Source organism: Protopterus annectens, chromosome 17.part0 (genome assembly GCF_019279795.1).
Source record: "Protopterus annectens isolate FY-2018-M chromosome 17.part0, PAN1.0, whole genome shotgun sequence".
NCBI classification, from domain to species: Eukaryota; Metazoa; Chordata; order Ceratodontiformes; family Protopteridae; genus Protopterus; species Protopterus annectens.
The window spans coordinates 257,525,212-257,597,300 of record NC_056751.1 but is presented as its reverse complement, the minus strand read 5'-3'; positions in this window follow the sequence as shown (position 1 = coordinate 257,597,300).

The following is a 72,089-nucleotide window of genomic DNA, read 5'->3' as shown; positions in this document are numbered from 1 at the left end:
TTTGAATTGTCCGTGAAAATAAGACAATAGCATTGATCTTGATACACCCAGTGATTATAGTGTCTTGCTTACAGAGAGAAAGTCATAAAATACCAGCATTTGCAGTCAGAAATGAGGGCAGTGTGGAAGAAGGATACCCAGACAGTTCCAACAGTAGTAGGAGCCAATGGGTCTGGTAAAAAAAAGAATTTTCAGTCTGTTTTAGATATGCTACAGATATGTAACGCCGTATAAATTGCAGGAGTCAGTTCTGGGCACATTGCGGGTGCTGCAAAGAACATTTTAGGCTAACATCAGAGGTTGAAACGGTACTAATTTCATGAATTTTAATCATGCTTTGACTTAGGAATGGGATCCATTCCTGTCATGGTATTAGAAACCCAAAAGACTTTGAGAAAATAAAAATGTCCTGAAAATCACTGCAACACCTTGGAACAGGCAAATTGGCTACCCCTTCAAAGCAGAGCCAATCTCCTCTTCAGCTCCATTCTCTTCAAACTCCTACTCCAAGAAAAGCTACATCCACTCACACTACAACCGACGAAGCCTATCCACTAATGGACCTCATCAGCTAAACTTCATTTCACATACCACAGCTTCTCTGTTCTTGCTCAGCTATGGCAATCTTAGCCACTGGAGCTTAGTGAAATAAGAGACTACAGACAGTTCAGGCCTCGGTTCAAACAATACCTAACTGAACAATATAAGTACACATGTCATGTAACTCTTATAGTTGCACTTTTATGTTAATTTCAGGAAACCTTGGCTGCTTAGTCTCCTAACCTCTCCAACATATAAACTGCTTCTGCACCATTCCCTGTGTGTTCTCTAATTACCACTTCTGTTATTAGCTCTTCTATTGCAGCTCTTATTTTACTACAATTTCTACTCTCTTCAATGCAAAAACTTCCATCCATTCTTTTGGCTGGACCACATCTACTCCACCTATAACACATGTGTAATGTATTGTATACTCCTGATTCTAATTTTTAAATATTTTTGTATGTGTATTTTTTTTAATTTATATTCTTGTATGTGTATTTTTTTAAATTTATGTTATGTCATGTCACTATACCGTATTGTTATACCCTTAATTTACTTTTCTCTTACTATGTATGTATGTATGTATGTAACCTATTCTGAGACTGCAAATTGACAAACTTTATCAGTGCTATAACGGAGTAAACAAACCAAAAAAAAATAAAATAGAAATAGCCAGGGAATTGTAATGGCTAGGCTTGTATAGGCCCTAGGGCCGATAGCCTAGTACCAACCTATGAATAAAGATGGTTTCACCAAATCATTACAGATTATTGTCAAATGGAGCATATTGGAAAGATATCTACAGGCCTGAAGATAGAAAGATACCGAATACTGGAAGCTGGGACAGATCTTGGGCCTTTTTCATGTGACGTCCCAGTATTTAGCACTAATGTAAAAGTGATCTACTCAACACTTACTATTATAGTAATTTGTTATACGTTTGTACTTTATATTATTACTGCTGCAACAGTGGTCAGTGTGATGAACATAGCATATCTGTGTTAGGAATGTATCTTTCTGAAATCAGAGGCTACAAACAGTTCAGATCAATTCAAACAATACCTGGGTGGGACAGGCTGTTGGAGACACCACTCAGTGTGTCTAGTCTTTACTATTGTGACATCAAGTTAGATTGCAACTATTTTTTTATATTTTTATATTTGTTTTGCTCCACTGCCACTCAAGCCACTCTATTCAAACACAATTACTTTTGTACTTAGTACTTCATGCTTTACACTACTGCGGTGGTGGTGCTGTCGCCTCACAGTAAGACGTTGTCTTGCTCGATTCTCAGCTAGAGCGTCTTCTGAGTGGAGACATACATGAATGGGCGTACCTTCGTTGAAGGTTGTGCGTCAAGGCCGACAACTCGGCATGTAAAAATCTACTGCCAATCATTAGTGGACCGGAGTTCCGCTGTGGCGACCCCTAACCGGGAAAAGCCAAAAGACACAACAACAACTTTACTACTTTGCACTATTTTATCAGTATTGTATATACATTGCTTGATATTCATGATCATGTTGTCTATGTGATTCTCTAAGAACGCCTATACTGTATTGCATCACCTATGGAGCTTTTCTCCCCAGGCCTCTACTGAAAATGGGCTCTTCTTGGCCCAGTGGACTTCCCCGGTCATCAAACTGTAATAATAAATAAATAATATTTGATGAAGTACATTCACAAGTATTTTATACTTTAAGCAGATTACAACTTAACAATCCACCCATCTTTTACATACCAAACCCTCCTTCATATGTCCTACCCCCTTTTACTTCAAGCTTCTGCATTGTAAAGACATCCACATCATTCTTGAGCAATTATGTTCTGACAGCCTTCACTCATGGTTCCTATGCCACAGTGTAGAATTCATCCTAGACTCTCTCAAACACATTTTCAATCTATGCTTGACACAAAACACAATGCCAAACATATGGAAAGTTAAATTAGTAGTCCCTCTCCCTAATCACACAAATCCTTGCAAGACATCTCAATACAACACCATCTGTATCCCTCCAACTCTAGTGAAAATTCCAGAAAAACATGTACTCCCAAACCATGTAGTATGTCTGCATATACACACTTATGTCTCGCAAACAATGCAGTTTCCAGTGAGGGCCACAACAGACTGACAACCTTATGGATCCTGACAGACAAAGTCTTGCTAGCAATGAATAGAGGACAACTGACAGTTGTCATTTTTAAAGATCTCACCAAAACATTTTATGATGATGATCACTAGGTTTCATAACTTTCTATCAAATCTACACTTTCTGTCAAGATGCACTCTTCCCTCTCCCCCTCTTTCAAACTCATTAAAGGTGTCCCTCAAGGCTGAATCCTGGCTCTTCTCTTATTCTCTATATACATTAATAAACTCCCTCTTTACCTCCCTTATCTGACATTACTTCTTTATGCTGATGACAAGGTCTTTTTACAGTCAAATCCATCACTCTCAATTCTAGAAAGTGAGCTCCAAGCAGAGTTCCTCTCCCTCATCCAATGATTCAGTAATAAAACCCTTTTACATAACTTCCTAGTAAAGAAAAACATGCTCTTTGGCACAAGTAAGGAGTTCTCCAAAATAAGCTCTTGCATTATTTACAAGATTAGCATTAACCCTAGTGGTGACGACTGGTGACTGGGAGAACCAACCTGAATTTAAGAAGCTTCTTTGAAACATAAACTTAATGCTAGTGCACTACCTGGATTGAACAAAACTATTTCAATCAAACCTGGTTTGAAATCAAGGGCTGAACAGTTGTGAATCATTGATTTATTTACTATTGACTGTTTTCTCCAGAAGTTTTAATTATTTTATTATTTACAGGGCATAGTTTGCTTTACTTGCATCATGATGTTTTTATATGTAGTGTCTATTTGTTTACTATATGTATTGTAGTTCACTTGAATAACTGTAAATTTAGTTCTTAATACTGGAAGCTCCAATATGTGTTCAACAGACACAATTAATTCAATTAATTTTAATTGATAAATTGAATAACAAGTCAAGTTGTTTAGTATATACATGGCTGTGGGTACTTGATTTTACTCTGAAGTCTCAGGCAAAGACAAAAATCATCCAATACCAATAAATTTTAATGTACACATTTCTTTGTGTTCATTTATTTACAAGTACCAGCTCCCTTATTGATGCACTGTACCTTTGGATATTAAATAAACCATCACAGCAAAATACAGGTGAACAGAAGTTTGAGAAGAAATGGCAAAGAGGTTCCAAAAAGAAGATTCAAACCTCCAAAAGACAAGATCAGTCCAACAAGTCTGAATGAGTATTAGAGACCTTTCAAACTCCTTTCACCCTGGCCCCTTTTTTTCTTCCAGAAAGTCTGAATCTCCATGTTTCGTTTATTCAACAGATAGTTTCAATCAAATGGGTTATAAATATCATTCATCAAGGTTAAAGATGGCAGTGGGAGGAAATTCCTCCTTTCCAGGGAGTCCATCATCCTTCAGATCAGACCTTCTTGTTTCTACCAATTCTTTATTGCATGTTGTTCCAAGGAGTGCTAGAACCAGTTTCTCCTTCCCAGGTGGAGGAGTGCTAGAACCAGTTTCTCTTTCCCAGGTGGAGAAGGGTTCTTATTCAAGGATGTTCTAGTGCCAAAGAAAGAAAATTATTGTAGATCATTTCTGAATCTTTCTTTCTTTCCAAAACCTGTTTCTGTTGGTGCCCAAATTTAAAATGATGCCACTTCACAAACTGTTACCTTGTCTTCCCTTCAAGTTTCCTGGTGGTAATATACTTGAAAGATGCTTGTCATCACATCCCTATCCATCAAGACTTCAGACGTTTCTCAAGGTTGTGTGTGTTTGGATCACATTATCTGTTCTCAGCCTTACTCTTTGAACATTCCACTGCACCAAGAGTGTTCCAAAGTGTGTAACTCCATTTATAGCTCATTGCAGACTACAGGGTATTCACATTTTTTCCAAATTTAGACCACTTGATTATCTTTGCAGAGCCATTTTCAAAAGGCTAGGAATCTCTGTCTTTGGTGAGAAATCTCTTGCACAAGCTGGGATTCCAAGAGAACATTCAAAAGCATTTCTTGACTCCTCCATACATGATTGTATTCCTGGGATGTCAGCTAGATACCTCATGTGATGCCCGTGACCTGGCCCAGCAATCAGGGAGCCTCAATCCTCACCACTAACACCAGAGAGGGGCACCTCATATATGAGGAAAAGATAACAAATACACACAGTAAAGTGCAATTTCCCTTAAGAGCGCACACTGCTTAAATTGCTATCTTCAGTCCTGATTCCCATTACATCATTTATTATGCACTTTCCTGGTGTTCCCAGGCTAACAGATACTACATTCTTATCTTGCACCTACAGGAAACTACAGCCGTAAAAGACATTCAATATGTAAACTCTAGTAATTATTCCTTAAGTTAAAACAATAGACAAGATGCTTCACTCCAGACTCGACTCCAAATTTTAACTTCAAAGGGACAGAGATGAAATAATTTTAACTTCAAAGGACAGACAAGAAATGCTTGACTTGGCTTTCTTTACAGCAGAGGGCAATGTTGCTACATTGTTTTAAGTTCAACATTTCACAGCATATACTTTCATTTAAGAAAACAAGTCTGTAGTTCAACATTCATATTTACAAATGATAGAATTATCAGCACAATTCTATCTGGCTAGGCGGGCAGCCTTCACATTTCTCCCCCCCCAGAGAACTCGAGCTAGTTTTTCAAGTGACCCTTGAAAAACGCTGCTTGAGAGGGTTAGGTCTATCTGAATGTACCTTCTGCATTGGCATTGCTACTCCCAGTGCGGTGCTGCACTGACATATATGCTTGCAACCCTAGGCTCCATCTTGGCAACTTGGCATTTTGCTGACTGGCTCTGTTCAACCATGTTAGGGGGTTGTGATTTGTCATAACAGTGAATTTCCTTCCATACAGATAAGGCTGAAGTTTCTGCAATGCCCACACTCTGACTAGACATTCCTTTTCTACAGCTGCATAGCATTCCTCCCTGGGTTGGAGCCTATGACTGAGATAAACCACTGGGTACTCTTTCCCCTCTGAAGAAATCTGGCTATGTTCAGCCCCCACCCCATGGTTTGAAGCATCTACCTACACAACAAATTCTTTGCTGTAATCTGGACTGGCTAACACAGGGGGTCCTCCCAAAGCTTCTTTAAGCTTCTGGAATGCCTGCTCACATGCTGGGGTCCACACTACCTTATCTGGCCTGTTCTTCTTTGTCAGGTCTGTGAGGGGAGCAGCTATGGTACTATAACTGGGGATGAACTTTCTGTAGTACCCTGCTGCCCCTAAAATGCCCTCACCTACTTTTTAGTAACAGGTGCAGGCCATGCCTGAATGTCTTCCACTTTGGCAGATTCTGGCCTTATCTTACCACTCCCCACTCTATATCCTAGGTAGGAGACCTTCGCCATACCCACCTGACATTTCTTGGCTTAATGGTCAACCCTGCCCTCTGTAGTCTGCCCAGCACCTCCCTGACATGCTGAAAGTGCTCTGGCTAGGAATGGCTGTAGATGACAATATCATCTAGGTAAGCAAGGGCAAACCCTACTGCTAGGATATGATCTACCAGCCTCTGAAAAGTCGCTGGCGCATTCTTCATCCCAAAGGGCATCCTTTTGAACTCATACAAGCCAAAAGGAGTCACAAAGACTGACTTCTCTCTAGCACTGAGAGTCAAGGGCACCTGCCAGTAACCCTTGGTAAGATCAATGGTTGTAAGATACTTAGCCCCACCCAGCTGCTCTAGGGCCTCATCTGTCCTAGGCATGGGGTAAGCATCTGACTCTGTGTGACTATTTAATTTCCTGTAGTCCACACAGAACCTGGTGCTGCCATCCTCCTTTGGCACCAGCACCACTGGAGAGGCCCAGTGATTGTTGGACTCTTGAATCACCCCTTGTTCCAACATCTGTACCTCCTCCCTCAGAGTCTGACTCTCTTAGGCACTCTATAAGGGGCCTGCCTAATAGGCCTTTGGGGTACTGTATCCACCTAGTGCTGCCTCAGGTGGGTGCACCCTGGTTTCCCAGTGAACATGTCCCCAAATTCCTGCAACACTGCTTGGATTTCTTGAACCTGGGTAGGAGATAGCTGCTGGGACATTGCTATCCCTTCCATTGAGGTGTCAGCCCGAGCCTCACTGAGGAGATCAGTCCGCAGATCTCCCTCAGACTCCTGCAATCCACTGCAAATGCTCAGCACAAGGGCCTTCCTATCATGGTAAGGTTTCATCATGTTAACATAGTACAATTTGTGCCCCTGCTATCTGCCTGGCAGTTCCACCATGTAGTTAACATCACTTACCTTTCTTACCACCTTGTGGGGTCCCTCCCAAGCTGCTTGCAGCTTGTTGTGTCTGACAGGAATGAGAACCATTACCTGCTACCCCACAGCATGCTCTCTAGCTTGAGCATCCCTGTCATACCACACCTTTATCAGTTGTTGGACTTCTGCCAGGTTCTCCTGGGCCAAGCCCATGAGTTCCCTGAGCCTTGTCCTGAGGTTTAGTACGTATGTCACAACAGACTCCTCCTGAGACTCGCACTCACCTTCCCACTCATCTCGAATTAAATCTAGAGGTCCCCCTCACCCTATACCCATACAGCAACTCAAAGGGTGAAAAACCTGTGGATTCCTGGGGAACCCCTCTGTAAGCAAACAACAGATGGGGCAAATATTTGTCCCACTTCCTCTTAAACTGATCTGCAAATGCCCGTAGCATGTACTTGATTGTAGAGTTTAACTTCTCAAAAAGACCATTAGTCTGTGGACGGTAGAGGGTGGTCTTCATGTGCTTCACCCCACAGGACTTCCACAGACCAGCCAGCAGGTCTGACATGAAATTGGCACCTCTGTTAGTCAGTATTTCTTTTGGGAAACCTACCCTGCTGAAAATCTCTAACAAAGCATTTGCCACCTTCTCTGCCTCAATGAAAGACAAAGCCACTGCCTCAGGGTAATGTGTAGCATAGTCCACTACCATTAGGATATACTTTTTCCCTATGGAACCTGGGGTACTCAGAGGACCCACAATATCCATAGCTACCCTCTGAAATGGCTCCTAAATCACAGGCAAAGGTATCAAATGAGCTCTCACCTCGTCTTCTGCCTTGTCTGCCTTTTGGCACTGCTCACCGGTCCTGCAGTACCGTTACATCTCTGGAAATTCCAGGCCAATAGAAGTTCTGCATAATATGCCCATATGACCTGCAAAGAGAATATCATGGGCTATGGCTAGAAGTGCCAGATGGTAGGCTCTAGGCACTACCAACTGCTGTACTCTTTCACTTGCTAGCCCTCCCTCAGGGGTCCACTCTCTGTATAGTAAACCTTTGTCCCAGTATACAGATTCCCCCTTTCCTTGAGAATCGGGTGCCTCTCTAGCTACCTGCCTCAGGCCTTGCAATGTAGGGTCTGAGAGCTGAGCCTGTCTCAACTCTCTCCTTGTTAACCCTTCCCAGCTCCCCTTCCACAGGATGTCTGGCATCCTCTGACAGTGGTGCCTCACTGTCAGCCTGGGTACTACTACTCACCTCTACCTTTGCAGTCACTCCGTCCAAGGGACCATCAGTACCCAGAAGCAGCTGTGGTTCACCTTCAGTCTCACAGCTACAGCGTAGCTCACTCCATGAAGTAACTACCTCAACAGTCCTGGCTGCAAGTATGTAGTCTGTCTGGGTTTACCCCAGGCTACCAGAGTTACCTGCTTGTCTCCAAGCCTGACTGTGTGTAACTGCACAAGCACAGGGTACTGCACTATCAAACTCATTCCCTTTCAGGACATCTGCAGGTATATCATCAAACACACCTACTTGCTGGCTTCCTTTTCCACCCTCCCAGTCAAGGTGAACCCTAGTCAAAGGTATTTGGAATGGGATCCCTCCTAAAGCCTTGACTGAAGTAGACTACCCAGGCAAGTAGTGCTTCTCTGTAACCATTGCAGGCTTTACAATGGTTATATCAGAGGCTGTGTCTCTCTTGGCAATGGCATCTTTGCCATTCTCTACAATAGGATATATCCTCTGGTGGTAGTTTGGTACCCTTGTTGTCCCAAGACCATCTACTATTGGCATTTTGTCATTCCCACTTACTGGCTCCCTCACCTTTTGTTCCCCACCTTGCCTCCGTGGACACCTGTATGCCACATGGCCCCACTGGTTGCATTCGAAACATTTAATCCTAGCTCCTGGACTAGTGGTTTCCTCTGCTACTGGCAGATTCTGTTGTGGCAGACTGTGCTGCCCACCATGGATTCCTTTTGACCCATGAGCAGTACTGGGGGTCTCCTTCCTGTGCAGGGCTACCCTGCTTGCCAGGTATAGGTCTCCCTTCTTCCCCAAGTCATCTTATGTTGCACATTGTCTATCAGCTAACCAGATCCTCATGTCCTCAGGCAAAGTGCTAAGGGCTTATTCCCTCACCAAAACGTCTGCCAAACCTTCAAATGTGGTGACCTGACATCCACTCACCTACCTATGGAAATAAGTGCTCAATTCAACAACATATTCACACACACTTTCATCTGCCTTGCGTCTATGCTCACAAAACTTTTTCCTATTTGTTTCAAGTGTTAGTTTAAAAACTCTAAAAAGACAATTTTTTTACAGCAGTATAATCAAAACATGCAAAGTCAGACATTTTAGATAATAGAGTTACAGCTTTACCATGGAGTAAGGGGGTCAGGAACCATACCCAGAGCCATTGGTCAACTTCATACTGTTTACATATCCCCTGAAACATATGAATGAAACTATCAAAATTATCCCCCTCTTTAAACTGCGGAAGAAATTTATTGACCTTTTGTGCTTCTGGGGTCCAGTTACTCCCTTCCCATTACTCTGATGAAGAGTCAGCATCTCCTTCTCATGCTGCCTCTGCTTTTCTTTTTCCTCAGCTTCCAGGCATAGCAGTTTATCATTCTCCTCACTCTTTAGACGCCTCAGTCTCAGCTGCTTCTAATTTCACACGCCTGGTCTCCAACTGGATTTTTAAGTCCACTGCAGAAAGGTTGAGCTGTCCATTCTCTGAGGGTATTATATCTCCACTGCCAGTCTGGTGGTTCTCTTGGTTGCTGTTTTCTATTGCAGCTGTAACCAAGGCTGCAATCAGGTCTGCCTTAGGTTTCCATGCAGCAGTCCCCTAGCCTGGCACATCTCTGCCAGCTGGCTCCTTGTTAGCTTTCCATACTCCTCTGCTGACATGCTGCTTGCTCACCCTGACTAAGCTAACAAAAGAAATAAAACAATTGTGATCTGAACTCTTGAGTTTTCACTGCATGGCTGATTTAGAGTACAAAACACCTTCCAAGCTCACTGTACACAAGCTACAGGGATTCACTCTACCCACACCACTGCAAGCCAATTAGTATTTGCCACCTAATTAATATGTGATGTGGATATTCCACCACTGCCAAACTACAAATTTGACTCCCGTGCCCTGGCCCAGCAATCAAGTAGTCTCAATCCTCACCACTAACACCAGAGAGGGCATCTCATATATGAGGAAAGGATAACAAATACACACAGTAAAGTGAAATTTCCCTTAAGAGCACACAGAGATCATAGTCAGTCTGGGGCTGGTCGCTCTCTTGCTCTCCTCGTCCCCAATAAGACTCCCCACTGGCACAGTTATAAGGTCCAGATCTCAGCCAGTTGGGCAAGCTAAAATCTCCAGTACCCACTCTGTCCAACCAGTGCTTTGTTTCCCTGTCCAAGTAGCTCACACACACTTTAAGAAGAGTTTATACAACCACACAGACATTCCTGGGGAAGGCTGGCACAGTTTCTCCAGCTGTGCCCCTTTCTCCCAGGCTATATGGTAGTTCCACTTGCCACCACGCACTAATACTTATCAGCTACTCAAAGGCCCTTAAAAGGGTATCCAATTATTACTGTGCAATATTGTTATCCAATTGGTAAGTGTGACTAAACAGTCAAGGCTTATTTGGAGTGACTTGGACAGTAAACTCTATAAATATGCAATGTACTCTAGAGCTTAAATTATCTCTACACAAAATAGCCACAGTTGAAAGATTTTAAAATATTTAATAAATAAAAATACAAGACAATGCTTCTTACTACACAGTGCTTGTCAAGAGTTCAGAAATCACAGAGAAATACTTAAAATAATTCAGTAGTACAGTTCTGACATCACAGAAAAACAATTAGTCTAAGATAACTTACATAAGAAAACAGGCAGAGTGATGATGAGTTGGATGGTCAAGACAAAAATGCTTAATGCCTTCTCATTCTCTCTGTTTAAATTACTATCTTCAGTCCTGATTCCCATTACATCATTTTTTTACACTTTTCTGGTGTTCCCAGGCTAACAGATACTACATTCTTGTTATCTTGCGCCTACAGGAAACTACAGCCATAAAAGACATCCCATGTGTAAACTCTAGTAATTATTCCTTAAGTTAAAACAATAGGCAGGATGCTTAACTCCAGACACGACTCCAAATTTTAACTTCAAAGGGATAGAGATAAAATAATTTTCACTTCAAAGGACAGACAAGAAATGCTTGACTTAGCTTTCTTTTCAGCAGAGAGCAATGTTGCTACATTGTTTTAAGTTCAACATTTCACAGCATATCCTTTCATTTAAGAAAACAAGTCTGTAGTTCAACATTCATATTTACAAATACTAGAATTATCTGCACAATTCTATCTGGCTAGGTGGGCAGCCTTCACACTTCAGTTCAAAGAGACTTTCTTCCACAGGAAAAAAATAGATCTTTAGCTTGTTCTATTTCTAAGGTTTCCAACTCAGACTGTTCATTGTGAGGGAATACCTTAGGATTTTGGGTCTCTGGCATCTGTGGTTCTCATGATACCCCTGGCAAGACTCCACATGAGAAAGTTACAGTGGTATCTGAAGTCTCTTTAGTTCCAGTATCAGCACCCTTTATCTTATCAAATCCTATTGCTGGGGTTTGTCAGAAGATTTGGTGGAGACAACAGGTATCCTTAAATTCAGGCCTCCCCTTCTCCCTACCTGCTCCAAGATGTCAGTCACCACAGATACATCAGACTTTGCTTGGGGAGCAGTTTCAGGAGGGATAAAAGTGCAGGGGGTGTGGGAACCCAAGGACAGATGCGAGCATATAAATATCAAGGAGATGCATGCCCTGATGAAGGCACCACACTCCCTGAACTATCTTTGGTCCCTGGGAACTCTTAAACAGGTATATACAATACCACAGTCATGTGGTATATGAACAAGTAAGGAGGAAACAGGTCTTACTGTCTTTGCAGACTAGTCATGTTATCTTGGGATATAGCTTCACAGCACATTCTCACTCTACAGGCATCCTATATTCTGTCAGAGGAAAATTGTGAGAAAGACAAGCTGAGCAGGATGAGGGCAGACCTTCATGAATGGAAACTTGATCAGAGGGTCTTCCTAGATTTGATACATCTGTGGGGGGTTCCTCAAGTAGACCTGTTTGCCTCATTTTTGAACAATCAACTGACGAGTCTATTCCAGGATTCCATACAAGAAGGCTTGGAAGACAGATACTTTTCTTTTCCTTGGACAGGAATGTTTCCGTATGCTTTTCTGTCCTTTACACTAACATCCAGTGTAGTTCTGCAGATTCAGAAGGAATCCTCCAAGATCAATGTAGTGACTCCATTCTGGCCCAGGCAGTCATGGTTCCCCCTTCTTTTGGAAATGGCTGGGGGAAATTACCACAAGCTTCCTCACAGACTGGATCTAGTCACACAAGAACAGGGATGTTTGATATACACCAACATCAATCAACTTCAGTTCACTGCATAGGTGATAGGGTCTTAATTCCTTATAGGCACCTTTTTACTGAGGGTATGCAGCAGGTACTAATAAAGGGAAGGACATCTGCTACTAAAAAATGATATATTAGTAAATGGAAAAGGTTTTCTAGTTGGTGGCAGCAACATAACCAGCACCCATTCAGGTCTAAATTGTTCACTATTTGTGTGAGTTACTATCCTATGGCCTTTCTTATTCCTTTATCAGGGTTAATTTATTGGCCATTTCAACATGTCTGCCCATGGGTTATCCTCTTTCAATGCAGTCTCATGTCAGAATGTTCTTGAAAAGGGTTTTACCTAAGAGGCCTCCAAGAAAAATTGTGGCTTTTCCTTGGGCTCTTAATTTTGTGTTAGAGACGCTGACACTTGCTCCATTTGAACCAGCTAATCTGACTGGCTTGAGGTCATTAACATGGAATACAGTTTTACTGATCACTGAGGTATCTGCAAGAAGGATATCTGAACTGAATGGTCTTATGAGTCAGTCCTCTCTCATTTTCCATAGGGAAAGGGTTTCTTTGAGAATTAATCCTTCTTTTATGCCTAAAGTGGTATTCAATTTGCTTTAAGCCAAACTATTCATCTCCCCTCTTTCCTAAATCTAAAAGTGAAGGAGAAAGGATACTCCATACCTTGGATGCCCTCAAACAACTGAGGTACTACCTTTACAGAACTAAATCTTTCAGATCTTCAAATCAATTGTTCTTTTCCTGTGAAGGTAAGAAGGGACTACCTATGTCAAAACAGACTTATTCCAAATGGTTGTCTAAGGTTATATTGCCTTTTGTTATATTCACCATAACAAAACTATTCCAGACAGGTTCAATGCCCACTCTATCAGGGCCTTGGCTTCATCTATGGGTTTTTGGAAAGGGATGGATTCTAGTAGTATGGTTCTCTATATATACTTTTACAAAGCACTGTAGGTTTATAGGAGATTAATAGGCTAACAGCTCTGGAGCCCTTGCAAGCCTAGCCAGTTTTACCCAGAATTTTACACCATTTTCTATCCTTAGGGGAAGTATAACAAGGGTCAACAGGTGGGGTTTTGACAATTTTTACAGACTGCCTCTGTCCATAAGGGACATGGCTGCCACCCACAGAGTGAATTTGTGCTTTACCACCCACTGGTCCAGATTGTGCTTGAAGATGGTTAGGGAAGGGCTTTGCTTCGCATGAAGAAGCATATTTTAGAGTAGGACCAATCTCTGGGACACTTATCTGTCTCTACAGCATTATCTATTCATGTCAAAGATCAGATTTAGATCCTTAGAGAAGTTAGTTTTGCCAATGTGCAACATTTCTGTCACAGCTGGGTTAGAGACTGCCTTGCAGGTCAGGCATAGATCACCCCTCAGTATTCGGTAGGTTAACTGAATACAGTGATAGAGATTTTTAATCCGTCTGTATATGACATGTTGGTCATACCCTGTATTTTTATGGTGAGAAACCTCTGGGGATGCTCCAACTTTTGCAGGTGCCTGGTGAGGTACATGACAAAGGGTGGCTTGTACTCTATTATTGGTCTGAAGAGGGCTGAGTACAGTGGTACTATGACATCTTTAAATCTGTATACCATGCCATTACTTATAAGTTGGGCCACACAGAAATATTTCCTCAACACCATGAACACATTCAGATTATTATCTATCTGAGTACCCAGATCTCTCACCACTGTGTCCACTCTTAGAGGTTGCTATCAATTTTATAATTTGCCGGGGTATTTGATTTCCCAAAGGTATTATTATTATTATGCATTTCTTCAAATTTAGTTTGAGACAATGACTCTGACACTAATTACTACTCAGTGTCAGTCCTTTCTGTAGGATATCAACATCATTTGGGGAGTCAATGATTGGTCTGTAATTTGCAGTCATCAGCAAACTTGGTCAACCAAAAAACATCTACATTTGCCGACAGACCAATCAGGAAAACACACAAGCTTTCAGCCAGCAACGCCCAACTCAGATATGTTTGCTACAACACACTTCTGCCACAAGAGTGCAGTCAGAAAACCCTCTTAATGTAAAAATGTTGGTTTTAGAGCTCAAGTGCAGGAAAGCCACACAATGTAGATACTTCAGTCATGTAAAACTAGCAGACACAACATAATTAAGTACTAGAGCAGCAGTGAAAACAGTTCAGCTTTGAAACTGTACTAGAGTGTGAGAAATGCAGCAATAATACAGGATTCTTATTAAATACAGTAAAAATAATCATCAGCAGTGCAAAATGATATTTTCTTTCTTTTAGCAGTGGATGGCTTTAGATGCAGCAAATTCTTTGTAACTCTCAGGCAAAGTAGCCAAACCAAGAGCAGCTCTGTGGAATTGAGCACAAACCAGCACAGACACTGGTCTTGCATAGAATCAGAAAAAAGACATTTTACAGTAGCAAGGCCTACAGACCAATCGGGGAAACACACAAGCTTTTATCCAGCAGCCCCCAACTCATAGAGGTTTGCCACAGCACACATCTGTAAGCTTGATTCCTTTTATAGGTCTAGATGAAGCTTTGCTAGATGGACTCTTCTCTTTCTACCTCCCCAATGTAGTTGGCTAACATAATCTACCCATATAGCTAATGTTATTGCAGCAGTGATCAATATGATGAACATAGTACAGTTGTGTAAGTAAAACATACCATAAAAACAGATGTTCGAATGATCACTACTGCAGTAGCTGTTCCCTCATTCCATATTCCTTGTTTTTTGGTTCGTTTTATGCCAGGTTGTGGACATTTATTTTTTGTCTTTACTTGCATTGGTCTTTCAGGTATCAACCTTTCTCTCTGCTGACAGGAAAGCTCTGAAGTGCTTACTGCCCAAGCTTGTCTTTAGTCAGCTTAGTTCTAGCTGCCTGAGAGATTGGGTGCATGGAAGGGACCTGAAGCTTTAGAAGCTGGCAGGCAATTATATTCTTGGCAAGATATAACCCATATAGTTAGGGCTACTGCAACAGTGATCATTCAGATGTTTACTGTTATGGTAAGTTTTCCTTGCACAACTGTACTTTTTCAACCAGAAGTCACACTCAACTCTCCACTACCCTGCAAGAGTTGGGTGGAGGGAGTGGGCCAACTTGCTGATCCTGAGGGAGGGTGACTTACCCTCTATCCATTAAGAAGCACCACTTCCCACTGAGCAGCTCTGCCTAACCCTGTGTTGGAGTCCCCCAAAGATGTACCTTTGCTCAGTGGATTTACTTCAGCTTACTTCAGCTAAGCATCTTGACTGAGAAGGTTTAGCTGTCTTGGTCTCAACATGATAACATGGACACGCATAGCCTCACCCTCTTAGAACAAAATATCTGGACAAAGCCAAATTTAATGGGGAGGGGGAGACAAAGCCCCCAAAATAGGGACAAATTTTAAATATTGCTGTTATAAACTTAGAAAGTTGCTAGAATAAAATGGCTTGTGTTACTATAGATTTTCTGAAGGTTATGAAGTCTGAAACTCAAATGCCTGTCATTATTTAGTGAATATAATACTCACTGATTCAAAATAAACATCAAAAGCCCAACTTTTATGAGAAACAGACCAAAAATACAAGGTGGAAATCTGGAGAGTTAAGAGTTGTGCGGACCTGACTCGGACATGAGTGTTATTCTTATAGCAGTTACCTCAGTTTGGGAGTTTGAGTTGAGGCAGTGAGATATACTGAAGCTTTCACAGCTTTTCATAATGTTATGGTAAGCCTTTCAATGAACTGTTCCTTATTCCTAAAACTATGTTGAATACAGTCTTGAATCAGAATGCTCAATCTCCTTCCTTTTGTCCTTCTCCTTAGAATCCATAAAGCACCATATGGATCATAGGAGACAACTTTTGCAGAATCCACAACTAAATAATTTAAGAATTCTAAGTCAGTTATTTGCATGTGTTACTCCCAAACTTTATAAGAACACTTATATGACACATGTCTTAGATGACTCTATAGTCAGGGACACTGATGTCCCACTCACCAGGCTAAACAAGGAGAAGGTTACTGTCAGCTGCCTGTTGGGTACCAGGATCCGCCACATAACCCACGCACTCAGGTCACTCCACAACAAGTACAAATATGATTCTGTCATTGTCCATGTTGGTGTGAATGACCTGAGACGTACCTCCCTGGACTACATGAAAAGAGACATGGAAGAGCTCTCCAATCTCGTAGCCCAGGCAGGTATGACCCTATCCCTGAGTAGCATTCTGCCATCTCCCAGAATGATACCGCAGTACAAGGACAAAATTATTGACTTCAACTATTAACTAAGCTTCTGGTGTCATTATAAGGGGATACAGTATCTGTCTGCTTGGGATGACATGATCGACAGACCACGATGCTTTGCCACAGATGGCCTGCATCTGTCGCCCCTGGGATTCCGTATACTGGCTAAGGCTCTTGTTGCCCCTATAGTGCCTTTTTCAGGCAAGGTTCAAATAACAAATTCACCACCATAACAGGAACAGGCAAGCAAAAATTGAGGGTAATGCTACTCAATGCTAGAAGTCTAAATCTCAAAATTCCATCACTGGAGGCACTCCTTAAAATGGAGAACATCGATATCTGTGCAGAGACTGAGACCTGGTTCAAGGCTCCAGAGAGCACCCCTGCACTACCAGGCTATAACTCATACCACAGTTTTCGGCCATGTAACCTGGACCGAAACACCAAAGGTGGAGGTGCGTCCATATTCATTAAGGATATCCACACCTCCAGGCTAGTTGCTCAGCACAATGCATCCGAGGTTATCCAAGTGCAACTAACTCTGGGCAAAACTGCAATCCAAATTGTAGCTTGCTACAGATCCCCCACCATGCCCCAGGATTCCCACTCCTCTTTTCTTTATGTACTGGAAAATATTAGGGTTCAACCAAACATCCTAATAATGGGTGACTTTAACTACCCCACCATTAACTGGGAAAACTACTCGTGTACCAACTCCTTAGCTCAACGCTTTCTGGAATTCATAAACTCCAATTCCCTGGATCAACTTATCCACACCCCCACCAGGGGCAACAATATCCTAGACCTAGTCATTGCCAACATGAATGACCGGTGTTCCACACCTGAAGTCAACTCCTCGTTGGTCCAATCCAACCATAAGCTAATCACCCTTGATATCCACATCCCGCCCTACCCCCCCCCCCCAATTAAGGAAACCACAGTAAAAAATTTCTCCAAAGCCAACTTCATGCTTCTTAAGACAGAAGTGGTGAACTTCATGACACCCATGCAGATGGGCAATACAGTTACAACTGCTGAATCCTACACAAATGCACTCTATAAGCACTTACACAAGTGCATGGATTGTGCTATCCCAAACAGAACCAAGACGCTATCCTCCAAAAAAGGAAGCCAATCTGGTGGTCCCCTGCCATAAACAAACTGTACAACAGAAGGAAGAAACTGTTGCAAAAGAGAGTAAAATCCCATGAGTGGAGGAGCTCCCTGGTCAGCCTCAGTAAGAAGCTGAGATCCATTATAAGATCCTCCAAAGCTAGCTATGAAAACAAAATCACCACTAATTCCAAGGACAACCACAAAGCATTCTATAGCTATTTACAGAACCAACTGATATTGCCAACATCTTGGCAGATAGGTTCAATGCTAATTTACCCCCCTCTCACCCCCTAAAGGGCCCATATCTGTACAGGAAGAATGCAGAGTCCCTGTAATCACAACTATGCAGGTAAAAGCTGCACTCTCTAAAGGCAAAAACACAGCATCCATGGGACCGGACAACATCCCAGGCTGCGTTTTACACGAACTTCAGAACGAACTGGCTCCCCACTTAAGCACCATGTTCAATAATAGCCTTGCATCAGGGTTTGTGCCCACTGAATGGCGCACTGCAACAGTTATCCCACTCTACAAAGGGGGAGTCACCACTGATCCCGGGAACTATCGACCTATTAGCCTGATGAACCTGGTCTGCAAGGCCATGGAATGTATCATCATGGAACTCATAAACAAAGACAGTGGTAACCTCCAAACTCTGGATCCCACCCATTTCGGGTTTGTGAAAGGCAGATCATGCCTCCTGAACCTGATCGACTTCTTTGAGGCAGTCACCAAAGCCGTAGATGAGGGTAAGGTGGTTCACACAGCCTATCTTGACCTCGCCAAGGCTTTCGACACCATCCCCCATTCTGGAATTATAGCAAAACTCACTAAACTAGGTATAAATCCCTATGTCACAAGATGGGTTGCCAACTGGCTCACTGACGGAACCCACACTGTAAAAGTTGCAGACTCCAAATCTGATCTCAAAGCAGTGACAAGTGGAGTACCACAGGGTTCCATCCTGGGACCTCTCCTGTTTGGTATCTATTTCTCTGAAGTACAGGCTAACACAGAAGGCCTTTGGCTAACAAAGGTTGCAGATGACTGCAAACTAGGAGCCATAGTCAAGTCCCCAAAAGATGTGGACATTCTACAGAAGGGCCTCGCTGAGACAGATGCCTGGTGTCTGCCATGGCTTCAAGCACAATGCCAAAAAGTGCAGTGTCATCCCCTTTGGTTAAAAACTCTGTACCCATGAACTACCACATAGGCAGCAATCTACTTAACACCGAATGCGTGATGAGACCTTGGGACCCAGCTGGACAGTAGTCTCTCTTTGTATAGTCACATCACCACAGTAGTGAGGGAGTCCTTCTATGTGGCACATTTCATCATAAAAGGGTTCTCATCCAGGAAAAAAGAGGTCATTGTTCCCCTCTACTCGACACCCATTAGACCCATTATAGAGTAAAACACCTCTTTGGAATGTACCTCACAAGACATCTGCAGCAGCTGGAAAGGCCACAGAAGTACCTCACAAAGAGGATTACTGGCCTCAAGCAAATGCCCTACACTGACCGCCTCAAAAAACTCCAGCTTTACTCCGTAGCATATCGCCTACTCTGAGGTGATCTCTGCCTAATATATAAAGCTATGCCAAACTCAGAGCTGTTGGACATGCTACACCTAAAGAAATCCTAATCCCTCCAAGCTACATGCTCTGGGGACTTAAACCCCTTGTCACCACAATAAACAGGGCATGCTGGAGGGATAGATTCCTGTCCCAGAGACTTCCCATACTCTGGAACAGGTTACCCATCTATGTCAAGCAAAGTTCTTCATTAGCACTCTTCAAGAAAAATCTTGATGAGTGGATGGGAAATAGGAAATACACCCCGGGGATCACTTCTGTGTCTCTGCTCGACAGTGGCACAGGAAAATAAATTTCTTGGGTGGTGTAAGCCAGGGAACCTTGTTGGCTAGGCTTACATGAACATACTATTTCAGATTTGATTGCTGATAATAATGCATTTTGGGTGACTTGACAGATAAGCCTTTGCAAGAACTCATTGAAGTATACTTCACAAAATGTTTCTGTTACATCTGAGGCCTTTTTAGGTGTGCCAGTACAGGTGTTTGTAAAGGAGTGAACTAATCCTTAGTATATACTTTTACCAATACCAAGCATTATAAATTGAAGTATATCACCAAGGTAAAAACAGGCTTTTCTGCAGCTGTCATCGAGAGATTGTTGGCATCTGTTTGTCTTTCATAGATTTGTGTTCTACCCATACATTAATAATCACTTGGAAGATCCAAGTGAAATGACATTTTTCTTGGGACTGTATAGTGAAACACTCATCATAACACTTGACCGAATTGTTATCTCCTTTGAGTATTAGCTCCAACTCTCCAACTTTTCTCTTAAATGCTTTTGGGGGTTTTTTTTGTATGTTTTATGTTGTTTAGTCCTAGTACACTATTAAGATGATATTGCAATTTGTGTGATAACTTTACAACCCTGGTTAGCCTACTAACAAATTAAAGAAGTACACAAATAGGCAACTTTTGTATGGCAGTGCCACCTTTCTTTCCTTCACAAACTTTTTGGGTTAGAAAGTATTAGTATGGCCTAATGAAGCAGCATACATTTGGAGTGTATTTTCTTCAGAGGTGGTATCGTTTTGTAATGCTGTGTGTTAGAGTGCAGGTGGTGGATCTTTGGCCTTTTGTTATGTTTCAGATGTTCTAATACACAAGAGTTTCATGTAAAGCTTTAAAAATAACTCTAGGACTGTATATTACAAATGCATTAACAGAGACTTGTCCCGATATAGTGCTGATCATGTAACTGTAGCATGTGTCACTGCAGAACCAGTCCATTTGTCATGTTGATCAAGTGTCCTGCTAAGTGTGAAATCAGGCCATGACAACCCAGTAAAGGCAGCTGTCAGTCCAAAACAGAACTTCAATGGCTTGGCACATTATATAGCATTTGTCTTCACGGGAGAAAGAGTTGGCTAATAAATCATAGATGACGTAGCTGGAAATGTCATAATGTTTCTTAGACAGGTCACAACTGAAAGAAGTCATTTTACGATACCTCCTGAAATACATTGAATTCCACAGCACCTGGAGTTGAACTTTTAAAGCACCCCCCCCCAGAAGCGTGTGTTAAAATAAATTGAAATATTTGACTTTATCGAGAGATGAACAAAGACACTGATTTTATACTGGTTGTAGTAACTTGTGTACTTTAATCAAATAAATTCAGATTTAGTACATCTGAAAATGGAATATACATGAAGTGCAAAATATGTTCTGCTTTGTTATAAAGTTAAGTATATGCAATGATGACAGAGACCTACAGGAGAGGATTAAATGGCTTTCCATAGATTTGTGTTTTTCTCTCACTTATCTGACTGTTATGTCAAAATGAGTAAAATATTAGCTACTCGTACATTATTTTTGGTGAATATATACTTTATACTAGGTCTTCTTTGTTTGAAGGCTTCAGTGTTTTATAGCACTAGGTACAAGTTCCAATGTCCAATTACCCAGTAACAGAAACACTTCAAACCTACCAATAAAGAGACAGCTACCATACAGCAATTGTGCTCTCCCTGACCCCTACTTTAGAACCTTATCTCAGCTTTTCCTTGGTTCTTTTTATTCATGACAATCACATCACACAGACATTGCCTTAGCTTAACTTCTGCTTCTCTGATAAACTTGGGAAAAAAATGTTCATGGCTCACAGTTTTAGTTCTATTTATTTATTTTTCTTCATTTTGGGCTTTTGTTGAAAATTTTTTCTTTGCAACTGTTTACCAAATGGCTGATGTTCAGAAAATGATAATGTCAACTAAATATGTCTGTGATAAGAGGAATGTTTTTCTTATGCAGTCTCATTAGCTGAAGGTTAGCTATAAGCACTCATTTCTGCCAGGATCAATAACCTTTCCTATGGCCACAATTGTCAACTCTTGTTCAGCCTGAGGAGGCATGCACCTTTATTGCATGCCATATGGCATTCTCACTTATAAAATCCATTTTCCGACTCATAACAATATATCTTCCGGCACATTCTGGCAGTTCTTGAATGTGTCATATAGGTGTTTGTTGTCTGTAGCTTACTGTGACTCTCCATTCTCATTGATCAGTGTGTCAGGCTAAAATATAGAGTAATGCCCCCTTCAGTGTTATCTTCAAGGCAACTATGTGTGGCCTCCCTGAATTGACTTATTCATTTCTTTTCATTAGTCTTAGTGGCGCTGCAGACCCCAATATCCCTTAGTTGTATTATTTATAAGGTTATGGCACTGCCCGTTTCTTCTAATTATTGGTAATGTCATGAAACAATGTTATTCCCTGCTATGGGATACCACTTTTTAGATGCCTGTAATATTTTTCAGTTGTTAGACTGTTATTTTCAGGATTCAGATCAGTTCAGTACTTTTTTGCTACTTTTGGGTCCTTGCTAAATTCACTGACAATCTTTGAAGCAACATTTTGCTAAGTTCTTTTAGAAATGCATTCTGCATGTGTAGGCCAATGTCATATTGACTACTTGGTTCTCAGCTAGCCTTCTTAGTAGATGCCCACCACAGAATTTCCATTCTTCTGACTTTTAAGGAAATCAGCTTAACTGTCTGTGTGACAAAACTGGTGATTCTGCATTTGCAATTGCTCATTGTTTTCTATTTGTTTTTTTTTTTCCCAGGTCTTGCTATCAAACAGTCTCCCTCATGTATAATGAGAGTAGGAGAATGAGGCAGAATGGTACTGATAAGAATCATGTCCTCAGTCAGTCTCGAATGTTAAGTTTACTTGTCTTTTACCTTGTTGATGGGTACATTTTTCATCAAATTTGATTTTGCCAATGTTAGCAATTTCTACCTTTCATTGCAACTTGATAGCAATTGCAGTTATACATGGTTTTCTAAATGTCATTTTTTGGTACTGATTTTATATTTCTTTTATTGTTTTATTTATTTGACACTTATTGACCAGGAAAGTCTCACTGAGCCAGAGCCCTTTTTCAATGGAGGCCCGGGTAGAAAAGATCCACATAGTTTAAAAAAGTAACAATTTATGTATATAGTTTACAAAGGTGACAATTTATGAGTACAGTATAGATAAGCTAGAGTATACGTCATCTTATTTTATCAAGTACAAAAATAAAGCTAACAAACAACTTATACCCAACTAACAACTTATACCTAACTTCCACTATGGTCATCTGACCATCTCACTCTCTATTTCTCTGATATTATCCTAAAGCATATAAACTATATGAATCTGTATATACTTTATAATACCTGCTATATAATAACTGCATTTGAAATACATGTTAACCTTATGTGTTCTATTTTAGTATTATATCTTGGAGCTTTTCTCCCCGGCCCTCCACTGAAAACAGTCTACTAGCCCAGTCTGACACTCCTGGTAAACAAATGTAAAATAAACAAACAATGTAAATAGACTGCTGAAAGCAATGGACACTATTTATATGAGACATTACAATGAGGGAGGAGATGGTAGATAAAAACATCTTAGAGTCTGGGATATTTCTTATGGAGTGCTATGAAGTTCACTGAGAGGGAATTAAGGGGAGATTGGCTGGGAGAACAGTAGGAACAGGCTGAGTGTGTGACTAAGTGAGAAGTAGAGCAATTTAGGGGTAGGGGTGGAAAGAGCATTGAAGTGGTTGAAGTTATAGATGTCAGAGAGAATGGGAATGAGAGGTGTTTCAGGGGAATTTCAAGGTGGGTTTTTGCACAAACATGTCCTGGAATTAAGAAGATGTTCTTTGAGAGATTTTTTAAGTTCTTCTGTGTGGGGTATATTATGGATGGCCAAGGGAAGTTTGTTCCAGGAAAGGGTCAGACAGTGGGGGGTTCCAGTGGGAGGTTGGCATAATGGTTAAGGTATTTACCTTACAGACACAAGGTGCAGGGTTTGATTCTCACGTGGGCTAATTGTCTAGGCTTAAAATGGTCCACAAGGGCAGTTAGCCTAGTACTAATCTATGAATCTATGAATAAGTTTTGGCCAATTGATTAGGTTCATAGGTTCATACTAGGCTATCTGCCCAAGGGCATTTACAAGCCTAGCCCATAGTTTTGTGGCTTACGCCACCCCTTTAGTATGGGGAACTATACCCATTATTTTGCTGTGCCTCTGTTGAGCAGTGACACTGAGGTAATCCCTGGGGTATATCTGCGATCTCCCATCCATTGGTCAAGATTTCTCTTGAACAAGGCCAGCGAGGTGCTCTGCCTCACATATACCAGGATTTTATTCCACAGCATAGGGAGTCTTTGGGTGATGAATCTATCCCTCCAGCACGTCCTATTAATAGCCGTGTCGAGGTTTAAGTCTCCCGCCTTTGTGGCTCTGACGGATCTAGATTTTTTGAGGTGAAGCATATTCATCAAATCTGGGTTTGACATGGCCTTGTATGTTAGGCAAAGGTCACCTCTGAGCAACGACTGAATAGAGCTGGAGTTCTTTCAGTCGGGCAGCATAGGACAGATGTTTGAGACCCTTTATCCTTTTGGTGAGGAACTTTTGTTGCCTCCAGCTGCTGCAAGTGTCGGGTCAGATACATTCCGAATGGGGCATTGTACTCAATCATTGGTCTGATGAGTGATGAGTATAGGGAGACTATGACCTCCCTTGATCTAGATGAGAATCCCTTCATGATAAGGTGGGCAATGTAGAAGGTCTTCCTAACTACTTTAGCTACATGGGTGTCGAATGACAGACTACTATCAACCTGGGTCCCCAGGTCCCTGATAACTTCTTCTGTGCTCAGTGGATTGCCACCTATTTGGTAGCTAGGGGTAACCTTGTTTTTCCCAAGGGTATGACTATGCATTTTTGGCATTTAACTTTAGGCCATGGCTCTGGCACCAGTTATCCGTTTCTGTGAGACCCTTCTGAAGGATATCTGTGTCAGATGTGTTTTCTACTATGGCCCAGTTTGCAGTCATCTGCAAACTTTGTCAGCCATAACCCTCCTGTGTTTGCTTGTACTGAAAAGTAGATGCCAAACAAGAGTGGGCCCAGGACTGAGCCCTGTGGTACACCACTTGTGACAGGCTTTGAGTCTGACATGGCGCCAGCAACTCTGACCCTGTGGGTTCTGTCACTCAGCCAGTTTGCAACCCATCTTGTGATGTATGGGTTAACATTTAAGCTGATGAGTTTTTCAATGATACCGAAGTGGGGTGTTGTATCAAAGGCGTGCGCGAGAGCGAGGTAGGCTGTGTGGACGGCGTTTCCCTCATCAATGGCTTTGGTGACTGTTTCAAAAAGTCAACCAAGTTTAGAAGGCATGATCTGCCTTTGACAAAGCCAAACTGGGATGGATCCAAAGTCTGCAAATTCCCTATGTCTTTATTTATGAGGTCCATTATGATCCTCTCCATGGCTTTGCAGATAAGGCTTGTCAAGCTAATGGGCGGTAATTTCCAGGGTCGGTGGAGGCACCGCCTTTGTGAAGTGGGACCACAGTTGCAGTGCGCCACCCCTGGCGTATCCAGAGGTAAGACTATGATTAAACAGCTGTCCTAGCTGTGGGTTTAATTCCTCGTTGAGTTCAGGAGCACACACACCATCAGGTCCCATGGATGCTGTGTTTTTGCTTTGGAGAGAGCAGTTCTCACTTGGGTTGGAGATGTTTGGGGGCTGCAATCGCTATAGATATCTCTCCTTTTGGGGGGGAGAAGTTTGCACTGAACCTGTCAGCCAGTATGTTGGCAATGTCTGTAGGATCAGTAATCTTCACATCATTTTGAACTAGTTCTGAGCATATCTGGGAGTTTCCTCCCAGATTTCTAACATAGCTAAAGAAGGCCTTATGATTGTCTTTTGAGTCTTTAGCTATTTTTCTCTCAAAATTTGCTTTGGATGATTTTATTAGAGCTCTTACTTTTTTACTTATAGTGATCAAGGGTGTCTTACCTTTTAAGGATTTTGCTCTATCTTTTAGTAGCTTCCTCCTTTTGTTGTAGAGTTTGTTTATGGCTGGGGTCCACCAGACTGGACGCTTGCCTTTGGTACAAAGAGTCTTTGTTTTGCTTGGGATTGCCTTATCCATGCAGTCCTGCAGGTGCTGGTAGAAGGCATTTGTAAGTGATTCAGCGGCTTGAGTACTGTTTTCCGCCGCTCGGGGCCTTAAAGGAGACCACACTATTCTTTAGAAGTGTGAAGTCGGCTTCGAAGTTCTTTACTGTGGTCTTTTTATTTCAGGTGGGGTGGGATGAGGACCTCCAGCGAGATTAGTTTGTGATCTGATCTCACCAATGAGGGTATACTTCCGGTGTTGAACATTGTGCTCCCATGTTCATGATGATGAGATCAAGTATGTTTTCTCCTCTTGTGGGGATGGTGACTAGTTTTTCCATGGCATTTGAGTTTATGAATTCCAGGAACTTTTGGGCTAGGGTGTTTGGGCTTGAGTAGTGTTCCCAGTCTATATTAGGGTAATTGAAGTCACCTAGTATGATGGTGTTTGGTGATACATTTATCCCTCTAGTGTTTTCAGGAAGGCCATGTGAGGTTCCTGAGTTTGTGAGGGTGGCCTGTAACATGCTACAATTTGCAGAGCAGTCTTGCCTATGGTTAATTGCACCTGGATGGTCTCCGATGCATCGTGCGTTGCCACCAGTCTTGAGGTGTGGGTGTCTTTGATGAATATGGATACCCCCTCCTTTCTTGGTATTGTCTGGATTTTGGGGCGGAGCATGATAAGAGGTAAAACCTGATAGTGCTGGGGTGCTCTCAGGAGCCTTGAACCAGGTTTCTGTCACTGCACAGACATCGATGTTCTCCATACTGAGAAGGGCCTCGAAAAGTGCATTTTGAGATTTAGACTTCTGGCATTGAGCAGCATTACCCTTAGTTTTTCCTTTTTGTGTTCTAGGGTGGTAGGTTTAGAATTTGAGCTTTGCCTAAAAAGGCACTATGGGGTGGCAAGAGCCTTTGCCAATATCCGGAATCAGGGGTGACAGGTGCAAGCCGTCCCTGAGAAGCAGTGGCTTGTCCAGCATGTCATCCCAGGCAGACAGACATTGGATCCCCTTTGAATGACACCAGAGTTTAAGCCAATTGTTAAAGCTGATCATCTTATCTCTGTATTGTGGCATCATTCTTGGTGAAGGTAGGATACTGCTCAAGGTCAGGGTCATACCTGCCTGGGCTACATAATCAGAGATCTCCTCAATGTCTCTTTTCATGTAGTCCAAGGAGGTACGTCTCAGGTCGTTTACACCAGCGTGGACAATGACTGAGTCGTATTTGTACCTGCTGTTGAGAGACCTGAGTGCTTGCGTTATGTGGCGGATTCTAGCGCCCGACAGGCAGCTTACTGTGACCTTCTCCTTACTCAGTCTGGTGAGCGGGGCGTCAGTGTGTCTGACTATGGAGTCACCAATGAATAGTGTGTCTGGCATTGTGTTTGGCCTTAAGGACTGTTTGACACTCTGACTGTGGTCTATATGTTGCAGGTGTTGTGTTCTGAGGTGGTGGTTGTTTGGGTGTCTGCTTTGGTGGCCTCTGCTGTTTTGGTAGATTTTTGATCAGAGCAGTATGTCTCTGTGTGTTTATGTGTATGATTTGAGGTTGTGATGGTACTATGTGAGACTGGGTCTATAGAGTGTGTGGTAACCTTCTCCTCCTGACTGGTCTTGCCAGTCCTATGCTGAGAGAGCTCAGCCTCCAGTTTGGCTATAGTTGCATCTCTCGCATGTATTTGTGTTTTGTGGGAGGAGAGAGGGTTGTCTGTGTACATGAGGCAATTGTAACATTGCCTCAATATTCCCAGGTTCACCAGCTGAGCAGGAGAGGACACTAGCAACTGATCCCTCGACATGCTAGAAGGACTAGACAAAAAACTTTAAAAGAGATTCGGGGGATGTGGGTGACCGAGAAATGGGGGTTTGCCTTTTTGGGGTGCTATCAATAAGAGTGCCGTATCAAGGTAATAAGTACTGTAGGAGCAAGTGCTAGGTTTAACAGATAGAAAAGTCTACTTGGAGTCAAGTAGAGATGATCTTTTAGGTATTAGAGAAAGTGCTAGTAACAGGGATGCTTAAAGGTAAGATTGAAAAGAATGCACTCTGCAGTGTGCACTAGAGAAGTTAGATATGAAAGTAGCTAACTTGAGTTTTACCTGTTTAAAAAGTTAAGCTTTAGTGGAGAGTTACTATTTTTGACACAGCAAGATGGACTGAAAGGGTGGTTACTTTTGTATTTTGGTACTATGAAATACTGTAGGATGGCCAATAAATTTAAATAATTGAAGGGGTGGGATTTCAAAGTGATGGTTTTGTGATTACTCACATAAGCCAGTGAAAGTAGAGAGAAATTATATGGTCAGATTAACATAAGAGGCGGGCAACTAGAAAGACAGTGGTATTTAACAAGACAACTTAAATGGGTGGGAGGGAGGGGAAAAAATTCTGCCTGACTCAGAACAGAGAGAGCTGTGGTCTCTTTTGAAGTTTTAATATGCTGTTCAAACAGAATGCAAGCAAAACACAAGATAAAGAAAACAAACTACAGTATTCAAAATATAGAAAGGCAATACAGAAATACAAAAAATAACAGCAAACTAACCTTTCCTTCACAGCAAAGTGTAAAATTCTGCCTGACTCAGAACAGAGAGAGCTGTGGTCTCTTTTGAAGTTTTAATATGCTGTTCAAACAGAATGCAAGCAAAACACAAGATAAAGAAAACAAACTACAGTATTCAAAATATAGAAAGGCAATACAGAAATACAAAAAATAACAGCAAACTAACCTTTCCTTCACAGCAAAGTGTAAAATTCTGCCTGACTCAGAACAGAGAGAGCTGTGGTCTCTTTGAAGTTTTAATATGCTGTTCAAACAGAATGCAAGCAAAACACAAGATAAAGAAAACAAACTACAGTATTCAAAATATAGAAAGGCAATACAGAAATACAAAAATAACAGCAAACTAACCTTTCCTTCACAGCAAAGTGTAAAATTCTGCCTGACTCAGAACAGAGAGCTGTGGTCTCTTTTGAAGTTTTAATATGCTGTTCAAACAGAATGCAAGCAAAACACAAGATAAAGAAAACAAACTACAGTATTCAAAATATAGAAAGGCAATACAGAAATACAAAAAATAACAGCAACTAACCTTTCCTTCACAGCAAAGTGTAAAATTCTGCCTGACTCAGAACAGAGAGCTGTGGTCTCTTTTGAAGTTTTAATATGCTGTTCAAACAGAATGCAAGCAAAACACAAGATAAAGAAAACAAACTACAGTATTCAAAATATAGAAAGGCAATACAGAAATACAAAAATAACAGCAAACTAACCTTTCCTTCACAGCAAAGTGTAAAATTCTGCCTGACTCAGAACAGAGAGAGCTGTGGTCTCTTTTGAAGTTTTAATATGCTGTTCAAACAGAATGCAAGCAAAACACAAGATAAAGAAAACAAACTACAGTATTGTCAAAAATAAAAAAAGGCAGACAGAAAAAAAAAAAACACAAAAACTAACCTTCCTTTCACAGCAAAGTGTAAAATTCTGCCTGACTCAGAACAGAGAGAGCTGTGGTCTCTTTTGAAGTTTTAATATGCTGTTCAAACAGAATGCAAGCAAAACACAAGATAAAGAAAACAAACTACAGTATTCAAAATATAGAAAGGCAATACAGAAATACAAAAATAACAGCAAACTAACCTTTCCTTCACAGCAAAGTGTAAAATTCTGCCTGACTCAGAACAGAGAGCTGTGGTCTTTTGAAGTTTTAATATGCTGTTCAAACAGAATGCAAGCAAAACACAAGATAAAGAAAACAAACTACAGTATTCAAAATATAGAAAGGCAATACAGAAATACAAAAATAACAAAAAATACCCTTTCCTTCACAGCAAAGTGTAATTCTGCCTGACTCAGAACAGAGAGAGCTGTGGTCTCTTTTGAAGTTTTAATATGCTGTTCAAACAGAATGCAAGCAAAACACAAGATAAAGAAAACAAACTACAGTATTCAAAATATAGAAAGGCAATACAGAAATACAAAATAACAGCAACTAACCTTTCCTTCACAGCAAAGTGTAAAATTCTGCCTGACTCAGAACAGAGAGAGCTGTGGTCTCTTTTGAAGTTTTAATATGCTGTTCAAACAGAATGCAAGCAAAACACAAGATAAAGAAAACAAACTACAGTATTCAAAATATAGAAAGGCAATACAGAAATACAAAAATAAACACAAACTAAACCCTCCTTTCACAGCAAAGTGTAAAATTCTGCCTGACTCAGAACAGAGTCTCTTTTGAAGTTTTAATATGCTGTTCAAACAGAATGCAAGCAAAACACAAGATAAAGAAAACAAACTACAGTATTCAAAATATAGAAAGGCAATACAGAAATACAAAAAATAACAGCAAACTAACCTTTCCTTCACAGCAAAGTGTAAAATTCTGCCTGACTCAGAACAGAGAGAGCTGTGGTCTCTTTTGAAGTTTTAATATGCTGTTCAAACAGAATGCAAGCAAAACACAAGATAAAGAAAACAAACTACAGTATTCAAAATATAGAAAGGCAATACAGAAATACAAAAAAATAACAGCAAACTAACCTTTCCTTCACAGCAAAGTGTAGCAGAGTCTGGATGAGCCTTTCTGGTTTGCAAATGTCTAAGTGTTGTTGGGCAGAGCTCCTGAGGATTCTAGCAGGTGTATAAAGATATATGAGTGAGTAGATGTCAGGGCAGGAGGAGGGCTTATAAAAGATGGTATGAATGATAAGTTGTGAGAATTGCAGTTGATGGTGGATCTCAGGACAATTTAATGCCTTGTGAGAATTACAGTTATTAGATTTAGAGGTCTGGTTAGCTGCAAACCTTGTTATTTTGTTGTAAATAGCTTCAAGTTTGGCTAGTAGACAGGTTTGTATGTTGGTTAGGATTTGTGAGCTATAGAGGAGGCTAGGTAGAAGATAGGCATAGACAAGAGAGATACAAGAGTCCGTTGTAAGAAATTTTTTGTTTCTGTATAGTATACTGAGTTTTTGGTGTTTTTTCTTAATACAGTGGTGGACATGGAGGTCGAATTTGAGCTGATCATCTATGATGGCTGCTAGTAGCTTAGTGTGAGTTTTGACTTTGACAGTGTTGTTAAGTGGTGTGATTGAGAAGATGGGTTTGAGGTAGGTGAGTGATTTTGGGGAGAAATAGCAAGTCTCTTGTCTTTTTGGGATTGAGAATTAGTTGGTTGTTAGTGAGCCAATTTTCAATAGAGTTGAAAGAGTTTTGGGTGAGGATGTGCAGCTCAGAGAGGGTATCAGAAGTAGAGATCATAGTTGCGGTGTCTGCATGTTGGATGAGGGTAGATAGTGGACAGGACTTTTAGAGGTGGTTAGTGAAGATGTTGAACAGTAAGGGACTAAGAACTGAACCTTGCGTAACTTCCATCTTGATGGGGAGGATGGTTGATAGTGAGGTGAGCCATTTAACAGATTTTTGTCTGTTGGAGAGGTAGCTGGTGAACCGTGAGATGGTTGAGATAGAGAGGCCGAGGTCAGAAAGTTTGGAGAAGAGCATGGGATGAGAGATGGTGTCAAAAGCTTTTGAGAGGTCTAGGGGGAGACAGGAAATGAGTTTGTTGTTGTCTCTGGGCAGGGAAATGGAATGGGTAAAGGAGATGAGGGCATTTGTGGTATTGCGGTTTGGACGGAAGCCATGTTGGGTGGTGTAAGTAGGTTTTCAAGGAGTAGAAAGTCCAAGATTTACTTGTGTACACATTTTTCTAGTATTTTAGAGAGGGGGGACAGAATGGCTATAGGGCGGTAGTTAGAAAGTTCAGTTGAATTGTCACCTTTATGGCTAGGTATAGTAAAGAATTGTTTCCAGAGTGAGGGAATTGTAGATTCTGAAATAGAATGGTTAATGAGGATGGAATGGGATGTGCTATCGAACTGGCTGCTAGCTTAAGGAAGAGTGGAGGTAGTTTGTCAACAGAGGGGGAGCAAGGCATAAGCTTAAGTAGTAGATGTTTTATATTGCTGGGGGAAACAGGGTTTGGAAAGATGGAATTGTTTTGGTTAGAGGTGCTGATGGGATCAGTGCAGTAGGTGGAATTTCAGGTTGGTATTAGTTTACTAATAAAGTAGGAGTTAAGTAAGGTGGCTGTTTCAAGGGGTATTGTTTGGACAGGGGGGTGGTGTTGGGTTCCCTGGGTGGAGGATTTTATTGATAGTATTCCAGAATTTTTTTGGGTTGCTGTGATGTGTAGTCTGGGGATTAAGGTAATTTTTTTTGTCATTGTTGACTTGTTTTTTTTTTGTCGAGGTTATGTAGTTCTTTATAGGTTTGTTGATAGGAGGGGGATTTAGTCTTAATCCAGAGTTTCTAGGCATTGTCTCTCTTGTGCATAAGTGAGCATGTGGCTTGGGAATGCCAGGAGGAGCAGAGAGATTTGACTGTTGTAGTTTGGAGGGAGGGACACGTGAGTTGAGTATATCTAGAATCTATAGGGTTTGGCTTTTTTGGCCTGAATTTGTCCACAACAGACATTAAAAAAAAAAAAAAAAAGTCATGGGTATTCAGAACTGCCATATAGCTGAAACACCTGACATCCTTAAGGGGTCATTTTCATATATTTATTTATTTTATTTTACATTTCTTGACTGGGAGTGTCCGACTTGAGTACAAGCCCTTTTTCAGCGGAGGCCTGGGGAGAAAAGCTCCAAAAATATGTACAAAGCAATTAAAATAGAATTAGAGGTATTAAGCAGTTTCATGTTGCATACAGTCTATGACAATTTAAAACAATTTAAGTAATACTATAACCATATGGATAATGACAATAAAAGTGTAGTAAGTAATATGTTACAGTTAAATTTGGTAATATAAGGTTCAGTAAACAGAGTATAGCAAAAACTTAGGAAGTTAATTAGAAAGTTTGCTAGTCGGGCTTCAATGAGCAGAGTATAGCTAAAGATTAGGTGGTTACAAAAAGTATAGGATGTTTATTCAAGCTAAGTATTAAAAGTTAGCTAGACAGTACCATATATATGTAGGTAATTATCAGGGAGGGTGTGTACAATGGCAGGTCCAGTTATTTTTAAAGTAGTCTTTGGTGACTAACTTAAATTGTTTGGGATGAGTCAGGTTACTAATTTCTAGTGGGAGTTTGTTCCCTGCAATAGAGGGGTGGTAGCTATAGACGTTGCACCCCGTCTTGGACTTAGGCTTGTAGATATTTAATAGGGCTTGTGTTGCACTTCGGAGAAGTCTGGTGAAGAGAATAGTGGGAGATAATGGGGGATAAACTAGGACAAAAGCCAGACAGTTATAGAATGGAGTACATGATTTAGAGTTGACATTGTAGGAATAAGTGAGGTAGTTCAAACCAGTTCAGGTATTTTAGGGAGAGACAGTGGTGAGATTTATATGTTTGTTGAACTGCAAATATAGTTATCTTGTGATAGGTTGATTCTAATTTGGTAAGTAGGGAGGAGTTGAGATTTGTGAGTATTTGGGAGCAGTAAGTTAAGCAGGGTTGGAGGTAAGCATGGGTAAGAGAGATCCTAGCTTTGGTGGTGAGGAATTTATTTTTCCTGTACAGGAGTCCTAGCTTTCGGTGTTTTTTTTTTGATACAGTTGTTAATGTGAAGATCGAATTTTAGTTGGTCATCAGTGGTAATGCCAAGCAGTTTTGTGCAAGTTTCAACTTCTGTATGAGTATTAAGGGACTTAATGGAAAATTATAGTTTAATGTGGTTTGTAGAGTTAGGTAGAAAGAGTAGCAATTTTGTTTTCTTAAGGTTGAGGATGAGCTGATTATTAGTGAGTCACATCTCTACTGAGTTGAAAGATGTCTGGGTACTTGCTAGATGATCTGAGGGGGAATTAGTGATAGTGATCACTATAGAGTCATCTGCATATTGGACAATGTTAGATTGGGGGATAAGAGGAGTGAAGTGAGTTGGTAAAGATATTAAAATGTAGAGGTCCAAGAATGGATCCTTGGGGGACACCTGTTATTACTGAAAGGGGGGGGGTTAGAAAGTGCAGAGTCCCATCTCACTGACTACTGCCTGTCAGAGAGAGAGAGAGCTAGAGAACCATGCAACTGTATCAGGGGAGTTTAGGTCTGCAAGTTTGTCAAGTAGAACAGTGTGTTAGACTGTGTTAAAAGCTTTTGACAAATCAAGGAATAGAGATCCCAAGCAACACAAAATGACAAAAACCACTGAAATGACTGCTGGAATCCAAAGAGAAAACAACCAGAACCAGTTCACAACTGTTTTATTACAGGAATTAAGCGCTTTTGTGTGTATATAACATACACTTCTTCAGAATAAAAAACATCCACAAAAATTCAGTTTAACTCATTCCCTCCAGTACAGCTCTTTTGACTGTGTACCTTTAACTCTCAGTGGGTGTGGCTGGAGCCTTTAAAAAATTAAGTTATCACCTTACAGTTCTAACAAATACTCATTGACAGAGGTCAAATTTCAATACAATTGTGTTTGACATCATGTATCCTTCAAGATAAAATATTCTGATAGTTTCTATGTAGTATGGTTTTGGAATTAACTCATTACAGCCGAGTGACGCCTCCAGGTGCATCTGCAGTTACCTCCTACTGCGCCTCTAGGCATCAAATATTGGTTGTTCATATTTGCATTAATAATTCCAAAACCATACTACGTAGAAACTATCAGAATATTTTATCTTGAAGGATACATGATGTCAAACACAATTGTATTGAAATTTGACCTCTGTCAATGAGTATTTGTTAGAACTGTAAGGTGATAACTTCATTTTTTAAAGGCTCCAGCCACACCCACTGACCCACCAATAAAATCACATGACCCACCAACACACTTACAATTCTAATCTTAAAGGCTACTTGCTCATGTTATAAAATACATAAAAGTCTATACAAATATATACTAAGAAAAAAAAATAACCTAATGTTTCCCTAATGTGTACAACATATAAATTAAATATAGTGAGACATAATTCTTAAAACACAAGCTATGGATAAAGACTCATTCAAACCTGGGGGTGAGGTGGTGTTTAATTTCAGTTGCCAGTGCAACTCCCTCCGTTCTACCATATCACGCCACAGTCCCCCCAGTAAATTCCGGTGTATGGTGTCAATAACAAAAAATAAAAAATCATGGTCTGGATGTTTTTCTTCATGACAATACAATGCATTACTAATTCTCCTCTGCTTGATGTCATAAATGCGTTCTTTAAAACTGCAAATGGTTTTCCCAACATAAAAACTTGGGCACATTTTACATAAAGCCACATAAATCATTCCCACTGATTTACAATTACAAAAAAAGTGTGTCCTTACTTTCATACCATTAATAAGCACCTCATGTTTCTCTCTTTAATGAGGGCCTGGACTTAGGGGAAGAATCTCTTGTTTACTCTTCCTAAATCCCTTCACCTTTGGACTACACTTTGGAGGAGGAGGATTCTATAAGTCCAGATTCTCCATGGAGCAGCTCTCCTTTGGGGATACCATTGCCTGTATAATGGATTATTTTAAGTGGGATTGTTGTCAAGTGTCTGAGATTCAAAAAAGATATGAACTCCTGCAGATGGAGTCCCCAAAGCCATTTGCTGTTCCTTCTGGATACCTTCTCAGCAGCGTCTGTAGCTCCAAACTCTATCCCCTTGCACCTAAAAAGCCAGATAGATTCTATAAATCTCCTGAGGAGTGCAAATTTCTTTACAAATGCCCTTCTGCTGTCTGTCTCCTCTGATAAGCCCTCCATATTATTGCCCGCTACCACAATGTTGCCTTCTGATAAGGACAGTAGGACTGTGGAAAGGCTGGGCAAAAAAGTTTACACTATTGCCACTTTATCCTTTAGGGCCATCAACTACCAGACCCATATGACCAGGTATGTTTTGGCCTTCCTTTCTCAGGTTTTTAAGGTGGTCTATGACCCCTTCTGACTTTGAGGAGAAGGTTTCAGCCCTTTCCCTGCTGGACTGTACTTCTCATGTTGCTTGCCACTTAATGAAATGTAGCTATGATGCAGCTAATGACTCTTCCAGGGCTACTGCCTTTGGTTCAGCTATGAGATGTTACTCTTGACTTCATCTTCAAGCTTTGCCTGATGACATGAAGACCAAACATTTAGATGCTTCTTTGGATAATAAAAATCTTTTTGACTCTGCTGCAGCTGAACTTTTCAAGTCTCCAGGACAAGGATAAAGTCTTCCAGGAGATAAAACCTATCTTTGTTTCTCCTGTTCCCAAATTTCAGAGGAATTATCCTTTTAAGTCTGCTTTTGTTCGTAGGAAATCTCACCCTCTCCCAAGGTCAAAAAGGGTTCTAGGCTTGTGCCTCCTGCTAAGTTGACTCAGACTTCTGCTTCTGAGAATCCTCCTTTCCAGAATAAGCCAGATTCTATTTGATATTTAGCTTCCTTCTGCCCTTGGCCAGGTTCCCTTGTCCCTCTGTCTGTCTCTGCCTCCTCCAAATTGGCTTCAGATAATTTCAGACTCTTGGGTTCTGTCCATTATCCATCACTGCAACTTCATGGTTTGGAAATCCCTTCCTTCTTTTTAAAACATTTCTCAACCTCTTTGGGAACAGCTCACTCATTTTCCAGATGTTCTTCATTCCCTTTTGGCTGAGGGCAACATTCTGGCATATCTCCAACCCAGATGGGGAAATGATTTTACTCCAGGGTGTATTTGATCCCATGAAAAAGGGCACTTTTAGACCAATTCTGGGTCTTTCTTGGCTGAACACTTTTCACAAGATTCCTTCCTTTCTGATGTTATCTCTGAAACTTTATTCCATCTTCTATCTCAGGCCTTTCTGGTCTCTGGATCTCAGTGATGCTAACCTTCACATCCTCACCCATCCTCTCTTCAGGAAATGTTTACATTTCTCTGTCTCTTTCTTGCATTTTTAATTCTCTAATTTGCTCTTTGGTCTCTCTACTGCCCCAATGGTATTCACCAAATGCCTTGCTCCTGTCATTGCCTTTTGCAGGTTTTGAGGAATTCAGCTCTTTCCTTATCTAGATGATCTGCTTATTCAAGCTCCTTCTCCCAACACCTTGCTGCAAGATCTCAGGTTTACTACTTCCATGTTACCGAGTCTGGGTTCACAATAAACTTCCAGAAGCCAGTTCTGACCCCTTCCAAGGATCATATTTTACTCTGCTGCAGGCTTCACATGGTTCTCATTTTGTCCTCCCTGCTTGATCCCAAGGCTTCATCCCTAATTGCCTTTTTCCATTCTGTTCTTTCTCTAGCATCTGTCTCTACCAGAGAATTTCTCAGGGTTCTTGGGTTGATGGCTTGCATCATTCCCATGCTCCCTCCCGCCAAGCTCCAGATGAGAAAGCTTCAGTGGTACCTCAAGTCACCGTGGCTCCAACATTGACACTCACTGGACTTCATAGTATTTTTCCTTCCTTGACTCAAGCTTGAGCTTCAGTGGAAGATTCATTAACTATCTTTCAACCCGGGACTTCCTTTTCAAGTTCCAACTCAGGAGCTCTTCACAGATGTCTCACACAGGAGGTGTGTTGCCTTCTGTGGCCCCCTCAAAGTTCAGGGTGTCTGGCCTCCTCATCAGAGGTCAGACTATATCGTTATGAAGGAAACGAGGGCTCTGATTCTGGCTCTTGAGGCTTTTCATTCCCTTTTTCATCCTGGGACCCTCAAAGTTTTTGCAGATAATACCATATGTGTTATGTCAACAAGGAAGGGGGCACAAGGGCTTATCTTCTTTGCAGACTAGGTCTTCAGTGTTGGAATCTAGCTATTCAGTATCAGGTGGCTCTTCAGGCAGTTTACATTTCCAGATCATGGTCAAATGGGGCCCTAGGCAGGATAATGGATTGCTTAACCCCCCCCCCCCCTCCGTGCAGACATTCCAATGTCCCATTACTTGGATATTTCTCCCCAGTTACCATAAACACTGTTCAAACCTCTTAGTGTGCATACTATTTTCTGCTTTACCTCTACAATGATTACAGATATTTGGATTTAATTTAAAGCTTTTATTATTTTGTAGCACAAAAACTGATAGACATTTCATAGGTAGGTACTAGGCTATTGGCCCAAGGGCTTTACTAAGCCAAGCCAACAAGGTTCCCTGGCTTACGCCACCCAAGAAAGTTAATTTCCTGTGCCCCTGTCAAGCAGAGCCACAGAAGTGATCCCCAGGGTGTATTTCCTATATCCATCCACTCATCAAGATTTTTTCTTGAAGAGTGCTAATGAGGAACTTTGCTTGACATAGATGGGTAGCTTGTTACAGAGTATAGGAAGTCTCTGGGACAGGAATCTATCCCTCCAGCATGTCCTGTTTATTGTGGTGACAAGGTTTAGGTCCCTATAGCATGTAGGTCGGAGGAATTGGAATTTCTTTAGGCATAGCATGTCCAACAGCTCTGGGTTTAACATAGCTTTATATGTAAGGCAGAGATTTCCTCGGAGTAGGCGATATGCTATAGAGTAAAGTTGGAGTTTTTTGAGACGGTCAGTGTAGGGCATCTGTTTGAGTCCAGTAATCCTCTTTGTGAGGTACTTCTGTGGCCTTTCCAGCTGCTGCAGATGTCTTGTGAGGAACATTCCAAAAAGGCGTTGTACTCTATAATGGGTCTAATGAGTGTCGAGTAGAGGGGAACAATGACCTCTTTTTTCCTGGATGAGAACCCTTTTGTGATGAGGTGGGAAACATAGAAGTATTTCCTGACTACTGTGGCGGTGTAATTATCAAAGGAGAGACTACTGTCCAGTGGGTCCCAAGGTCTCTTATCACACATTCGGCATTAAGTAGACTGCCACCTATGTGGTAGTTCATAGGTACAGAGTTTTTACCAAAGGGGATGACAATGCACTTTTTAGCACTGAGATTGAGGCCATGACTCTGACACCAGGCATCTGTCTCAGTGAGGCTCTTCTGTAGGATGTCCACATCATTTGGGGACTTGACTATGGCTCCTAGTTTGCAATCATCTGCGAACTTCGTTAGCCAAAGACCTTCTGTGTTACCCTGTACTTCAGAGAAGTAGATACCAAACAGGAGAGATCCCAGGACTGAACCCTGTGGTACTCCACTTTTCAATGGTTTGAAGTAAGATTTGGAGTCTGCATCTTTTACAGTGTGGGTTCTATCAGTGAGCCAGTTGGCAACCCATCTTGCGACATAGGGATTTATACCTAGTTTAGTGAGTTTAGTTATAATTCCAGAATGGGGGATGGTTTCAAAAGCCTTGATGAGGTCAAGATAGGCTGTGTGAACCACCTTACCCTCGTCTACAGCTTTGGTGACTGCCTCAAAGAAGTCAATCAGGTTCAGAAGGCATGATCTGCCTTTCACAAACCTGTACTGGGTGGGGTCCAGAGTTTGGAGGTTACCAATGTCTTTGTTTGAGTTCCATGATGATACGTTCCATGGCCTTGCACACCAGGCTCATGAGGCTAATAGGGCGATAGTTCCCAGGATCAGTGGTGGCTCCCCCTTTGTGGAGTGGGATAACTGTTACTGTGTGCCATTCAATGGTCACAAAGCCTGATGTGGGACTATGATTTAACATGGTGCCTAGGTGGGGAGCCAGTTCATTCAAAAGTTCATGTAAAACGCAGCCTGGGATGTTGTCATGGATGCTATGATTTTGGTTTTAGAGAGTGCAGCTTTTACCTGCATAGATGTGATTACAGGGACTCTGCATTCTTGCTGTATAGATATGGGCCCTATAGGGGGTGAGAGGGGGGTAAAGTTAGCACTGAACCCTATCTGCCAGGATGTTGGCAATAACATTTGGTTCTGTAATTTTCGTGCCATTGTGCTGTAACTCAGAGCAGATCTGAGTGTTACCATTGAGATTCTTGACATAGCTATAGATTGCTTTGTTGTTGCCCTTAGAATCAGTGGCGATTTTGTTTTTGTAGCTAGCTTTGGAGGATCTTATAAGGGATCTCAGCTTCTTACTGAGGCTGACCAGGGAGCTCCTCCACTCATGGGATTTTACTCTCTTTTGCATTGGTTTCTTCCTTCTGTTGTAGAGTTTGTGTATGAAAGGGGACCACCAGATTGGCTTCCTTTTTTTGGAGGATAGCATCTTGGTTCTGCTTGGGATAGCACGATCCATGCACTCGTGTAAGTGCTTATAGGTTCATAGGTAGGTACTAGGCTATCTGCCCGAGGGCATTTACAAGCCTAGCCACAGTGTGTCTGCTTCCGCTGCCCCATTGATTTAATTAACTGATCCTCTGTCAAGCAGAGCCAATGAAGTGATCCCGGGGTGTATTTTCTGTTACCCATCCACTCGTCAAGGATTCTCTTGAAGAGTGTTAGTGAGGGGCTCTGCCTGATGTAATTTGGAATTTTGTTCCAAAGCATGGAAAGTTTCTGTGACAGGAATCTATCTCTCCAGCATGTTCTATTTATTGTTGTGGCGAGGTTTAGTTCACTAGAGTGCATGGCTCGCAGTGACTTGGATTTCTTTAGGTAGAGCATGTCCATCAATTCTTTGTTTGACATGGCTTTGTAAGTCAGGCAGAGATCACCTCTGAGTAAGCGATATGCCACTGAGTACAGCCGGAGTTTTTTCAGTCGGGCTGCACAGATCATATGTTTGAGACCAGTAATCCTCTTGGTGAGGTACTTTTGTGGTCTTTCCAGTTGTTGGAAGTGTCTTGTGAGATACAACCCAAATGGGGCATTGTACTCTAGGATGGGTCTAATGAGTGACGAGTAGAGGGGCACTATAACCTCTTTATTTTTAGATGTGAACCCTTTAGTAATTAGATGGGCCACATAGAAGGATTTCCTAACTACTTTGGCAATATGATTGTCAAAGGAGAGATTGCTATCTTCCTGGGTCCCCAGATCTCTTATTACCTCTTCTGTATTAAGGGGGCTGCCACCTATGTGGTAATTCGTGGGTGTTTTGTTTTTCCCAAACAAGATGACTGCATTTTTTGGCATTTAGCTTGAGGCCATGACTTTGATACCAGGTGTCCGTCTCAGTAAGGCCCTTTTGGAGGATGTCCATGTCAGCCAGAGAGTCAATTATGGCTCCCAGTTTGCAGTCATCGGCGAACTTGGTTAGCCATAGTCCTTCTGTGTTTGCCTGTACTTCTGAGAAGTATATGCCGAACAGTATGGGTCCTAGGACAGCCTTGTGGGACACCACATATAGACAATATACACATAGACACATATACAAATGCACTTATAAAGTGCATTTGTGTAGGATTCAGCAGTCGTAACACTGGTCACTCATGTTGGTAATGACCAACTGACCATCTCAAAAATCTCCAGCTTTACTCCGTAGCATATCACCTACTCCGAGGTGATCTCTGCCTAACATATAAAACTACGTCAAACCCAGAGCTGTTGGACATGCTACACCTAAATAAATCCCAATCCCTCCAAGCTACACACTCTAGGGACCTAAACCTTGTTACCACAATAAACAGAACATGCTGGAAGGATAGATTAATGTCCCAGAGACTTCCCATACTGTGGAACAAGCTACCCATCTATGTCAAGCAAAGTTCCTCATTAGCGCTCTTCAAGAAAAATCTTGATGAGTCGATGGGAAATAGGAAATACACCCCGGGGATCACTTCTGTAGCTCTGCTCGACAGAGGCTCAGGAAAATAACTTTCTTGGGTGGCGTAAGCCAAGGAACCTTGTTGGCTTGGCTTACTTAGGCTCTTGGCCCGATAGCCTAGTACCTACCTATGAAGGAGGATACACTCAGGACTGCAGCATCCCACACCAAAGTACAACACAATATCAACAATCCATCTACATGCTGTGGGAGAGAAATTCCATGAAAATGCACTGCAGTGCACTATTCCTTGAAAATGCATTGAAACTCATTTTTTAGTAGTTGGATATTTTCCACACAGACACACACATGTGCTCTCTTACTGATGGATGGAACATTGTTCATGGCCATCCATGCTTAATTTTGTGGTAGCAAGTGTGTTTCTCATACAGGAAGCAGTATCTTAAATTCCACACACAGAATGTGTGTCAACGCATGCTGGGATGCACAGATACAGAGGGTGCTCTTAAAGAAGAATACTTGTAATTTTTTATCCTTTTATCCTTTTAATGTTGTGGCAGCCCCCCCCCCCAGCCAACAGGCCCCCTGCCAACTATCAGAGTTCCCCCTTCCAGTCAGGAGGCCCTAGGTGACTGCCTATATCACCTAGTGCTGGAGCTGGTTCTGCTCCTTGAGCAGATCCATCACACAAGCTCACAAATGGATGCTTCATAGAGATGTGTTCCTGGACATTGTCCATTGGTGGACTATTCCTCTCTGTGTTCCTGGACATTGTGCATTGGTGGAGTATTCCTCTGGTAGATCTTTTTGACTCCCCTCTGAACAGACAACCTCCTCTATTCTGTTCCACAGTCCCAAGTCCTCTTGCTCGGAAAGTGCATTCCCTCTCTTTTCCTTGGAGGGGGGTGCTTTTGTACCCCCTTCCCTTCACACCACAAGTTCTGCACAAGATCAGAAAGAACTCCCCAAAATCTTGCTGGGGACTCTCTTTTGGCCCAGACACCATTGGTGGTTCCTCCTTTCTCACTTGACTAAGGGCAGTAATCAAAAGTTGCCTCACCAGGTGGATCTTCTCACAAAAGATTAGGCGTCCCTCATCTGTTCTCAGCTGTCCACTCTTCAAATAACACTGTTGATGATAGGGTTTTGATTTCTCTCTTAGGCACCTCTTTTATGAGGACATGCTTTGGGTTCTGCAGGAGGCTAGGAAACCCACTACCAGGAAATCATATATGTCCAAATGGAAACGATTTTCTGTCTGGTGCCTCTCTTGCCATCAGGATGCCCTATCTTTGGAGGTTCCTCTGGTTTTCTCTTATTTGCTTGATCTGCTCCATGGTGTGTTCGCATATTCTTCAGTTAAAATTCACCTGTCAGCAATTTCTACTTGCCTGCCCTTGAATCCTTCCCTGGCCTCTAGATTTGAGGTCAAGCAATTTCTTAAAGTTGTTCTTCAGATCAGGACTCTCAGGAAGCCTATTCTGGCTGGTACAAAAGCCTTGCATTTGCACAACGTGAAAACACAGTTACCATCTATTCTATAAAAGCAATCCTCTCCAGTTTAAAATCCTGTATAGGAAACGCTGTCCTTAGTCTTCCCTACTGTTCTTAGCTGCTTGAAGAGCTGCCAGTTTGTGCAGAGGGCAGCACCACTGTAGGTCATCTAATAGTATATTACTAAACACTCTCACTTAGACCTTTAAGTGACTTTCCCCTACTCATTCCCATCTACTAAGGATCTGGTATAATGGATAGGCACTTCCCTGTCATCTCTGTTTCTGGCCTGGTGGATATGGGCATCCTGAGCAAGTGTAATAACTGCCTCATGTTCACTGCCAACGATTTCATTTAAAAACAGTGTTTGAGAGGTGTAGATACACAATGTCAGTGGAGGAAAAGCTCTTACATACACACACACGAAAAATGCAAGCTAGGTTGTTAGTTTTACACCCAAAACATTTAATACCAACACTAGGGAACAAACACATAGACCCACATATGAGGAAGTAGTCGCTTGTAATCTACCTAAACCTCCAAGATCTCCTAAAAGCATCTCTCAATGGCCCTGTACACACTCAAAAAAGACAACATCTCACACAACACATAACTCTGAAAATCTTAGTAGCCCCACTTCCAAGCCCATAAAGCAACACACCACACAGCCAAACATTCTAGTTATTGGGGGATTCCATTGTAAGACATGCTGATGTCCTCCCTTACCAGGCTAAACAAGGAGAAGATCACAGTGAGCTGTCTGTCTGGAGCCAGGACCAGCCAAATCATGCATGCACTTAGGTCTTTAAACCACAAGTGCTAGTATGACACAGTCAAAGTCCACGTGGGAGTAAACAATCTAAGAAGTACCTCACTGGACTATATGGAGAGAGACATGATGGAGGTCTCTGAATGTGTGTCCCATCCAGGTATGAATCTAGCCGTGAGTAGCATCCTACCTTCAATGATGAAGCCACAGTTTCAGCAAAATTGATTGACTTCAACAGTTGGCTTAGTTTCTTTTTTATTTTTTTCAAAACAAGTTTATTGTTTTAACATATAAGAGAAATATCATAACAATTTTATACAAATAATTAAAAATAGGTATTATTATAATATTCAACAAAACAACTAAAGTATTTACAAAGACATCCACTACAATCAGATCAATTAATTAAACTAAAATACTGTGCTATTGAAATTAGAATTTTTTTAACAAATTTTGTAAATTATCCCATACAATAAAATGTGATGTTTTTCTAGTTGTTCTCATTCTAATTGTGCTTATTTCCATATGACACATTATATTCATAACATTTTTAAATTCATTGAACGAAGGAGGTGTATCTGAAATCAATTTCTAGTTATTATTTTCCTAGCCACTGCTAGGATAGACCATAACAAGGGAAGCTTAATCTTTTTAACATATTGAGGTACAGGTGTGTTGAATAATATAAGAGACTTAGAAATAATGAAATTATCTGTAAAAAGAGCCTGCAAAAATTCATTAATTGACTTCCAGTATTCTTTCAACTTCATACAGTCATAAAACATATGAGCCCAGTCAGCATTAATTTCTACATTACATCTCTTACATAGATTATCTTTATTATTAATTTTATTCATCATCAAAGGTGTATAAAAGATCTATGTAAAAATTTCCATGTATAAAGTCTCCAGACAATGGAAGATGTAGTTCTATAAGCAGATTCCAATATATATTGTTTATCTTGTTGAGTTGGTGGGTCCCCATTAATAGAGGTGAAATAATTCCAGTATGAATCTACATTGTAAAAGTTTCTTGTCTGATAATTTTATGTATATATGAAAGTTTACCTTTATCAGAAACTTTATGCTGTAAATTTATTATCAAGTAATCAATCAGTTTTGGAATAGATTCTTTAACTGTTATAGACATTAGATCTATTCTATCAATGAGATGTCTAAAGATCTGAACCTCTAACCAGCAAGTTTCTCTTAGATCAAATTCTTGTTTTAAGAAATCCAGATTTTAACTTTATTATCAGATATCAGCTGATACCAGTACTTTAGATTATTATCTATAGCTAAATGAGCTCCTTCAGAAGTAGATGACATAAGCATACCCTGAGTATAAATTATAGGAATACAATAAAATTCCATTCCCTATACTTAGGGTGCATGAATATAAAGTTCGATAACTAATAATAATATTTAATGGGTAACAGACCGTATGTTTAGGTGTAATAGGTGAAGTACAAAATTCCTTTAGCAACCACAACATGGAGTTATTTATAATCATATTTTTATGTGTTAAGGAGATTTTCATGAAGTGCATACTAATTAGCTCCCAATAATCTTTCCATTTTGAGATATGACCGATCTATTAATAAAGTAATAACTTTTATAATAGAAGAGATAATATATAAATTAAAGTCTGGAAAAGAAATACCCCCTTGAGACCAGCTATTAGTATGTTTCTTTAATGCAATCCTAGGTCTATTAGGTGCCCATAAGAAATTTAACATTAGTGTATTCAGTTTCTTGATAGATATTTTTGTAGGTGAAAGTATTATTGATTGTATTAAGTATAAAATCTTGGGGAATATTGTCATTTTAATAATTGTAAGTCTCTCCTCCATAGTAAAAACATATTATTCCAGGTATTAAAAGATTTTGTATATTAAGAAAACAGGTATTATAGTTATTATATATAATAGATTTAATATCTTTAGATAGTATTATACCTAAATAAGTTATCTGACCTGAGTTGGGTACATATTTAGTAAAATCACTAATGAGAGTATTTTTTAGGTATATATAGGTAGTATTTTAGTTTTTCTTCATTGAATATTAAACCAGAAATACTTTTAAAATTCATCATTTTATCAAATAAAGAGTGCATAGAAGAATTAGATCCTGCTGATGTAATTAGAACATCATCTGCAAAAGTTGAATTTTTGATGTTGTATTTTCTTCTATTTCAAAACCCTCTATGTCAGTACTGTTTCTAATCAAATTAGCCCAAGGCTCCATTACTAAAGTGAATAATAGTGGAGAAAGTGGACATCCTTGCTTTGTACCTTTAAGAATGGGTATTTTTGTGAAACATATGTTCCTACCTTAATATAAGCCAGCGTTCCTTTGTATAAATGCTCAATTAAATTTACAAATGCATCAGAGAAATTTGTGCATTTCAGTAAGGTAAACAGATAGTCCCAACTTACTGAATCAAATGCTGAACCTATATCAAGACTAATAAGTGTTAAATCTTTCTTTTTCCTATTTGCAAAATCAATTAATGTTAAAGTTCTTCTTATATTATCAAAAGTATTTCTATTTACAATGAAGCCGTCTGATCTATGTCTATAATGTCGGGGATAATTGTCTTCAATCTATCAGCAAAAATACTCATAAACATTTTATAATCAACATTAAGTAATGAGATGGGTCGATATGAAGAACATCTAGTTGGATCTTTATTAGGTTTTAAAATTGGTGAAATAAATGTATATTGCCAAGATGGGGGGGGTTATTAACTCAGTTTGGGCCAGAATAAAAACCTTATGTATTAATGAATATGTAGTTTTAGAAAGGATTTTATATATCTCTGGTATAATACCATCATTACCCGGTGCTTTGTTTGATTTAAGCTTATTTATTTGTGTAATAACTTCTATATATGAAATACTCTTGTCCAATAGTTTAATCTGTTGTTTATTAAGCTTTTTATTCATGTTTGTGGTTATAAACTCCTTTATTTTATCTTTAGGTTCCATGTTAATGTTGTTATGGTTAATCTTGTGAAAGTGATTTCTAAATTCATCCAGTATTTCTGGTATACTAGAAACATTCTTCTTTTCCTTAGAGAAAAGATTTCTTTGATATGGTTTTGTTTATTCAATCTTTTGTTTTATTTTAAGTCTATGTAAGTATTTGGGGCTTATTGAATAAGACAAAACTTGTATTCTCTAAAGTTATTTTAACTTTGAGTTAAAATTTCTTTGTATTTCTCATTTAGTTTGTTTATTTCTTCAATAACTTTCTTGTCCATAATATTTTCTTTATTATTATGTTTATAAGAGTCTAGTTTACTTTGAATATCTAACAATTCCTTATCCCAAGATTTCCTTTTGTTATTATACCATCTGATACTTTGTCCATATAGATATGATTTTAAGGCATCCCAAACATAGACAATGGAGACTTCAGGAGTATTATTTATGTCTAGAAAATGTTGTACTTCTGAAAGTATATATTCTTTATAGTCTTTTAGCTGAGTTAAGTATGCTGGTATCCTTTTGATCTGAACATTATGAGTATTTTTTATCATGAATTCGAAAACAATTGAGTTATGATCAGATATAGGACATGAAATGATTTTGGAATTAATTAAATCTGTTACCATCTGGTTAGAAATAAAGACCCTATCTATTTTTGAATAAGTTTTGTATCTGTTAGAAAAAAAGGTATATGGTAATGATTTTGACTATCTGATTATTAATATCATTCAAATGATAAGAATTAGCAAAATCATTTAAATGTTTTGCATTAGATGTAATTCTTCTTTTCTTTATAGTGGTAGTATCACTTTCATGTAGTATACAATTAAAATCACCAGCTAAAATAATATCCCCTACAGAGAATGATATGATCTTATCAATATGATGTTTCACTGTATTAATACCAATTCCAGGTATCCAATATACATTAATTAAAGTGTAAGTCTTCCCATTAATTTGTATTGTAACCATACAAAACATTCCTTTGTCATCCTGATAAGACTTAATGGTTTTAGGAATGGGCATACTTTTATTCCATAAAATAGCCACTCCTCTTTTTTCTGAGTGTGCTCTGAACTAACCAATACTGTATACTTATTAGTGGCTAGTTTATCAATATCTTTTTCAAGAGATGGGTTTTGCAGGAAGACTAGATTGGCCTTGTGTAGATTAATGTATCTTATTAGGCTTGCCCTTTTACGGATTATTCAATCCATTAATGTTTAAAGAAATTCCTTTTAAAGATGTCATTTGGCATTTTAAAACTCAAGAATCTTATGATCGAAATAACAAATAACAAGATAAATAATGTTACATCTCCTCTTTTAGGTGTACCTTTAAACATAGCTGTATTTATTAAATCTCTTATGGGATTTTGTATAGGATTCAATTTTGTTTGTAGTGACAATGAGTGTACAAAATATATTGTGGATGTCAAAACTATATACATATAACAATGAACAAGTGAAAATAATGTAAGGATTAAACCTTGCATCCCGCCTGGAGTTGAAAACTCCAACTTAGAGCAGTATTTACTACTCAAGTTAACCCCTACCCTAAGCAGCAGTACCTCAGCTACCACCTTATCAATTTAATACTAGTTATATTTAACTGAGGTTAACAGTTTTCAATTCAATTATCTATCAAGACAAAACTACACATTTGGTAAAACAGCATCATATAAACTAAAATAAACTTTTTTTTTTTTTTTTTTTTTTTTTAAAACTGTTCATACTATTATATAGATCTATGTAATATATAACACTTGTATTCTAATAGCATTCAAATAATCTTAATGTTAGAAATCAAGAGGAGAGAAAATTATGTTCTAACATTCATTTAAATCAAAAACTTTGGCTAATATGATTCAGACATTACATGCATTAAGATGCATCTATTTTCTGTCATGTGAATTCTATCAACAGCTTCCAAAAAAATCTTGAATTGTTTGTATATGAGCATTTACTTAAACTCATTATTGTCAATAGAGTAAAATATTGTATTCAAATTATTATAAATCATATTGCATAGTTATGCAGATTCTCAGAAACACCTGCGTTATTACCTAAAAAAAAAGCCATCACACACACAAACACAGACACACACACATACATATACACACACACATACCCACACACACATACACACACACATACACATATATACATACACACACACACACACACACACACACACACACACACACACACACACATATATACACATATATCTGATCTCACCGAGCCGTGCCTGCAGAGCACCATCCCACTTGCCGTCCCCAGAACAAATCTGTCCGCTTCACACAAAATAATGCACAGCAAACACACACTAGCAACCAGATTTTACAATCATGCTAACCTACTGCTTTAAAATATATCACATGACATTTCTTCCAGAATAGAGTTATAAGATTATTTATGCTTGTCAATCAGATGAATTAAATGAGTTATAGTAAAGTATATGTTTGGGACACAAGTTTTAACACAGATTATTATGCTACTGTTAAGTAGATTTTCAAAACATTTAAATAAATGTTTCATTTTCTGTGCCTTCTAAAATAAGATATTTACTTGCTACAAGAAACTACATCATCTAAACTCATCATAACTGACACATTTTATGAATAGATTATTTTTCCTGAATCTGTGGTGTGTCAGTGTGATAACCTGTCAATGTTTATACTAACTGCTTTCAGTTTCTCTGTGAAAATTCTGTGAGTGAAGCTTCTGAAACTCATGGACACTGTGCATGAGACAGCCCACATCCCAGATTGTCTCCCTTAACATTTTGGCGGGAAACTTATTAAAACTTGTGGCAAACATTCATTTTGTCAATAGAGTAAAACATTGTATTCATAGAAATCATTACAAATCATATTGGATAGCCATGCAGACTCTCAGAAAAAAAGCCATCACACTCACACACACACACACACACATATATATATATATATATATATATATATATATATATCTGATCTCACTGAGTTGTGTCCCTGCAGAGCACCATCCCACTTGCTGTCCCCAGAATAAATCTGTCTGCTTTATACAAAACAATGCACAGCAAACACATATTGGTAACCAGATTTTACAATCATGCTAACCTACTGCTTTAAAATATATCACATGACATTTCTTCCAGAATAGAGTTATACGATTATTTATGTTTGTCAATCAGATGAATTAAATGAGTTATAGTAAAGTATATGTTTGGAACACAGATTTTTAACACAGATTATTATGCTGCTGTTAAGTAGATTTTCAAAAACATTTAAATAAATGTTTCATTTTTTATGCCTTCTAAAATAAGACATTTACTTACTACAAGAAACTACATCATTTAAACTCATTATAACTGACATATTTTATGAACAGAGTATTTTTCCTGAATCTGTGGTGTGTCAGTGTGATAACCTTGTCAATGTTTATACTAACTGCTTTCAGTTTCTCTGTGAGAATTCTGTGATTTGAAGATTCTGAGGTAACTCAAGGACATTGTGCATAAGACAGCCCACATCCCAGATTGTCTCTCTTAACATTTTGGCGGAAACTTATTAAAACTAGTGACAAACATTCATTTAGCAGTGTAAATGCATCTAAACATGACAGAACCTCCACAATGTATTCCACAGATCATCACAGCCTCTATGCAAGTGAAATTAAACTCAAAATTACCAACAAGCAATAAAACTCAGCATTCTTCTCCCAACTCAATTTTCATACAAATCCTATTATTCACTGTGCCCACACAGTCAAAAGCATTTCTATATATTAATAAAGAAAAGAAAAAGAGAGTAGAAAAGAGAGTAGAAAATAAAAGGGAGTGAGGCAGAAATAAAAAAATGTAAGAGAAAGCTGTAAGAAGTATATACAATGGAATGTTACTTACTGTTTATATTAATAGAGTTAAAAATAAAACATATTATTTACTCTTATTTAGTTCTGATTATTATTAGTTAAAGCATGACAGATTATTTACAAACAAGCATAAGCAGTATAATCAAGGAAGTATAATTAGAAATAGCATTTGAAGAACTTATAAACTTTTACAAGAAATAAATATGTTATTATTCTATTAATGATATTTTCATTACTGTTCACTCCCTGCCCTCCCCCACCCTTTACCCACTACATAATCTAAATAGAATGTCATTGTTTAAACAAAGAAAATAAAAGAAGAAGGAAAAAAAAAAGATAAAGATAAAAAAAATGTATCAAATTACTAACCTTACTTTTTCAGAAAGAAAACAAATCGAGTCACAGCCTGCCATTAAATCCTCAGGCATTTTGACTGGTTATGAAACAAAACATTTCTTTGCACATAGAGAATAACTTTGATTAAATCTTTTCCAAAATATTTGTGGCTTTCTGGAAATGCAGGAACTATATTCAAAAAGATTAATAATGAACTAAAATGATGAGAGAGAGAAAAAACATATAACAAATCATTTGTTTTTTAGTCCTTCTTCTTCTCTGAAGTCTTCCAGGAAGCTTCAGTTGCCAATCTCTTTAATGAAGAACTAGCCCATTCCATTTCTTCTATTTTATCCAAAATCCTTTTTCTTTGACAAACAGTAAAGCAGAGTCTAAATCATCAAGACCTTAGGACCATCAGGAAGGAAGATTTTAAGCTTGGCAGGAAACAGAAGGTATGTTTTAAACTGTGCTTTTTAAGCTCCCTTATTAGTGGCACAAAAACTTTTCTTTTAGCAATTACCATGGAAGAATAGTCATTGTCAAAACGCACAGTTGTCTCATTAAACTTAACAGGAGCTTTAGCCCAAGCAGATTTAAGAACCATATCTTTATCAAAAGATGATAGAAATCTAACTATAACTGATCTAGGATAGTTTTTGTTAGAGTTGGTATTAGCTATAGATCTATGTGCTCTTTCGATACCAAAAGAGAATGCTTCTGGTAAATCTAAAGTTTTAGGGAGCCATGTTGTTAAAAAAGAAGTAATATTGTTACCTTCAATATTTTCTGGCAGTCCAAAAATCCTAATGTTATTGCGCCTAGATCTATTTTCCAGGTCATCCAGTTTTGTTTGTAAATGTGTATTTTGTTTCAGCAGAAACTCCATGTTGATTTCCTCTTCTTGTATTTTATTTTCCATGTCATTCACAGCTTCTTCTATGCCTGTCATCTGGATCTTCTGTTGTTGCAGGTCCATATGTAACAAGTCTATTTGTTTTGTAGTTTTTTCTATGAAAGTGTCTATTTTAGTATCCATTTAATCCATCTTAGCAGTAAGTTGCTGGACTATAATTATCAGAGACTAAAGTTCTTTCTTGATGCTGGAGTCTTGAGAATTTGTCTTACTGGAACTCATTTCAGACTGATAAACTGACAGGAAAATTTCCAAAGTAATTTCTGACAGGAATATTATTAAGATTTCCTTTCTTTTTTAGATATAGTTCAAGAACTATATAAAACAAACATATTTAGAAAGAAAATTACTTCAAGAATTAATTTTTTAAGTAATTAATTCCTGTCAATGTAATGAAATTGGTGGAGCTGAAGAAATCTGCTGCTATCCTGTGTTCATCCTTGGCCACGCCCCAGTTGGCTTAGTTTCTGATGTCACAACAAGGGGATCCAATATCTGTTAGCCTGGGGAAACATGAGTTGCTGCAAGGCCATGGAACGTATTATCATGGAACTTATAAACAAAGACATTGGCAGCCTACAAACACTGGACCCCACCCAGTTTGGGTTTGTGAAGGGCTGATATTGTCTCCTGAACCTGATTGACTTCTTTGAATCAGTTTCCAGAGCTGTGGACGAGGGTAAAGAGGTACACACAGCCTATCTGGACCTTTGACACCATCCACCACTCTGGAATCATAGATAGACTTGCTAAGATGGGCATTAATCCCTGCATCACTCGATGGTTTGCCAACTGGCTTACTGACAGAACCCACACTGTAAAAGAAGCCAACTCCAAATCCAGCTCCAGACAAGTGTAATACCTCAGGGTTCAGTCCTGGGACTGCTCTTGTTTGGCATCTACTTCTCTGAAGTACAGGCCAACACAAAGTGACTCTGGCTAACAAAGTTCGCAGATGACTGCAAACTGGGAGCCATTATTGAATCCCCAAATGATGTGGATACTCTACAAAGGGCCTTACAAAAACAGATGTTTGGTGCCAGAGCCATGGGCTCAAGCTCAATGCCAAGAAATGTATAGTTATCCCTTTTGGTTAAAAACATGTACCCATGAATTACCACATAGGTGGCGGTACACTAAACACCAAAAGTGTGATAAGAGACTTGGGGACACAGGTGGACAGTGGTCTCACCTTCAATAACCACATCGCCACAATAGTCAGAAAATCCTTCTCTGTGGTACACCTCATCACTAAGGGCTATTCATCCAGGAAAAAGGAGGTCATTGTCCCACTGTACTCATCCCTCATTAGACCCATTATAGAATACAATGCCCTGTTTGGTATGTACCTCTCAAGACATCGGCAACAACTGGAAAGGCCGCAGAAATACCTCACTAAAAGAATCATAGGGCTAAAGCAGATGCCCTATGCTGACCGCCTTAAAAAACTCCAGCTATACTCTGTCACATATCGTCTATTCAGAGGCGATCTCTGCTTAACATACAAGGCCATGTCAAACCCAGAGCTCTTGGACATGCTACACTTAAAGAAATCCCAATCCCTCAGAGCCACATGCTCCAGGGATCTAAACCTTGTTATCACAATAAACAAAACATGCTGGAGAGATAGGTTCTTGACCCAGAGACTCCCCAGACTCTGGAATAGACTGCCCATAGATGTCAAGCAGAGCACCTCCCTCTTCAAATGGAACCTTGACGATTGGATGGGAGAAAGGAAATTCACCCTGGGGATCACGTCAGTCACCCTGCTAGACAGGGGTCCAGGGAAGTAAATAGTGTGGGAAGAAATAGCCAGGGAATTGTTATGGCTAGGCTTGTATAGGCCCTAGGGCCGATAGCCTAGTACCAACATATGAACCTATGAGTGACAGACTATGACGCTTTGCCAGAGATGGTTTGCACTTGTCACCACTTGGCTTCTAGATACTGACAATAACTTTATATATCCCCATAGTGCCTATTTAAGGCCATGCCAAGTTGTTAAACCCTTCAGCATAACAAAAATTACACAACTACCTAAAGGTAGTGCTCAATGCTAAGAGTTTAAATAAAAGAAAACTGCAGTCACTGAAAGCACTCCTCACCCTGGAGAATGCAGACATATGTGTAGTCATGGAAACATGGTTCAGAACTATAGAAAGCACTCTGGCTATCAAAGGCTACAGTGCCTTACATACATTTCGATCACCCTTGGCTCAGGATAAGATGAAGGGAGGAGGTGTCTCAGTGTTCTTAAAGAGCAAGTACACCGCTAGACTGGTTCTACAACATGACATGCTTGAACTACTCCATGCCCAACTCACCATAGGTGTGACCCCTTATCATATCCTTACTAACTACAGATCATCTAACATTAATCTGGAAAACCACACCTCCTACATTGATCCTACTAGAATTTCTTATCATTCAGCCTAACACCATATATATAGGTGATTTCAGCTACCCCTCCATAAACTGGGAGACTTATATGACCCATTATTCACTTTCTCAGAGGTCTTTGAACTTTGTCAATGCAAACACCCTTAAGCAACTAGTTAGCACCCCGACTAGAGGTACAAATATCCTAGACCTAGTACTCACGAATATGGGGGAATGCTGCTCCCTCCCATGCATTAACTCCCTGGTAAGATCAGATCACAACATGATCTTGTTTAGTATAAAAACTAACCTAGAACCCCCAAAAAACTCCAAATCTGTTAAGAAATTTGCTAAAGCCAATTACCTCAAACTAAGCGACAACTTATTAAACTTCTGCGCCTCTCCAAATCTGGATGACTCAGGCCTTCTCTGAGCTGTACACAAAAGCACTGTACAACCACATTCATAGCTGTATAGAGAAGGCAGTACCTGTCCAAGTCAAACCTATGATTGCTGGCAAAAATAAACCACCCTGGTAAGACCCCTAGCATAAATAGGCTAATGAACAAAAGGAAAAATTCCTCTCCAAAGCAAAGAAGGAACAGACAAAACAGTACAAAAAGACACTCACCAGTCCAATTAAACAAACTAGAGAGCTGGTCAAGTCTGCCAAAGCAATCTATGAGGCAAACCACAACTTTTTTAAATTATGTTCGTAACCTCAGGGAAAACTCAGTAATGTGCCAAGTTAATCATGAATAGAAAAAGTTTCACCCAGCTCGTAACTATCACAAACCTGCTGGCCAACAAGTTCAGTTCAAGCCTCCCAGTCACCTCCTATCACACACAAAGAAATACCCACAACCATTCCCCTACCAGTCATTACAAGGGAACAGGTCCTTACAGCGGCCACGATAGCCAAAAACATTCCAGGATGCTTTGTAAATAGCTTAAAACAGAATCTGTGAGGACCAGTAGAAACCCTCTTTAATCACAGCCTCTGGATGGGCTTTGTACCAGAAGATTGGAGGACTGCAATAGTTGTCCCACTGCACAAAGGTGGCCCATCAATTGACCCAGGGAACTACAGACCCATTAACTTGACCAGTCTTATCTACAAGGCAATGGAGAAAATTATCATGAGCCTGATCAATAAAGACATAAGAACTCTGCAAAGACTAGACCAGACCAGACCAAATGTGGCTTTGACAAAGGGAGGTCTTGCCTGCTTAATCTGGTAAACTTCTTCGAAAAAGTCACCAGGGGAGTGGATGAGTGTAAAACAATACACACTGCTTATCTAGACCTGGCCAATGCTTTCAACACAGTCCCCCACTCTGGGATCATAAATAAATTTACTGATTTAGGCATAAACCCCTACATCTTCAGATGAGTGGCCAACTTGTTCACTGATAGGACACATGGTGTCCAGATAGATGAATTCACTTCTGATAAGAAAACTGTTACTACCAGTGTCCCACAGGGCTCTGTGTTGGGACCCCTCCTGTTTGGTATATACTTCTCTGAAGAGAAGGCCAATGTTGGGGGCCTCTGGCTCACCAGGTTTACTGATGAGTGTATGCTGGGAGCAATCACTGAATCCCCAAATGATGCTGACATCCTACAAAGGCCTAAACATGACAAGTGACTGGTGCCAAAAACATAGTCTGAGACTAAACGCTAAAAAATGCATAATCATCCTCTTCTATAAATCCGATATCCGTACCAATTATAATATTGGTAGCACACCCATAAAAGTAGATCCAGTGGTGAGGGGACCTAGGAACACACATAGTAACCTAAACTTTGACCACCAGGTTCCCTTCTTCACTTGCTTCCTTACTTCTATCAATTTCTCTCCCTGGCTTTCTCTCTGAATAAACCATAAGTCTGCTTTTCTCTCACTTCCTGTTGCAATTCTTGTAGTGAGGAAATACTTCTGTTTTGCTCAACTTATAATTAAAGGCATGGCATCAAGGTCAAAGGAAGTCATAGTGCCATTGTACTCAGCCCTCATCAGACTCATGATCAAGTACAATGCTTCCTTCTGCATGTACCTAACCACGGACTTAAACAAGTTGGAGCAACCTCAGAGGTTTCTCATTAAAAAAAAATACAAAGCATAAGACACGTCTTGTGTAGACCAGCTAAAAGCCCTATCCATTTACTCAGTCTCATATCTTTTATTGAGACAGGCTTTATGCCTGACCCTACAAGGTATTCTCTAAACCAGCCCTGATGATTACATATTTGCAAGAAGAATTATACTCAGGTTATGTGTTCTGTGGACTTGAATCTTATTTGCCATTCTAACAGAACTTGCTGAGAGACAGTTTCATATCCCAAAGGCTGCCTCATCTATGGAATAAATTTCCCATCTTCATAAAACAAAGCCTGTCCCTCACACTCTTCAAAAAGAATTTGGATAAATTAAGGGGGAACTGTATATTTACACCTGGGATACTGCCCGTGTCCCTTATGGGCATAGCCAGTCTGTAAAATGACTCACAACTCCAACACCCAAAGACCCACTACCCTGATATTATCCCATCCCATAAATGGGGTAATTAAGGTATAATATTGTCATATTCTTGCATCACAGCAAGAGGTTCCTCCTGTTCAGTTCTCGGCTGGAGTGCCTTCTGTGTGGAGTCTGCATGTCCTCCCCACAGTCGAGTGGCCTCCGAAAGATGTGCGTGAATGGGCATGCCTTCGCTGAAGGTTGGGCATTGGGCTGGCAACTCAGCACCATAAAAATCTACTGTCAATCATTAGCGGACTGGAGTTCCGCTGTGGTGACCCGAAAAGACAAAGAAGAAGAGGATTGTCATTTTCTGGGTATTATTTGTTAGGCTTGTAATGGCTCTTGTGCTATTAGCCTAGCAATCATCTATGAACAGTATTTCTTACTACTTCCATTCTAAGTGAATGGATCTATGATCTAACAAGACAGTCTAGGGTATTATAATCTCATAATTTCTACCCTCACAGTGCAAGTAGTAGTTTTCCAAGAAAACCAAATCATCTTAGAATGTCACCATAATGGGTTTCAGGGTTAAAAAAAATAAAATGAATATTAAATAGTCATTGTGCTGCTGGCTGCTTTAAACTGTATATATCTCTGTGAAAAATGATATGGGTGTAGGACACTGTATCGAATGTACAGTATCCCAACATCGTGATGATCGACATCCGAATGTCAAACGCACTAATACTAACATGTTCTGCACATGCTCTGGGATTACCCTGGAGTGGACTAAACCAGCAGCAAGTGTGTTTTCAGAGGAGCAAGTCCTACTAATTATATATATACTAACTCCGGGATTGCACCCCTGTTTGTGTTGACTAAATGGCATCAATCTACTGTGTGTTGGGGCACTAGACGTTTGCTCCAGTCTCCCAGCTCCACATATATAAATATATATATATATATATATATATATATATATATATATATATATATATATGTATACATATATATATATATATATATATACACATACACACACACACACACACACACACACACACACACACACACACACACACACACACACACACACACACACACACACACACACAAATCAAAACCTCTTGGAACTTTACAAGCCTTTACATTCACCAGGGCAGCTCTTACTATCATTCTCCCTTGCTAGATTATAGAACTCTTCCCCCTCACATTAGAACTACCCAAAATCTCCCTTCCTTTAAAACCTTACTCCACTCTCACCTCTCCTCTCTCTGGGAGTGCTCCTGTACCCATCCTACCTGAATCTGGATACCTATCTCTGTCTTATCCCACTCAAAACTCTGCCACTGCTTAAAATTTTTTGTCTACAATTATGATGTACTAAATGAACATGAATTTGTTGTTTCTTGTAAATATCTTATAAGTGGTAGACTTAACTCATATATTTCAATGTTTTTATAATATTGTCTTTCTGTGTATAGAAGTTAAATGGTTGCTCTTTTATGCTGTACTAATATCTTTTAATATTGTCCTTCTGTCTAGAACTTTTCTCCTCAGGCCTCCATTGAAAACGGGCTACCGTGGCCCAATAGACTTTCCCGGTTAACAAACTGAAGTAAATAAAACAATAAAAATAAATTTTGTGGAGACAGACTTTAATGGTCACAAGAACAATGATTAGTAGTCATTAAAGGACAATAGCCACATAAAAGTCATACTTGTATAAAAGGGATAATGTTTTATGATAGATCATATTTTATTAATGAACATAGAAGAGTTTCTTCTTGTGATTATGTGCAGACAGCTTTTGCTAATTATAATGCATTATTGTTTGTACTGTTTCTTCATTTCTGATAATTACAAAGTTAGAAATGTAGTTTTAGCTGTAATATAAACATACTCGGCAACTACATAGTGTTATCTGTTGAAATTAAGCAGTGCCCCGCACAGCTATGGTGCACAGAATGCTGCTAAGAGCCGTTTAATGTGAATGTTTGTACAACCTCATGGTTACAGTCATCTACTATTTTCCCGCTTTTTACCATTTTTTCAATGTGGTTTAACTTACAATGCATTCAGTATGCTATAATGTTATAAATATTGTTTTTTTAACTTGAATGCAGACTTATAACTTAGAGTGACTTCACTTCCAGTGCAAACTATATGCTATGATATTATACATGCTGTTTCCTGTGTTTACTGACCTGGTGATAGAAACAGACATTTATTATTGTACTGCTTACTATTTTACAACTTGTGGCTTTGCTTTTAGTACATTCCAAATGCTATGATGTTATGAATGTTGTTTCTTGTGCTTACTGACCTAGTCATATTGTGTAAATAACAGCTGTAACACAACTCACTTTTCACTTTTCTTTTGCCCTCCAGCTCTTTCTTCCTGGCTAGCCCCTAGTGTGTGTGGCCTGGTGGACACCTACTCTAAAGAAAATATTCTACACTCCCAGCCAATTGCTCTAGCAACTCCATCAAACCTTGCTGCCTCCACAAAGCTTCTCCCTGAGTTAATGAAAGTACGTGATACTGTTACCAGACCTTGAACTATTAGTTTGTTTGCCCTGATAGGTACTTTGTCTGCTCTCTGCCAGGAAAGCCAGCAGCCTAACCCCTTTGTCTTCTATCCTCTTCTTTCCCTCTGTGGGTTCCACAGGCTTGCTCCCTTCCCCTTCATTCTAACCCAGACCTGGATTCCCCTGGTGTACCAAAGGCAATTTCGCTTTTGTCCACTAGATGGCACCCTCCCCACTAATACCTAGTACTACTCACTCACTCCAGCTTTTTCTGTATACCCTTACTTTTCTCTTACTCTGCTACATTCTAACACTTCATACTATTACCTTCCTTTTTCCTCTTACCACTTTCACACTCCTGCCCATTCCACGCCACTAATTCAAACTCCCTCTACCTTCCTTCTGTTTCAACACCTCACTGATAGGTTTCTGATCCTCTTCTGTGTGCTTTGGTTCTTCACGCTCCGTTAGCCCTCACCTCTCACTCCGCTCCCTGCCCCCAAATCCCACCGCCCCAGCATCCCTAGCTTTATCCCTATAATAGCCACTCCCTTCATATCATAAACCTATCACAATCCATATCCCTGGAAACACCCATTGCTTTTCCCGCTTTTTCTAACTCACTCATCTGAGTGAGTAAGTGAGTAAAAGTATTATTTTCTAATCAACATGAATATGGGAAAAATAGCAATCCTGTGCTTTTACTATCTCTGTTAGCTAGCTTATACCATATTAGTAAATATGAAGACCAACCATATATAGGTTACCACTTCCCCAAAAAGCAAACAACAGCATTAGGGTCTCAAATTGCACTTAAACTCCACTACCAACAGTCCGACCTTTTTAAAGCCAATATCATCCACTACCATCAAGCAAAGTTAACCTCAACTATCATAAAACAAGCAATCCCAGAAACTAGCACAAAAATTCAAAAACTCCTAGAATACATCAGTAAAATATCTCAAGGGCTGGAGATATCCACCCCAATCCTGGCCCTACATCAACAAGCAACCCTGACTGTCCTATGAATCTCCTAAGACATCCCACTTGCTACAAATTTTCCATCTGAATATTAGAAGTGTCAACAACAAAGTGCATAATTTACATGCACTCCTAGATACTTACCTACCAGATATAATGTGTCTAACTGAAACATGGCTAAAGCCAGAGATCAAAGACAATGAACTCATCCCACCTGGATATAATATATACAGGAATGATAGAAACAAAAAAAAAGGTGGCGGAGTCGCTGCACTCTTTAAAACTAACCTTAACGTTACCATTAATCCTACCCAACCACCGCAATTCTCTAATGCTGAAATACTTTAAAGATTCACTTAAACAAAGAAAAAAGTATTAACCTAATTGTTTTATATATCCCCCCTGGGAACAATGTCTATACATTGGAGAATATACTAAACTGGCTAATGAATAACTACCCACAAGAAACTATAATTATGAGTGACGTTAACATTGATTGGTACCTATGCTCTAATGATAATAACCCCACTAACATCAACCTTCATGGTTACTCACAAATTATTACTACATCCACCAGAATGGGAAACTCTAATCAAAAGAAAGCATTCTTGACTGGATCCTTATAAACAATCACCCTCACACATATACGTCCGGAACCCTGCCTAATGAAATTAGTGACCACCTTATCACATATATTACTAAAATAAACCTGACCAGTCCACTGTCCCAGTCTTTAGATCTATAAGAAACAAAAAAACTTTGACCTCATAAAATTTAAAATGAGCTGCAATCTTGTAACTGGACACCACTCAAATATCTTCCCCTAGATGAAGCAGTAGAACATTTCAATACCACCTTTCTATCCATACTAGATACCAAAGACTCATCAAAACCAAAACAAAGATTGCCCCTTGGCTCTCAACTGAATCCAAACTCAAAATAAAACTCAGAAATAAAGCTTGGAATACCTGGCGTATAACCAAAACAATCCTAGACCGGAAATTCCAACAACTAAGAAATGCAACGAAAAAAGCCATAGTAGCTGACAAAAAAAACTTTTATTGTTTGTTACAGAATAAGCACCAAAATAACCCTCAGAAATTCTGGGCAGGCTTGAATAACCTTCTCCACCCAGGTAAATCATCCACTCCAACTCCTGAAACAGCAATGGATAAAGACCCCATAGAAATAGCCAATACCTTCAATATGTTCTTTACAAACATTACCAAAACCTTAGCCAACCAACTATCCTCTTGTAGCCAACCGATCATCGAAACACTACCACAACCTTTAAAGACCTTCTTCCTAAAAAGTGTCCCTACATCTTCAATAAGAGCCCTTTTACAAAACTTAAACCATCTACCCCTCTGCAGACCTACTCCCAGCAGAATACCTTCAAAAGCTGCAGATGTTATAGCCTATCCAGTTTCTATCCTCATTAATCGAACTTTCTCAGAGTCAATAGTACCAACTTTATGGAAAGTATCCCATGTAATACCACTCCATAAAGGAGGGACATCCACAGAATTATCTAACTATAGGCCCATAGCGTTAATGTCCCCATTAGCCAAAATTATGGAAAGATGTATGCACAAACAGCTACTCCACTATCTTATCCATAACAACCTACTAGCCAACTCCCAGCATGGTTTCAGACCCAAACACAGTACCACAACTGCCCTTCTCTCCTTTACTGACACAATAAACCATAACCGTAATGACAAGAAAGTGTCCTCTGCCTTATTTCTAGACCTATCAAAAGCATTTGATATGGTCAACCATCAACTACTCATGGAAACCTTAAAAAACCTCTACCTGGATAACTTGACACTAGACTGGTTTAAAGCCTACCTCTCAGACAGGAAACAAGCAGTATTGTGGCAGAATACTCTCTCCACTTTACTACCAAATACCATTGGGGTCCCTCAAGGGTCCATTTTGGGGCCACTTCTTTTCTCGGTCTTCATTAATGACCTCCATACAGTCATTCCCGAGGCCACCTGTATTCAATATGCGGATGACTCAACACTGGTTTGTTCAGATACATCTCCAGACAGACTACTAACTAAAACCCAAAACTGCTTCACCAAAGTCGAAAACTGGCTATTAGGACGACAGTTAATCCTAAATCCTAAAAAAACTAAATTATTAATCTTTCAACCAACTCATAAAAATCATCTTATTGATGTCTCTCTAACATTCAAAAATGGTACTATCATCTCCCCAGACCCCCACACGAAATTGCTAGGAGTTACTATTGATAATAAACTGAAATTCGACATGCATATCAACCTGTCCATCAAAACAGTAAACAAAAATTAGGATCGCTATATAGAATTAAAACTTCCTAACACCAAGTACTAAAGTCACCATTGCCCGAACACATTTGCTCTCCACCCTTCTTTATTCATCTGCAATATTCACCAATCTTAACAAAACCATACTAGATAAACTATCCAGCTCATATAATCACATAGCTAGATTTGCAGCAGGAACTCCATACAGGACCCATCATTGCACCAACCTAAAACCTAAAATGGATTGAACTCCCCAACCTTGTTAGAGTTACCCAACTCACTGAGGTACATAAAATTCTCAAAACCCCGACAATTGTCCTTCACTTCAGAACCTAGTCCTTCCATACTCTAATCTTAACAGTCACGTTCTGCAAACAGACCACTCATAAAGATGGTCAAAGCTTATAATACTGGAGGAGATGCACTCTTTCCAAACGCCGTTGGAAAAGTCTGGAACTCTCTTCCCACCAGTATTCTTTCCTCTACCTCTCTACCCCATTTCAAGAAACAACTGTTTCACCACTATCAGAAGCACTGGCTTTGCCAATGCTCATCTCCTGACTGACATTTCCTAGTCTCTATTATCTACCTGAATTGTTCATTGTCTTCATTTTTTTATTTCCTTATATGCATTGTTAACAAATGAATTTTGCAACCTGATTGTTTGTTTGATATTTGACTGTTTCTCTCTCTGTATTATTATAATTTTGGAAATGTCTGTATTTTTGTATAATGTTGGAGCTTTTCTCCCCGGGCCTCCGCTGAAAAAGGACATTGTATCCAGTCGGATTTTTTCCCGGTTAACAAATGTAAAATAAATAAAAATAAATAAATATATGTGTTTGGGGTAGTGTATACAAGAATAAGTTGTTGCAGGATCTGTGGGAAGATGATGTTAGCAGAAAACAACTTTATAAAAATTGGCAAGCTGATGTTAAGCTTATGAGGAAAGTTTAGAAATGGATATAATGATTTTATTAAAAAACGATTATAAACAATAAAATATACTCCTATGAAAATGCATAATTTTATTGAAAAAGGTAAACAGAATTATTATTATAAAGTTAAGAAAATATATAGACAGAACACTAAAAGAACGAAGCACTGGTTGTATAACCAGAAATTTATTTTACTATTTATTATTATTTGTGAAATAGTAAAAAGGTGTTTTTTCTTTAAGTGTACAAGTAAAGACAAAAGTTGTATGACATACCTGAAAAAGGAAAGGTGAAGCTTTAGCTGTTAGTAAAGATGCATTTATTTATAATGGTTGGTTACATGCAGTGAATACACAACTACTAGGAATTTGTTAAATGTATGCAGCTTGCCACCTAGTATTGTGAACACTGGCTCCAGATGATAGTCACTGTTTATGTGATACCCTAACCATATGTGCAAAAATAGGAAAAAGGGGGTTATGGATGGATAAACAGACAGGGTGGACTTACAATAATTAATGAACAAGGATATGGAGAGAGTGATGTGGTTATGTAGGAGCTGAAACTTCAAAGGAAGTTGGTGAATTAAATATGTCAGAGGTGGATGAACTAATCTGTAGTTTTTATAAAATATTTAATGACAAGCAGATGCCTTTTGCTACCGGTTTTCAGTGAGTGGTTGTCTAAAGGTTTTGGCAGTTGAAATGTATTAATGCTCACTGTTTAGTGCACTGAAATATTACAGATGTGAGTTAGAGAACTATTATCTGACAGCATCGGCCAAATGTATTTATAAGATAAAGTTGGGGGCAAACATACCTCCAGGAGTTAATGACAGAATCATTATTAAAAGTGCTTAAAATCTAGATAACAGCTGTTTCTTTAATTATCAGATGTTTTAACTAAATTTGACTGAATTCATTAGTTAATGTCATATTTGTAATACTATATAAATTCTTTTCTTTTGCTTGTTCCAATGATATCTTATTCACAACTGTTCAACCCTTGTTGATTACTAGTAGTAGGGATAGTTATGGAATTACTTGGATTAGCAGCACTCTTGTTTGCTTAATGGAAAGGACTGTTGCAGACTCTACATTTTTTTTTGCCATTTGGATTAATAACTATGGGACTTTTTCTGTTTGCCTCTGTACTCATTCAGTGGTCAAATCTGTTTATCATGAAATGAATGCTGTTGTACTACTTCAGCAGATATTTTTTTGGAAGCAATATTATAACATCTTTGTTATAATCTTTTGGATGCTAAGACAATTTCTTTGTATTTTGTTGGTATCACCAGCTGTGACAAGCACAACATTTGTCAGATTCTTCTAATTAATAAAAATATAAGTAAAAAAGAGATTTTTTTAAATAAAGGATGATTTTTATTCAGTCTTTCTAAAAAATAAGTAAGGAAAAAGAGTGAAAACTTTACAAAAGAAACACACACAACCTGATTTCAGAAAAGCATTCTAGGTTGGTTTTGCTGACTCTGGTAATGAGGTACCAGAAGTAGTAGCTGGAATAACCAAAACTAACCTTGAATGCTTTTCTGAAATCGGATTGTCTGTTTCTTTTGAAAAGTTTTCACTCTTCTTCCTTATTTTTTACTTTTAGAGTGACTGAATAAAAAACATTCTTTATTAAATTTTTTTTTTTATTTTTTACTTTTTAGTTTTTTATTAAAATATAACACTAATTCTGTATTTATGTAGATTTATGTATTTTGTTACTTCGCATACTTACACAGGAGTACTACAACATCATAAGCGAGATTTGCTTGTTTTTCTTCCTGTGGTGCTGTTCACTTTTGTCAGGTGACATGTGGAGAGGTCTGCTCATGTGACCCAGTATGGAGGTGTCGGCATAGGGATATTCACTTGTTGGGAGCCAGGAAACAAGACTGTTAGGTGGAAACAGCTGTTTTTTTTTTTAAATACTATAAAGCCAGGCATATGCATATTTAAACTTTTAATGTCACTGAAATGAATGGAATACGGGTGCCAAAGAGTCACGGATAGGATTCCTTATGTATGTGTCACACCTGAACTGTAAAACATTTGCATAGTTTGACCTCCACGGCCACATCTCATATTTAAAAAAGATCTAATTGTGGCTTCTGTATATAAACAAAAACTTAATTTCCTAAACATCTAAACTTTTCCTCCTTCCCCCATCAAGTTAAATGAATAGAAGACTACCTCACATAACATGCCTCATTCAAACTTTCAACTTCCTGTCACTCTACAGCCCTTCTTCCTCATTTATACTCGCATCACTCTAGAAGACCGCATTTATCCTACCCACAACTTATCATACTAGTCTTCCTTCTTGTATCTTATACCACCTTGGAAATTCTCCTGTCTGTACTCTTTTCTACCCCTAGCATCTAATTCCATTTCAGATTCCATTTTTATTATAAGGCTGTAATTAGTTTGTTACTTTTACTCCTTATCACCTTCTTCACCCATTCTACAACAAAAGCTTTTGCAAATATCACTATCCCTTCCCCTTTCCAACTGCTTGCACTCTTTCATGAGACATGTCTTTGCTCCCTACTCGGCCGTGTTTCTTCAAATGAGACAGAGGAACAAATGTGACAGACACCATAGTGTTGGGGAGTGCGTGTGTGTGTCGAAGAAATGATGTAGGTAGATGCGAGAGTATGGTTTATGCGTGCATGGAGAAAGTGATGTAGGGAGATGCAAGAGTGTGGCTTATGCGTGTATGGAGGAAGTGATGTAGGGAGATGCGAGAGTGCCTGTGTACAGTACGTGCATGCCTGTATACCTCTGTTCTGAATGGATATGATGTGTGTGTATTGTCTCGCTAATGATAGAGGGACAATATTTTACTTTTAATTCTAATGTTCCTCAAAATTAAACCACATGACTATAACTAATAAAAATGCTATTTTTGCAGGTGTATTCCTTTCATGGTGGAATATTTGTATAGCTGTATGCTATAGTCACTAGTTTGGACAGTTGTAAACATTCTAGATTATTTGATCCATGAAGTCTCTGTGGCATCTATATTACCCGATCAAATGTTTAGGTTAGCGAATACCTAAACGTCAAACTGGTAATATTGAAAAATTAAAACAGCAAATGGCCGATTTAACATAGGGAATGAATTCCCTTGGCCACAAAAAAAAAAAAAAATTAAACCAAAATGAAGTGGGGGGCCTGTGCTCCCCACACCCCCCTAACTAAATATACCAACTCCAAGATCACTCTACAGTGGGGAAAGGGGCAAAATCTGCATAACAGACAAGGGAATTCTTTCCCTGCGTTAAATCGGCTGTTCGCATTTTTTTTTTGCTTTCTCTATTACCAGATCGATGTTTAGGTATTCACTAACCTAAACCTTCGATCAGGTAATAGGAATCTGTCTCTGTGAGACTCTCAAGAACATGTACTCACCTGAGTACAGGGAGTATGCCTAGCTTCACCCGCTACATAGACGCCTAATGATTTTTAAGGCTGCAGGGAGATCGCTGACAGCTCAAGTAACATGTCCATTTTACAACTTAAATATATCAAGTTATTTAAGTATAATCTAATGCTCAAATGGATCATCAGTTACATCAGTAAAACATGAGAGACAAATGGTATTTCAAAACACTGCAGCCCTAAAGGGTGCAAACATCTTTCAAAAGATCTAAGACGGCAAAACTATAAAATGTTAGAAAAGACAAAGTGCTTACTACAACAGAATAGTACGGTATATTTTTAGTTATGTAGTATCATAATTTCAGCTTCACCTCAAGTATATTTTCTTTGTGTATTCATCTTTCATAACCCCCAAATTATATTTCTTCTGGGGAAAAAAACATGAGTTATTATTTTACTGATAGGTTATAATCAGCAAGCTACTTTGCACAGCTGCTGTTTTTCTCTTATTGGTCCTCTAAATGTTACAACATAGGTTCATAGGTAGGTACTAGGCTATCTGCTCGAAGGCATTTATAAGCCTAGCCAGAATGTGTTGGCTTTCGCTGCCCCTTAGATTAGTTCCTTGTGCCTCTGTCCAGCAGAGCCACTGAAGTGATCCATGGGGTAAACTTTCTGTTTCCCATCCACTCATCATGGTTTCTTTTGAAGAGTGTTAGTGAGGAGCTCTGCCTAATGTAGATTGGAATCTTGATCCAAAGCGTGGGAAGTCTCTGGGACAGGAATCTATCCCTCCAACATGTCCTATTTATTGTTGTGGTGAGGTTTAGATCCCTAGAGCATGTAGCTCGAGGGGATAAGGTTTTCTTTAGGTGGAGCATGTCCATCAATTCTGGGTGAACATGGCCTTGTATGTCAGGCAAAGTTCACCTCTGAGTAGATGGAATGCAACCAAGTACAGCTGGAGGTTCTTCAGTCAAGCTGCATAGGGCATCTGTTTGAGGCCAGTGATCCTCTTGGTGAGGTACGTCTGTGGTCTTTCCAGCTGTTGCAGGTGTCTTGTAAGGTACATCCCAAATGGGGCATTGTACTCTTATGATGGGTCTGATGAGTGATGAGTAGAGGGGCACAATGACCTCTTTTGATCTGGATGTGAACCCTTCTGTGATTAGGTGGGCCACATAGAAGGATTTTCTAACCACTTTGGCAATGTGATTATCAAAGGTGAGATTACTGTCTACTTGGGTCCCCAGATCCCTTATTACGTCTTCCATATTAAGGGGACTACCACCTATGTGGTAGTTTGTGGGTACTTTGTTTTTTCCAAAGGAGATGACTATGCACTTTTTGGCATTTAGCTTGAGGCCATGATGTTGAAACCAGGTATCCGTCTCAGTGAGACCCTTTTGGAGGATGTCTGTGTCAACTGGAGAGTCAATTATAGCCCCTAGTTTGCAGTCGTCTGCAAACTTGGTCATCCATAGTCCTCATGTGCTTGCCTGTACCTCTGAGAGGTATATGCCGAACAGGAGGGGACCTAGGACTGAGGCCTGGAGAACACCACTTGTAATCGGTTTAGAGTCGGACCTAGCTCCCGCAACTCTCACCATGTGTGTTCTGTCCATGAGCCAGTTGGCAACCCTTCTTGTGACATACAGTATTCAAAATGAAATGCTGTACAACAATGGCCAATGAAGTAAAGTTCTCTTGGAGAATAGGTAGTGTGGTTAAATGATATAAAACTTAAAAGTGCAACATATATAGCAAAAAACTTGCATACATTTCCAGTACTTAAATTAAATGCAATTTAAACATTAAACAATTTAAACTTAAACAAGATATTCACGCTGTGAATGCAGGTATACCATAGCAAAATGATGGCTCCAAAGTTTCCAGTCTTATGATGGCTTCAAAGTATTCAATCCTTTTGGTCTGATATACAAAGTAACCACACTGAAGATGTAGTAGCTGCTATGTGACTGTGATGAACAGTGATAACAGCTTAACCAGTCTAACAGATCAAATAAAAGCTTATAGCTTTAATGGCAGTTAAAATCCTTTTATTGTAGGAAAAGTTAAAATCTTCATCTCAAGTTAAAATCTTGATGTAGAATAAAACAGTCCCTATGTATTCCAAATGATAAGCGCTTTCGGTATCTTCTTCAGATTGTAGAGATTGGGACTGAAAGTTCCTTTTTATAGTGCTTGCTTCCTTTACTGTTGAGGCAATCATTCAATCATCACACTGTCAGTCAGCTGTTTGAACGCACCAATCCTCTTTCCTCTCAGCTGGGGGTGTTCCATTTCCTATACCTTTTGCTTTTGAGGGGTGTGACCAGTCATGAATTATTAAGCCAGACACGCCTCCATGTTAGCTGATAGTTGGTCTCCTAGCTTTTATTATAGGTTTCAGTGAAATGATGTTATTCAAGCATGGCTCAATATCAGCATGGAGGTTCACAATCCACTTACTCTCCCTGCATTCAGTAATATTTTCAATGTCACCTTTCCTTATTCCACTATATACATTCTCTATCACCTTATAAGTGAAAGAATGACCGACATTTCTTTCAGCATGCGTTGCTCAAGCATTATATGGATCTTTATTGATAATGTCTCTTTGATGTCTTGATATGCGATTTTTAAACATCTGATTAGTTTTTCCTACATAGAATGCAGGGCATAGTTTACAGGTAGCCATGTACACCACATTGGGGTTATACAAGTGGCTTTGACATTAAAGATGTATTTCTTCTTTGTCCTTGGATGTTCAAATTCGTTATTACAGTCAATCAGTGGGCATGCTGTGCAGTGGCCACACTTGAACGTGATTTTATGTTTGCTAAACCTGTCCTTTGTGCAAAGTAACCTCTTTAAATTTTTCTTATTCTTGTAGCCAAAGCATGGTGTTTCACCTACAATGTCTTTTAACTTGGCATCCTGGGTGAGGATTGGCCAAAACTGTCTTATTATGGATTTAACTTGTGTGTTGTCTGTGCTGTAAGTTAACATCACTCTGGTGGTTCTGTCTTCTGTCTTGTTTTTCTTTGGGATAACTTCTTGAACATTCACATCTTTTTCATTATAGCCTCTCTTTATTAGGTTTTGTTGTAGAAACAAAATTTCTTTTTCTCTTGTCTCATCTTTGCTACATCTTTTATGTATTCTTTGTGTTTCATTTCGCATAATATTTTTAGTGACATGTTTAGGATGCATGCTGCTTTTCAACAAGTAATGATTTTTCCATGTATTTTTTCGGTGTAATTCGGTTTCCAACATGTTTTCGTTAAGAATAACATTCACATCCAAAAATGCAACTTGATTATGAGAGTGTTCTGCTGTAAAGCTTAAAAAAGTAGTAGTCCTATTTAGATATTGATGGAATGATTCAAATTGTGGTACGGTTCCTTCCCATAAAATAAAAAGATCATCCACAAATCGACCATAAAATTTGATGCATTCATACCATGGATTATTTGAGTTCAATACATGCTCCAATTCCCAGTCTACAAGCACAAGATTTGAGTAGCTGTTTGCATAAGGGGTGCCCATGGCTACCCCCCATTTTTGCCAATAGATTGATGTACCATACACAAAATAATTATTTTCCAGTATTAATTCTAATAAAGCACAAATCCTACTGGTTTCATTAACAGTTTTTTTGTGGCTTAAGATCTTTCTTACAACTTCTGTGCCTGCTTCGTTGGGAATGGAAGTGAATAAACTATTCACATCCAGGGTGGTCACAAGTAGGTGGTCATAATCCGTAATGTTATTCATGGTTTGATTTATCTTTCTTAAGAAGTCATCAGTATCCTGCAGAACTGTATCAAAATATTTTAAAATAGTTTTCAATTCTTTCTCCACAAATAGTGACATTGTTTCTGTCACCCACCCTTGTCCTGCTACTATAGGCCATAGTGGAGGGTTATGAAGATCCTTATGAATCTTAGGAAGTCCATTAATATTTGGAACAGTGGGTTTTGTGATGTTCAAAAAATTGTAAAGGTCCAGATCTACTTGGCCTTCAGTCAACATATCCTGAAGTAAGGAAGACACTTTTTGTATAGTTTGATTTAACTGGATTGTGTAACTCTATGGTATGTCTTTTCATCTTGTAACATGGTGGTCATTTTCTTCTTATACCAATTAGTATCCATAACTTGGTCATCCATAGTCCTCCTGTGCTTGCCTGTACCTCTGAGAGGTATATGCCAAACAGGAGGGCTCCTAGGACTGAGCCCTGGGGAACGCCACTTGTAATCGGTTTAGAGTCGGACCTAGCTCCCGCAACTCTCACCATGTGTGTTCTGTCCATGACCCAGTTGGCAACCCATATTGTGACGTAGGGGTTTATGTTCAGGCTGGTGAGCTTGTCTATAATACCAGAATGGGGAATGGTGTCGAAGGCCTTAGCGAGGTCTAGGTAGGCTGTGTGTACCACCTTTCCCTCGTCTATAGCCTTGGTAACTATCTCATAGAAGTCCACCAGGTTTAGGAGGCATGAGCTGCCCTTAACAAAGCTGAACTGGGTAGGGTCCAGTGTTTGGAGGTCCCCAATGTCTCTGTTAATGAGTTCCATGATGATGCGCTCCATAGCCTTGCAGATCAAGCTAGTCAGGCTTATAGGGCAATAGTTCCTGGGGTCTGTTGTGGCTCCACCTTTGTGGAGCGGAATAACCATTGCTGTGCACCACTCTATGGGTATGTAGCCTGTGGAGAGGCTGAGCTTGAATGGTGTGTTTAGGTGAGGGGTTAGTTCGTCTTTGAGCTCGTGTAGGATGCAGCCTGGGACACCATCCAATCCCATTGATGCTGTGTTTTTGGCTTTGGAGAGGGCTGTTTTAACCTGAGTGTCTGTGATTTCAGGGACTCTACATACTTCTGGTATGGTTATGGGCCCTTTTGGGGGTGAGAGGGGGGTGAAGTTTGCACTGAACCTGTCTGCCAGGATGTTGGCGATATTGGTTGGGTCAGTGTATTTTGTGCCATTCTGCACTAACTCTGAGCAGATCTGAGCATTGCCACTTAGATTCTTGACATAGCTAAAGAATGCCTTGTGGTTATCTTTGGAGTCCTTTGCAATTTTTCTTTTGAAGCTTTCCTTGGATGATTTTATGAGCAATCGTAGTTTCTTGCTGATACTGATCAGGGATGTCTTCCCTTTTTGGGATTTTACTCTTTTCTGTACTAGTTTCCTCCATCTATTGTATAGCTTGTTTATGGCAGGAGTCCACCAGACTGGTTTCCTTTTCTTAGAAGAGTGAGTCTTGGTTTTGCTTGGGACGGCACGATCCATGCGTTCTTGTAGGTGCCCGTAGAATGCATTAGTAAAGGATTTTGCAGCTTGGACAGTGTTATCCTTCAGCATGGGGGCTTTGAAACTTTCCACCTTGGTCTTAAGTAAAATTAAGTTTGCTTTCGAAATGTTTTTCACAGTGGTTTCCTTGTCCGGGGTTGGGGGCGGAATGTGGATATCCAAAGTGATTTGTTATGGTCAGATCTAACCAGCGAGGGGTTGACCTCCAGTGTG